At 45.8% G+C, this 72,089-nt stretch overlaps 1 protein-coding gene across 1 annotated transcript; it reads left to right on the top strand.

Annotated features, from left to right (window-relative positions):
• The first annotated feature begins 27,361 nt into the window (after positions 1 to 27,361).
• On the top strand, positions 27,362 to 69,527 carry LOC144823118 (transmembrane protein 218-like). The gene is made up of 4 exons (XM_078681312.1): positions 27,362 to 27,424; positions 37,706 to 37,831; positions 54,410 to 54,512; positions 66,052 to 69,527. The coding sequence occupies exons 2-4, from the start codon at positions 37,722 to 37,724 to the stop codon at positions 66,184 to 66,186; spliced, it is 348 nt and encodes a 115-aa protein (XP_078537438.1). The 5' UTR covers positions 27,362 to 27,424; positions 37,706 to 37,721; the 3' UTR covers positions 66,187 to 69,527.
• Positions 69,528 to 72,089: the final 2,562 nt, after the last annotated feature.

The raw sequence follows: 72,089 nt of genomic DNA, 5'->3' as shown, positions 1-72,089 counted from the left end.
TGCATACAATTCTACCCCAAACATTGTAACAGGCTTTTCCCCATTCTTCTTAATGAGGGGGAGAAGATGCGATAATGAGATTGTGCCTAAAATTGAGGGGTTTGAGTCAGGTTTACCTGATCCTGTGGTCATAAATGATGAGCAGATTCATGTTAAGCAGAAGATCGTTGATAGCCAAGTCAAAGCTAAACTCTATCACGACAAGGTACACAAGACTGTTAACAAAAAGTTTGACAAGGGTGATTGGGCACTTATCAAAAGACATGGACAACACAAAGGAGAGTCCAAGTACTATAACCCCGAAGAGGTGGTCGAAGTCACAGATAGTGCCATTTGTTTAAGATTTAAGGGGGGGCGCAACAAGAGCGACACCATATGTTTGAGTAAAAGCCAGGCAGAGTTATGGTTTAAGGGACTCAAAAACAAAGAACTGATTGACAGGGAATTTTCATGGTTGAATACTTATTCAGGTGAAGATGATCAACAAGTTTACTTATCACACAAAGAAGCCTGTCGTCAACCTGTTAACTATGACATGGGGGAAATTGTAGTGGTGCAGTCTAGTGTTCACACGTCACGTCAGGACGTGACGTGCAGACAGCCACGTTCTGGGTGCGCGCGCATAGGCGCAGAGATTAGCGCGAAGCCGTGAAGACACACTGGTGGCTCGGCGCTCCTTAGAGCAATTAGAAATAAAGAATCCAGTGCTATACTCACTACACTGGCAGTGTCTTTATTTATAGAAGGTGCAACACTACAATGGCGACGAGGGTGGGATAGTGGCAAAACCCACCACGAAGCACAACACGATCAAGAGCCACCGAGGGAAACAACAACTACACCGGTGGCACTGAAGACACGTGGCAAGGGAGCAGGACCACCGAGCCAGAAGAAGAAATAGAGCTGGAGGTCTGGAAAAGCCCAGTCAGGTACAAATATACAGGTACCAGCCCTAAGGAGCGTGGCAGAGCCCAGGGCCACACAGAAAAGCAAGAGGTCACACCGCAGGGACAGGACAATACCCAAGAACCCACGGATTAACGCGCTCAACCAAATAGCGCGATGCAGAGAGCGCCAAATCAAACAGCGACCGGAGAGGCAGAGGGACAGCGCTGGATCCTCCACCAAAGAGCGAGGGGGCGGACGCAAGCAGTCCCCAATCTTTCACAAGTAAGGTAGAGCAGGATAACACGCCAGGCAGTCCCAGGAACAAGGGGAGCACGCAATCCACAATCAAAAGCGAGAAAATGAGCGCGCAAGCGGGATATGCGATAGCGCCCGTACAATTTCTACCCAGGCCAGGAGAGCCACTAATGAAATGGGAGGACTGGAGGGAGTACATAGACAATTTCATAGGTGTCCTGGAAGACGAAAGTGAGGAAGAGTTCAACCCCAAGAGGAAAAAACGAATCCTGCTACTCAATCTAGGCCCCGAAGGTCGGAGAATATACAAGAGCCTGGTGCCGAAGGAAAGAGGGAGCACGGACGACAACGTGTACGCCCATGCCATCGATGACCTTAATGAACACTACAGACCGGCGGTGTGTGTGTCTGTGGACAGATTTAATTTCCAAAAGAGGAAACAACGCCCAGGCGAAACAGTGGAGGAATACGTGGCTGCCCTGAAGAAACTGGCGTCCACGTGCAAATACGACAATTGGGAAGAAGAGTTCATCAAGGACCAAGTGGTGATGCACACCACGTGCACAGCAGTGCAAGACAAACTATGGGCTAGTGGAGACACCACCTTGAAAGAAGTGATGGTGATCGTTAAAAGAGCAGAACTAGCACGCAGGTGTGCGGAAGCAACGAGAAGGGAGACGACGCCCACCGCCATGGTGAACAAAGTAGACGATGAAGAACCGCGCCGAGACTACAAGAACAGAGGAGCAGCGGCGAAAGGACCCAACAAATGGCATGGCAACCCAGGCCCGCTGGGAAAACAAGCGGGAAACAACAAGAGGTCGTGCTACAGATGCGGGAGCTGGTCCCACGAAGCGCACGACAGGAAGTGCCCAGCATTCCGCGCCAAATGTCTGCACTGCGGGATCGTGGGACACTACGAGAAGGTGTGTCGGAAAAAGGCATCGAAGAGCGTAGTGAAGTATGTCGGACAGGACAGCGAAGAACAAGAAGAGGACGCGGGAGAAGACGTCATCACAGTCATCTACATCGAGGACCAAGTACTGGAGGTGGATGGTCGAGTGATGAGTGTCGACGGCAAGAGAACAATTAAACCTGTCTTGGAGATGTCGATAGGAGGAATACCGATATAGGTGGTGGCCGACACGGGCTCGCCCTACACCATCATCCAGAGAGCGGTATGGGAGGAGGGTTTCGCGCCACACCTAGGCCCGGAACTAGAGAAGCTGGACATCCGCCCTGTGACGTACAACGGGGACCGAATACCCATGGCAGGGTTCAGGCCATTGCATTTCAAGTTCAAAGGCCGGTCAGCATTCTGCAAACTCTACATATCGGAGAGAGGACCCTCGGTCCTGGGATGGCTTGACCAAGGTGACCTGGGCATCAAGCTGGATCCAGGGGGCAAGGAACAGATACTACTCACGGAATTGGAACCCTGGCCGGACCTAGAAAAATGGAGAGGAGAGTACCCCAAGGTGTTCGGAGGCACGGTCGGAAGGATGGAGAAATTCGCGCACAAGATAATCCTGAAGGAAGGTGCCATACCGGTCACCCACAAGGTGAGGAATGTACCACTGGCAGTGAAGGACGCGGTACAAGAGGAACTACAAGATCTGGAAGGGAAGGGAATCATCGAACCCATCACATGCGCGGAGTGGCTCGCGCCCCTGGTAGTAGTGATGAAGCCAAGCGGGAAGGTCAGGCTGTGCGTCGACCTGCGCGAGCTGAACAAGAGCATCGTGGTGGAGAAATTCCCCCTACCCAGGATCGAGGAGATGTTGGCTAGAACCAAGGGTGTCAAATGGTATTCCACCATAGACTTGACCTCCGCCTACCACCAGATTGCACTGCACCCGGAAAGCCGAAAACTCACATCGTTCATCACCCCGTTTGGGTGCTACCAGTTCTGCCGCATGCCGTTCGGGCTGGCGTCAGCAGCGGCGGTATTCCAAAAGCTAATGCACCAACTGTTTAAGGACACTGACGGCGTCCAATATTTCCAAGATGACATCCTGGTGATGGGACGGGACAAGCTGGATCATGACAACAAACTCGGGAGGGTACTAAGAATTCTCAAGAGTAAGGGCCTCACAGCCGAATGGTCCAAATGCCGGATAGGAATGGAGTCCGTGACTTACCTAGGACACGAAATTGGGGTGCGAGGAGTCACCCCGAAAGCAGACAATGTAAGAGCCATCTGCGAAGCCCCACCGCCCACCAACAAAGAAGAGGTCCGATCGTTCCTCGGGATGGCGGAATATTACAGTAAATTTGTGCAGCATTTCGCCTCCAAAACCCACCACATGAGGCTGCTGACAAGAGACAACACAGACTTCAGCTGGTCGAAGGATGCACAAGATGAATTCGAGGTCATCAAGAGAGAAGTGGCCGGAGCGGTACCGCTGCAAGGATATGACCCCCAAGGTAACACGGTGCTCACCACCGACGCCAGCGATAAAGGGCTGGGGGCTGTCCTGATGCAAGATCGAGGTCAAGGGAGAATGGAACAGTTTTGCCTCCCGCACGCTGAGTGAAACCGAAAGGAAGTACAGCGTGATCGAGAAAGAAATGCTGGCGGTGGTGTGGGCCATGACCAGATTCAGGCAGTTCTTGTGGGGCACACGGTTCCTGTTGAAAACAGATCACAAGCCCTTACTGAAGGTGCTGACGTCCAGTGGACACGCGAGTGCAACGCCCAGAATTGCAAAGATGACGCTCAAATTGCTAGAATTCAGATATGACGTAGAACACATCCGGCAGCAGGAACAGGGTGGCTGACTATCTGAGTAGAGCAGCGGCCATGGACCAGAGCGGAGAAGACCAAGCATGGACGGAAGAGATGGTGGCCCTCACGGAAGACCAGGAGAAAACCATAGGACATCCGGAGTGGGAGGATGCATATGGAAAGGACCAAGTCATGGAAGAAGTGAAGTTGTACATCACAGGAGGATGGCCAGACAAGAGACAAACCCGGGGGCACCTCAAACCATATTTTGAAGTCAGAGAAGAATTGTCGATGGACGACCTAGGAGTGTTTGTTTACAGAGGGGAGAAAGTCATCCCCCCGGCAGGAATCATCCCCAAACTATTGGACATGCTCCATGAAGGACACTTGGGGATAGGGAAATTGAAATTGAGAGCCAAGCAAAACTACTGGTGGCCAGGGATGGACGTAAGGGGCGAAAGGCATGTCAGGGAATGTCCACAGTGCCAAGGGGCAGATAAGACACTCAAACCACTACGCCCTGCTCTTGGAATGTTCGAACTCCCGAGGTACCCATGGGAGGAGTTATCGGTGGACATCCTAGGCCCTTTACTAGACACACAAGGAATGCAAAAGTATGTATGTGTTCTAATGGATCGATACTCCAAGTGGCCGGAGCTAAAAATAGATGAGGCGATGGACACGGAAACCATCATTAAATTCTTGGCTGACACGTTTGTGAGGGAAGGCATCCCCAAATCAATCTTGAGCGACAATGGTCCACAGTTTAAGTCGGAGAAATGGAAGGAGTTCATGCAGAGAAACGGCATATCAGTAAAGCACACGTCAATATATCACCCAGCAGGGAACGGACTGGTGGAAAGATTTAACAGAGTGGTGATGGGGTCCGTTCAAGCAGCTATCTCCAACAACAAAGACTGGGAAAGGGAGATATGGCACTTGGTATGGGCATACAGGATTACCCCTACAGGAACGGGGTACAGCCCCTTCCAGATACTAAGGGGCCGTGAACCTTTCACTCAAGACAACCGAGTGTGGAAGGAAAAGACCATAGTGAGTGAATGGTCCCCCGCAGTGGTACGAGCCAACTTGGAAAAAGCGCAAGCCATATACTCAAAACACTACAACAACCGGAAGAATGTGAAGGAGACGAGATTGGAAAGAGGAGAATGGGTGCGAGTTAAGTTGGCCACTCTGCAAAGGAAAGGAGACAGCAAGTACAGCAAACCCATGCAGGTCGAGGAAGTGCTGGACAGAGCAGCTCGACTAAGTGACGGGAACGTGTGGTCAATGGACCTGAGAGAGCACAAGTCTGAAAAATGTATAAGTGCACCATATTTACAAGCACGTAGTTAGTTTAAACATGCTTTTGCACACGAGTGTTTTATATTTAAAAGTGAAATACACAGAGTGTCTTATATTCAGTAGTGAAATGTATAGAATGTTTAAGTAGAGTAACAATAATCATAACTGTGTGAGATTAATGTAGAAATGTTGGAATGAATATGAAAACCTCATGTTCTCATGTTAAAGGAATCATGTTAGAGTTGAATAGAACTCTAAAAATCCAGTATATTGTGTAGGCCTTAGGGCAATTCACAGCAAATCTAAACGTGCTGCTAAAATAATGTGAGATGGAGTTAACCTGGTTCTTCCACAAATGTATTATCGAATTAAGTTTAAAATATATGCTTTATAGATGTGTTATTTTAGAAACGTATGCTAGTTACGAATGTTGCTGTTTAAATCAAGTTAATGTTTTAAGAGTGCAGGGACCTGCTTCATGTAAATCAAGTAGGCCTGAACTGATAATGTCATATCGTTTGAACTGCCATGTGCTCGTTAGGGAAGAAGTCGAGAGGTGTCCAGCACCGAGCTTTGAGTGTGTTTTACGACCTAAAGATATGGTGGAGTCTGGAATTTGAGGCCCACTGCAGGACGAACTGTATGCAGGTGCGAGGGTCCTAATCAGCTCGAATGAAAGGGACTTTGTTCAGTGGCACTTGGCGCAGGCCTGTAGGAGTCTCCAGGAATTTCAGGGGGTATCGGCGCACTGGAGAAGAAGCCTGGGAACCAAGGTCAACTTTAACGAGGGTCTTGAAGAGTACCATCATGGAGTTTACCGCGCAAAGATGTACCACGTGAGGGGCGTCCCAAGGGGCGTTCCTATCCGAAATGTGATTTGGTATTAGGGAAAGAGACCCGGGAGGAGAGCAGAGCAGATGATTTTGGGAGCCTAAGGAAGCGGATGGGTAGACAGATAGGCTGATCAGGAGAGACCCATTATCAGAGAAGAGACAAAGAGAAGTGCGTGATCTTCTTAGGAAGTCACCACGGCTGACACCTAGAGGGGTACAAGATCTTGTTAAGTAGGGATGTCACTTAGTATAGTGTAGGGACAGACTAACCTTAATTTTCTTTTCTGTAATGACTTTGAGGTTGCAACTTGTATCCATTTTGGCAACGCTTATGTTATTGGAAGTTGTACTCATTATTCTGTTTTTCAGACTCAGACTATTCAAAAAGTTCATGTTCATAGTGATACCCATTTATCTTCTGAATCTCATTTTGAGAAGTTTGTATCTTCAGTTATCTTTGACTTTATATTAAATCTTTGAAACTTAAATTTTGGTCAGTGGTCATTTAGAGTGGTGTAAGTTCTTAAATTGATTGACTTATTGTTAGATTACCTTTTACTCAATGACAGGTACCAACGATTCAGTCGACTTGGTTTGGGATCTGGTAAGGTAACTAGTAACCAGAAATCCCGCGTTAACAGTTGGTAGCAGAGGATGGTTATCTTCTTGAGGAAGGTAATCTAGAGAGGTTAGTTTACCCCAAGGCCCCTAGACGTCGAGAGACGAGCAGCGGAAGAATCGTGTGCCGAAAGGTGCAGACGGTGCGAGAAAAGCAGCAGTATCGGAGGAGAGTGAGTATAAAAAGGGTCATGCGTGAACAGATTGCGGTGATTTGTGTTGTATTTGTATTGTAATGTCTTGCGGAGTTGAATGCCTGTAGTGTGAATGAGAGAAGGTTGTGAGCGCGCGCAACCTGGTAAGCTGGTTACCTGGTAAACGGGTGAACTGGTGAAATCTTAAGTTCAGGCCAGAGCTTAAGTGGTTTTGGGTGTATCGAACATCCAGGGTAGTTGTCGACCATAGTACGGAGGTCACAAGGTACCATTGACCGCAGGGCCGGACTGGGAACTGAAAGCAGCCCTGGCAAAGTTCTGCAGACCAGCCCCCGCCTGGTGCGTAGCGAGCGAGCGCAGCGTGCGAGCTCGACCGCTACTAGGGGGGTTTGGGGGGGTTATCCCCCCCAAGAAAATTTTGGAAAATGACAGACCAAAAGGGTGAATTTGACAGCACATTTTTCATTACATATTCAATTGTATCAACTTTCAAAGTACAGTAAATAGTAGACCTTAAAGAGCACCAGGTTAGCCACCCAATCATATGTACCCATAGACATTCTTTTAGAGAGCACCAAAAATAGACACAAGTAGTGAATCAGAGAAAACAAAGCTACTACTAGGGGGAGTTTGGGGTGTTGAACTTGTCCCCCCCAAGAAAATTTGAGACACAAAGGCCAAAACAAAGCATTTTTCAACACATTTTTCATTACATATTAGATTGTATTAACTTTTAAAGCATAGTAAATTGTCACTCATGTTGTCACAAATTAAGCACTGATGTGATGTCACACATGAGCACACAGGCCACTGACTGAGGCCAGAAACTTTGGAAATGTCACACATAAGCACCAAGGCACTGACCCAGGCCTGGTCACACCACCAGGCCAGTAAGCATGCAAACGTCACATATAAGCACCCAGGCCGTAAGCATGGAAATGTCACACATGATCCTCCTGCTACAGGTCACTGAGGCCAGCAACTATGGAAATAGCACACATAATTGAGCACCCAGGCCAGAAAGCATGGAAACGTCACACATAAGCACCCAGGCTGACAGAAGGCATGGAAATGTCTCAAATGGCACCCTAGCCAGAAAGTATGAAAAATTAACACAAAGGCCCTAGCCTTTGACATGACACATCTTTAAATAGCTTACTTAACCCCTTCCAAGCTCATGACGAGCTCAGCTTGTGTGCTCATGACGAGCTGAGCTCGTCATGAACAATGGGATTCAAAAAAGGCCAGCACCAAGGGAGAATTGCCTTAGCATTGATGTGGTTAAGTGGGTGGCACAATAAGTGTTGCAGGCCCACTAGCAGCATTTAATGTAAAGTCCCTGGGTACATGTAGATCCACATTTCTAGGGACTTACAAGTAATTTAAAATTGCCGATTCGGTATAAGACAATTTTACCGTGTTTGAAAGGAAAGAGCGCAAGCACTTTAGCACTGGTTAGTGGTAGTAAAGTGCACTGAGCCCTAAGAGCCAACAAAAATGGCCTTTTTTGATGCAATAAAGCAGAAGCAATCGGATTTTAATTTAGAGGAATCTGAGGCTGACAGGGACTTATCTAACCATGTCTCAGCAGTCAGTAACAACAATATGTATCTAAAAAAACATTTTACATGTGCTAATGGCGCTGGGACTTTTTCTGTAGCTTCTCCTTTTCCGCCCAGCTGTTTCAACACCTACAACGTGCGCATCTGTAATTCACATGCAAACAGTGAACGATGGATTATGGGCTACATGCCGGAAGATATCGACTGGCTTCACAAGCTGTACCACACCCTGATCATGGAAAAGATCTCAGCTACAGTAAACCACCAGCTGCAACAGTTTGAGAAGCAGTAGGGCCCCTGCGTGAATTTTCTCACAAATGCATTTTGAGAACTCTCTTGCCAGGATTATCCACGAGTGCTGCACCTCACAGACCTGGGTTACTGTACAATGGGGTACATGGACCTGCTCCTAAAGGGTAAAATAGATCCTTTATCAAGCGTATGAGTGAACAGGACGTCTTTCTTGTTATCTCCCCCTACTTTCTCCTCCCAATTTTCCATTATTCACCCCTTTCCTTTCCCTTCTCCCCAGCATTTCCTGGGTTTAATGGCGTCACTGGGTTTTAGATACGACACCGGCCTTGTAACCATAACATACAATTATCTCCTGCTTTATCAGTACAATTCAGTGATCTCATGTGTGAGGGGGTCGCAGTGGTGGGCATTTAGTGTGGTACTGTAAATCTGGTCCCATTCTCAACAGATCAGTATTACAATTATTCAGAGATAGCAACGAGATTGTTGAGCAGGCAATGCAATGCAAACTATAATGGGAACGTTTTGAAAAGTTAGGTAGAAACTACAACGCGGAAGGCCGGTGTTATTTCTACGAGGCTGCGTGTTTTCTGCTACTGGACGGTACCTGTACCAATCAATGCCTCTTAAGTGATGGATGTGGTCTGGCCTCAGGCTCTCCTTACTACAGCATGATGGTTTCTTTATACCATTTTGTAGTGGCAGGGAAAGGGAGTGAGTCAGTGTAAAATTGCTATAGATTTCGCGTATTTGTTTGATTACATATTTGACTGCCGACCTGAGTGAGGTAGCAGTACTGATGAGATAAACAACAGTGCGGAAATAGAAGCCACTGTTTCGGGGCAGATCACAGACTATCTTGTTGAATCAATCAGTGTGCTGCTTCAACATGTAGAACCGCATAAAAAGATGCATCGTATAGAAGTACGTGATGCGGTCGCTCCCCCCTCCTCTTTAGATACTGCTGTGCAGCACCAGTAGTCTGAAACAATTCAAATATTGCGTTTTATTCCAGTCGCTCTTGCTTCTGTGTTGTTATTCCAAGCGTAGAAACAATACATTTTTTTAACTAGCTACTGAGAGCACAGCAAGTGAAATGAGTTGCTATCTAAAGCGCCTTGAAGATTACTAGGAGAGTTTGAATTATTTATGCTGCATGGAATCTCAAATTATGCGGCATATTATTCGATGAAATAAGCATTGGCTTTATTATGTAAATACATTTACATTTCCTCATTCAGGAGAGAGCAGAGTGCTATACAGAGGTCACGCGATCCTTAAGAAATAGCCCTGTAATAAAAGGTTTTATTTGCTCATTGAGTCCCGGTTATGGGGAAACGGTTATGTTATGTAACTTAAGGCTAATTTGATCTTGATTATAGAGGCAACTACTTAAAACAGCCTCATTTAAGATGTATTTAAATCCAGAAACTAGGGGCCATGCACGAATAAAGAGTTGCTTTCTATCGCGCTCATTAAGAAATAACTCCTTAGGCAGCCTAGCTCAGTGCATTTATTTGTATAGCGTGTGTGGCAACAGTGGCACTCGGAGACACGTTTAGGATTTTAGCTCTTCGACCTTTCAAAAAAAAGTTGGACACGTTTGGGGTTCTTTTCGGGTGCACTTTCGAGATACCGGCCGGCTACTTGGAGAAGTGTCCAATAGCAATTGGTTTCATCATGACAAAGATACCCCTCCTGGAAAGGTATTACTTCTTTCCTCCCCTTTAACATTGAAGCGAACTATTTCGGCTTTAACTTGCTGGTATAGAGGAGACGCAAAATGCTCGGGGGAAGCACCAGTGCACTGTGGGAAGCACTTACTGCCCCACAGGGCTCAGCATCCCAGAGGAGACACAGAATGCTCAGGGGAAGCACCAGTGCACTGTGGGAAGCACTTACTGCCCCACAGGGCTCAGCATCCCAGAGGAGACACAGAATGCCCAGGGGAAGCACCAGCGCACTGTGGGAAGAATTTACTGCCCCACAGAGAAAGGGGGAGCTTTGGTACTTACCTAAAGAGCGGTAGAATCTCGCTGAAACCGTAGAACGGTCCTGACCAATGTTCCCTCTAATTTCTTTCCTCTGTGTGCGGCAGTGTATGGTCTCTGTGCGCCGCAGCCAAGGCTATGTGCGCCAACTCTCCGACCATGCAGGCGAGTGCAGCAACAAATTATCAGTGCAAATACTACTCCAAGCTTTTACTTAACGTGAAAAGAAAGTGCATTTTCACACATACAGCACCATATGAGGGGTCTTAAGACAGATTTGCAATTTAGATATGCATGCCATGGTCTTGATGGGACAGTCCTTCCAAGAAATGGCAAGCCATGAACGCCCCACATAAAGCACTGATTGAAGTGAGCCGACCCAAAGCCCTCTCTCTGCATTAATTCTGGTACATCACAGAAACTGCCTAATAGTGCTGATTCACCTGGATAGAGCTCATGTTATTGGCCTCACAAGTCACTCTCTGTGGTATGTGGAGAGGCCAAAGTTTGGAGGTGCATGTAGTCTTGACAACTCTAGGACCCATTGACAGGAACTGTACGAAACTAGCGCTGCATTCTGCCTCAACTCCAGAGCTCTCAACCAAGTCCTGCCATAAAAATGCACCCACAACTTCTTTTCAAGACACCTGAAAGCATCTCAGTTCACAGTATGCATAGTACAAATCATATGCTGCATAAAAAAAATACCTATTCACATCATCTGGAAAAGCAAATCCTCTTAGGAAACTCATGATGAAATACAATGTGAGGCATCCATATACCGCTGTGTATTTTGTTTTAAATAGTCTTTTAATGGGGTGACAGAAGCCATGAAGCAGCGCACAACTGTTGCCCATGACAAAAACTGAAGTCAAGGGACCATAAGGCCCCTTGTTATTGGAGTACCCTGGCTGGGAGCCTCACACCTAGATGAAATGGAGGGGAAACAAAGTATATATATATATATATATATATATATATATATATATATATATATATATATATATATATATATATATATATATATATATATATATATATATATATATATATATATATATATATATATATATATATATATATATATATATGTATGTATGTATGTATGTATGTATGTATGTATATATATATATATATATATATATATATATATATATATATATCCCTGATGAGGCGTCAAAGCACTTTTCGGCGAGTAGCACGCTACTCCTGAACCTAAAAAGGATTAGTGGTTGGTTAGTATAAGAAAATCGGTAAATATATGTTCATTTGAGTGGTGGACATGTGAGTCTGTTAGTTGGATTGAATAGTATAATGGAGGGATGGAAGAGGGAATAGTCTAGAAAGTGTTATTTAGGAGATCATAGCTGTGAGATGAGGATTGGGAGGTGTAAAAGGAAAGATGGAGGTGGGACGAGTTTCTAGAAAGGGATTAGGGAATCACAGTAGTAAAATGAGGTTTGGGATAAATGAGGGGTGGATTCAGAAAGAGTTGTTTGGGAGATCATAGAAGTAAAGTAAGGTTTCCTTAAAGTGAATATATTGAAAACAACACCAAAACATACTTCAACTAATTACGCTTTCAAAGTCTCTGCCCGTCCTAAAACCCATAAAATGTTTTAAAAATAAACTCAATGAAAGAAATTCAACACTGGAATGTACGTGCTTTTACGCTGTGAACAGAATAAAATGTACCCCCATGTTAAACCGACCCATGTGCTTAAACCAATTGTGACAGCTCAATTTGATAACCATTGAACCAACTCAATGGTGCACAAAATAAACTGGTCATTGATTACCAATTTCTAACACTGCAAGTGACGCTACTTCATTCAAATTATGCAGTTTAAATTAAACATGTGACTCTAAAGGATGTACAAAACATAAAAAAGACCATTCCAAATCATGAAAAAGGAAAGAAACATTCAGACACACCCTGCACATCATACCCAATAATGAATCAAACGTGCTGTGATGATAGGATATTAGCATAACATTCCTTGAATAACAATTGTAGACACTAAAATACTGAATAAATATGATGAGAAATAATGATTATCGGCAATAAGAAATATTAAACAACCAAATTTCGTTCAAATGTTGACCTTGACATTAACAAAAACAGTACTCTGTAAATCACGGTGCAAAGCTTTGATGATGTAAAGATAACTCCCACTGATGGACTAGGTGCAACCCAGTATTTCCAAGAGGCCTCCGTGATAGCATTTTCCTTGTTTATTCCGTCTTCTCTTCCAGAGAATGTAAGAATGTCAGATTTGTTGGTCTCCCTAGTATTTACACAAATTATAATTTAAATACCACTATTTTGTTTTAATTCTTTTATAGCGCTTTAGCACTTCAGAAATGGTAAAGTGCTATAAAAGAAAAGGCAAAATAGTGGTATTTAAAATATGTGTGTACTTGTGATGTAAAGTGCTCTGACATCCTGCATTGGGATGGAAAGTGCCACAACTCATCCCAATGCAGGGTATCAGAACGCCTTACATAACACAACAGCCTTTTCATAAACATTTGCTGTGAACTTTATATTTCCAGGAGCAGTGAGTGGAACAACGGATGCCAACTCGTAAATTACACCACAAGTAGAAAGCTTTTTTTGAAAGAAAAAAAGGCAGACGTGCTCTGCAAGTAAAACGCGGTGCAATGCAGATTGTGTGGCCTTTTAAATATATTTTGGGATTGTGAAAGTGCATCATGCTTTGAGACAGCGCAGGGCCTGATATTGGGTGACTTTTTTAAATATATCAGTGTTCATGAAAGTGGTCTCAAAGCATGATGCGTACTTTCATGATCACTAAGATATTTACAGGGCCGTGCAATCATTTGTTTCACAAGCCCCGCAGCCACTTTCCAATTACTAAATAGAATCGACTCCTGACCCAAATTTGAATGAAACTGGTAAAAAGTCGGTACAACTCTCGAGGAGCGAACAGCATACAATGGTTATTACGAAAGCAGACAATCAGCGTCCTGAGGCTTTGAATACGAAGAATGGACCCGACTTCGGTGAGTACATAGGAGGGATTTTCTGTTTGCAAAAATGTAAACCACACTCACCTGGCGGCGGGCGGCACTGGCAGACATTCAGCAGCAGGGACACTGGGACAGGCAGGGCCAGGGGGGGGGTGGGCTAGAAATAATAAAATTATGGTGCGGTGAGAGAAGGCCTCTCGTCACGGTCCTGCGCGAGCCCCAATGCGCATGTGTCACCTCCAACAGCCGCGCCCGCCCCACCCCCCCAGCCCTAAAGGGGTGAACTGAAAGTAAGAGCAGGCAGCGCGGAGGTGGAGACATCTGCGCACACTCAACCCACCCCCTAAAAGGGCACTGCTGCTCTCAGATTAGATTAACGAAATTGTGTTTTTTTCACACGGACCGAGGAGAGAGGCAGGCACGGAGAAGAGGCAGCAGAGTACAGTAGTAAGTGACTACTACTCTACCGAGTGTCCATAAAATCGGCCCCACACACACCCAGCGACAAAACCGGCCCCCGTCCCAAAAACCGGCCCCCACCCCTGGCAGCCGACCGGGGGATTGCCCGGTGCCCGGCATTGTCAGTCCGGCCCTGATTGACCGCCGTGGATCCAAGATAGGGGGAGAGTAAGAGTGAGTGTATGAGTAACGGACGCTGGTCGAAAGTTACTGCGTGTGAGTAACCTATCGGAGAAGGCGATTGTCTGGAAGTAAACGGAAAGACATTTCGCCAAGTTAAGGTGACAACTACAGAGAAAGACTGTGGGCGTACAGTCAAGAAAGGTGATCGCTTGGACGGAAGTAATCATTTTTTCAGAGTATGAATGGGACGCGTGCATGACCGAGGAGACGAGCTGAGAAAGGAGGGGAACTGCTGCGAAGGGGGACGGGTGACGTCGGCTAGAGCCGCGCTGTGATTGAGCGGTTGGTGTGACGTTAGCTAGAGCCGCGCTCTGGTTGGGCGGCTAGAGTGACGTCGGAGGAAAGTCGCGTACGGATAGGCCAGTTAGTAAAACGGGGCTGAGATTGGTGGAATATCATCAGGAAGTAAACGAACGCGGAGAAAGAGCGAAATCATGAAGTGTTTTAAGTGTTTGAAAGGGATTTTTAAAAGAAAAAGAAGTGAACATTATTACGGGGAAGAGGCTCCGCCGGAGGGTACGCCAGCTCATTATATGGCAACGAATGTTGGGCTGCATACGATATTATGGATTGGGGCTTGGAATAAGCTTACGGAAGGTAATGAGGAAATGCAGTTCCCGAGGTACGGGACGTTTAAGTTAGAGGTGTTACATCGGCTAAAAGCAACCATGTCCTCATTGAAACCCTCGCCCAGACCAACACAGTTTGAGGCCCTTAATGCATGGATTAGGGCGGCACACGACAGAAATTTGAACAGGCGTCAACAAAGACTGACGCGATCGGTAAGGGCAGTGCGAGATTCTAAATGGGATGAGGAAGCAAAGCGGTGGAGGGTACAGGTTATTGAGGTGGAAAAAATGTATCCGATGAGGGAGGTGGCAGGAGGAGGAGGAAACCTCATGGAAGAAGACGAGGAAAGCGAGTCGGAGGACAATCTGATAAACAGATTGTTAATGGATAGACCACCTCCGAGAGTGGAGGTGATAGAAGATAGGGGGCTCGCAAGGGAAGATGGGAATGCCATTGAGGGGTATACACCACTCCCTATATCGGAATGGACACCTACCAAAGGTGGGGAGACACCTCAACCCAGCACAGTACAGAGTGTAGTGGGAAGGTTTGTGGTGCAGAAAACGCCAGCCACCGAAAGGGTTGAGTCCTTTGGATTGCCAGATGCTCTTCAGGTGCCTGTTACCATAGGACCTATAGTATCGATCTATAACCCAGAGAGAGAGATAGAGAGGAAGAACAGAGGCAGTTGGATAGAGAAAGGATTGAGATGGAAAGGAGGAATAACGTGACAAATGCATGGAAGCAATTGCCAGGTTCAGTAACGTGGAACACCCCATTAGATACATCTGTAGGTCCCAACACAGGACAGGGAGGTCAGAGAGGACCGATGGACCTAAGGGGACCGCGGCCAAAGTCCTATACAGAATTAAGAGCTGATTTGAGGGAATGGGATGGGTCCGCAGTAGCCCCGAGTAATAGGTCAAGAACAGAACCAGAATGGGAAAGCAGAGGTAATGGGACCGTATCTCATTGTGGGGCCCGCGAAAGTAGTCAGGGGCGGGAAGGCCAAAGTCAAGAGAATAGAGGGGATACACGTCCTGCAGATCAGAGAGAACAGCAGGAACAAAATAGTAGGAGTGTAGAGTGTGAGGAAATGTCCCGTCTCTGGGAGAAAGGGGGAGATGAGATGGTACGAGCTTTTCAGAATAGATTTAGGTGCCTTCATCATGTACTCGGGGAAGATGTTCAACATTGGAGAAAGGAGAACAGCGATAGGTCCCGCCACGCCTCGAATAATCAGGAATCACAGGGAAGTAGTGAAGAAAGAGGGAGTAATGGAACATCTTACCCTGCATCCCGTGAAACTAGCCAGGATGGGGAGAGAGGGGCTATGAGGCGTGAAGGAGTGTTTCACCACCCACCCCGAGAAGATGGAAAGGCATGGGACCTAGAGAGATGGGAACAGGGGAGGACTCCCTATAACTCACCAGTACCTAAACGTAGATCTCGGAGCTGGGATGGGAGAGATGTGGATGGAGGAGCTAAATTGAGTGTCTTGAAAACTGAAATTAAGGCAAAGAGGCTCGATGTTACTAGTTTAAAATCAGATGTTGATGAGATAATAGATGGAACATTGCCTTTGGAAAGGATAGAATTGTATGAACAGGATGAGTTATTGTTCATGGCAAAGGATATTACTAGGAAAGCTAGAGCGTTTCATGAGAAACTGACTGATTTGGCAGACAGATATGCCGTGGATTTGTCTAGGACAAGGGCATTGCAGAGTAACCACAGATTACAGTACGCAGACCAAGATCTAGATGAGAAGAGAACTACTGGACTAAAAACACACATAAGAGAGCTGGTATCAGGGATAAGAGTGTGGAGAGAATTGGACAAATGGGAAGAAAGGTGGTCGAAAAAGGGCACAGTTAGACGAAGTGCAAATGTGATGACCCCCGAGGGAAGGGTAATGCATATGGAGGCATTCCCTTTGCGAGAAATATCAAACGGAAATTATGTACATGTGCCCTGGAGTAGAGGAGACTTAGCTGCATTTACCAACTCATTTCCGAAGTTAAGGGACAATCCAGTAGAGTGGTATAAGCAGGTAGAAAGGTTTGTCAAGATCTCGAAAGTATTGTGGATTGATTTGAACACGTTGTTTGACATCGTGGTCCCATCTGATTTGTGGACCCCGTGCAAGACTAGTGTTGAATGGCCAAATACTGAACCAGTGAGGGATGCTCGGACTAATGGACCGTCCGAGATTGTCATGCGAAAATATGAAAGGGTAATAGCATGGCTGAAAGATAAGGTACCACCACAGGATATAGATTGGGTGAAAATAGACCGAACAAGGCAGGAACCCAAGGAGACAGTTCACGAGTTTTATGAAAGATTATTGAAAACATTCAAGCAATACAGTGGACTCGATGTAATGGATCCCAAAGATATAGGGCAGTTTGTGTCAAAGTTTGTCTTGGGGTTGAGACCTGATATTTGTTTAATGATACAGCAACACTTAATCTGTTGGCAGAACAAACCACTAGATGAGATTTTACGTTATGCAAGATACTGTAGCGACGAGATAGATTCTAAAGCCAAGAATCTAAAGGAGAAATTGATGGTGGTGCAAATGCAGTCCGCTGGGAAGGGGGGCCAGCAGAAGCAGGGGATGGGACGAAAACCAAACGGTCAGAACAAAGATAATGAAGAAGGGCAGAGACCTAGGATAGACTTTGCCACTTTAAAGAAAACGACGAAGTGCCATCAGTGTCACCAGGTGGGGCATTGGCGACGCGAGTGTCCCTTAAACCCTGAAAATGGAGAGCTAGAAGTAGAAGAGCAGGTTCAAGAAGTCCCAACTCCAAAGGTGACAGTTCCAGGAAGCAAGGTGGCCAAAGGGGGGACTTCGGCTCCACGGGCCCAGTTCCCACAGCCACCGAAGGTAGCGACAGGGGGAAAGGTCTTTAAACAAATGCCTCTATTCATCGAGGAAGAAAAGTGTTATTACATTGATCCATTGACAGGACAACGTGTGAGCAGTGAAGAGGACTGTACCCTCGGGGCAGTCCTAGAGGTGGATCAGAGAGGGCCATTTGTTGAGGCAGAGGTGGCAGGGTGTCCCACTACGTTCTTGGTGGATACTGGGGCTACCCGATCAACTCTGAGATCGGCGGTGGTTCCAGACTTGCCGATGTCAGGGGAAACAATTCAAGTGGTAGGAGTCGCGAACAAAAGGCTGACTAGTCCCTTGACAGAACCAGTGTCTGTGAAGATAGGAAACCATATGAACGAGCATCAGTTTGTGGTTTGTGACTCGAGTCCGGTATGTCTGTTAGGAAGGGATTTGTTGTGCAAATTGAACTGCACCATATACTGCACCCCGCAAGGAGTGGAGGTACAGACTACCGACGATGATGCTACCTTTAAGGTGGCCAATTCAAAATCCTGTGTAGAACTATATCCTACTCTGACAGTAGAAGATCTTCCCCAAGACTTACGAGATGCAGTGGCGTCAGAGGTATGGGATTTCACAGGAGAAGAAATAGGATTGATTAAAGGGGTAGAACCGGTATAAAATACTGGTAAAACCAAATGCCGAGTTTCCAAGAACGCCTCAATACAAATTGTCCCAGGAAACGATTGCGGGGATAAAACCTGTGATCGAGTCAATGATACAACAGGGAATACTGAAAGAAATCGTGGGTAGTCCTTGTAACTCCCCGATTATGGGTTTACAGAAACCTAGCGGAAAATTCAGGATAGTGCAGGATTTACGAAAGATTAACAACATAGTCGTTTCATGTTGTCCCGTGGTACCGAATCCTTCAGTGATACTGTTTCAAATAGCATGTCAAGCAGAATGGTTCACAGTGATAGATCTTTGCCAGGCTTTCTTTTCAATCCCATTGGATGAAGAGAGCAGGTATCTTTTTGCTTTTAAAATGGAAGATCGCGTTTTAACATGGTGTCGAATCCCACAAGGATTCACAGACAGCCCATCCATCTTCAATCAGTTGTTGAAAAAGAATCTCGAAAATCTAGTACTGCCCCAGAACTCGGTTCTGGTCCAGTACATAGATGACCTACTTGTTGCGTCAGAGACAGAGGAAGCCTGTAAAGCAGACTCAATTGCCTTACTGAACCATTTAGCCGAAAATGGACATAAGGTATCTCCGAGCAAGTTGCAGTATTGTCTGACAGAAGTACAGTATTTAGGGCACCGGTTAGAAAAAGGGAAACGTAAGGTGTCCCCAGAGAGGATTGAGGCGATAATGAAGATGAATGCGCCTACAACACAGAGAGAAGTTAGAATGTTCCTAGGAATGGTGGGTTACTGCCGACAGTGGATAGTTAACTTTTCACTGAAAGCGAAACCCTTACAGAAACTGACGCACAAGGAGGTGAGTGATCCGGTACCATGGGACGAAGAATGCTTGGTGGCGTTCTTGCAGCTGAGAGACGATTTGTGTCGTGCTCCGGCTCTGGGAATGCCCGATTACGAGAAGTCATTTTCACTCTATTGCTGTGAGAGAGAGGGATGTGCTTTGTCAGTCTTGGCACAGACCCACGGAAATGCCCGTAGACCAGTTGCATATTTTTCGGCTACATTAGATCCAGTAGCCGCAGCGTTGCCCGGATGTCTCAAATCCGTTGCTGCAACGGGTGTCAGCATTGAAAGGAGCGAGAGTATTGTGATGGGACATCCAGTGGTGGTGTATGTACCACATTCAGTTGAATTGTTAATGACCAGGACGAAGACGCAGCATCTGACCAATAGTAGGCTCACGCGCTACGAGCAAGTTATTCTTGCCGCGGAGAACGTGACTCTCAGGAGATGCTCTGTCTTGAATCCTGCTACTTTAATGCCATTACCTACTGTAATAGAAGGCGAAGGATGTGAAGACCACGATTGCCTTGATGTGACTGAACTATGCACGAAACCCAGACCAGATATTGTGGATGAGCCGTTGTCTGACCCCGATGAAATTTATTTTGTTGATGGCTCATGTTTAAGAGACGATACTGGTCGGTTGAGAGCAGCTTATGCTGTTTGTACCATTACTGGAGTTGTGGAAGCTGCTTGCCTGGAAGGAGTACATTCCGCACAGGTAGCAGAAATCATTGCCCTAACTCGTGCCTGCATAGCAGGAAACGGAAAGAGAGTCACCATATACACTGACAGCCAATATGGTTTCGGTGTGGTTCATGATTTCGGGCAGTTGTGGTCTCAGAGGGGTTACATGACCTCCTCTGGTTCGCCCATTCGAAACGGAGAATTTGTGAGATTGTTGTTAGAAGCATTACAAGGTCCAGTTGACATTGCAATCGTAAAGTGTGTGGCTCATACTAAGAATACAGATTTTGTGTCACAAGGCAACAGATACGCTGATGAAGTCGCACGTTATTGTGCGGAACAAGATTATTCGTTTTCAAAAGTGGAAATAGATGGTGCTGAAGAAAAGACAGAATTAAGTATGATGTTAGAAACTGTAGACACTTGGGAGGATTTAAGAATGATGCAGGAGAACGCACCTGAAACAGAGAAAAAGGCATGGGAAATAGCAGGTTGCGTGCGAAGCGAAATGGATTTTTGGGTTTCAGCAGATGGGAGGGCTGTGTTACCTGAAGAATTAGCTAATCCCATGGCGAGAGAAATACATGGTCCAGTACACCTAGGAAGGGATGCTATGATGAGAGTGTTTAGGCAAACTTGGTATTGCCCTAAATTTAGAATAGCAGCAGAATCAGTATGTAAGCGATGTGTTACCTGCCAACAACTGAACGTAGGCAAACGAACACCAGTCACACTGAGTCACATTGGGAGGTCGGGGGGGCCTTTCAATAGAATGCAACTAGATTTCATCGAAATGCCAAGAGTTAATCGCCTTCGGTATGTGTTGGTGATTGTATGCGTATTTTCCAGATGGGTTGAAGTGTACCCTACACGTAGGTGCGATACACTCACAGTGGCTAAATTATTGCTCAGGGAGTTGATACCGCGCTTCGGGGTGCCTGCCTCTTTGGAATCGGACAGAGGAAAACATTTTAACAGCGAAATAGTGAAGATGTTGTGCTCCACACTGAATATCGATCAAAAGCTGCATTGTAGTTATCGACCAGAAGCTTCAGGAATTGTGGAACAAGTGAACGGCACTTTGAAGAATAGATTGGCTAAAGTAGTGGCATCCACATCTTTGAGTTGGCCAGATGCTCTTCCTTTAGTGCTTATGAGCATGCGCAGCACCCCTGACAGGAGGACAGGTCTCTCTCCACACGAGATTCTGATGGGGAGGGCCATGAGACTTCCCACAGTTCCAACTGCTGCCCTATTGAATATTACAGATGATCTGATCTTGGATTATTGTAAAGGATTGTCTGACGCCATCCATTCTGTGTCCCTTCAGGTGCATGCGGCTGAAGTTCCAGCATCGAGGAACCTGTGTCATGACCTGAACCCAGGGGACTGGGTGTTGGTTAAAAAATACGTCCGGAAGAACTGCCTAGATGTTCGCTGGCGTGGGCCCTTTCAGGTAATCCTGATAACGAACACCGCGGTGAAGTGCGGGGGGCTACCAAATTGGATCCATGCATCCCATACTCGAAGAGTTCCAGCACCTCTAGAAGAAACAGCTCCTATCCCAGACGAAAGCCCGGAAGTGGAAGAAGAGTCGCAAGAAGGGATTGAGGCAGCTGAGGGGGTGTCGGGAGAAGTTGGGAACGCATCGGATTCAGAGGAAGAGCGAAGGCAGGACGGCAGTGAGACTGAAGACGCAACTGAAGGAGAGAGCAGCAGTGAATACGAAACAGACACGGATCAGTACCAAAGTGATCAAGAACCGAGTGTGAGGACGAGATATAGGAGAACAAGGTGTGAGGCTGCCACTTGGCCGGGAAGAGACAGGAGGCTAAGTTTGAGGTCGGCCCAGGAAGAAACACTTGTTCCTATATCCGAAGACTCGGATCACGAGGAAGATACCCAAGAGGGAACCGAGGAGGGCCCTAGAAGATCAAGGAGGGTGCGAGTGCCTAGTAGAAGATACTCTACTCCTGACTGGACCTACCTCGTTGCAGATGTCGGTGGGGCACAGAACCGGGAGGGTCAGGGAAGTGAACCTGATCAGAACTGACCCAATCATCACTGTACAAATTCTGTTCCTGCTACCGGGGGCGGAGACTGAAAGGTTGCTGACACTCAACATCGTCTATCCTCCTCTCTTAAGCGGAATAAGAAAATTGATCTTAGAAACAGTTGAATTTCCAGTTTGCTGTTCACGATATCCAGTGTTGGAGGGAACTCTCCTTCGGTTAGAAATGCTTGAGCGAGTAGTGGAAGCTCTTGGAATGCTCATTGTTTTGGACTAACACTTTGTTGTAAAAAGACTTTTTGAAAGGACTTTGGAAAATTACTGCAAGATAACCTAGCGCCGAGTGGAAGAAGAAAATTGGTAGGGGTTTCCTTTTAGCGGATGGAGAAGGGCTAGGGTTGTCTGTTTTCTACAGGATTTTAAAATGTTTTGCGGAGTAAATTGTCGGCTTCCAAGTGTTCCAAAGAGGGACAAGATGTAAAAGAAAGACTTTGTACAGAGAGAAGAAGAAGCGAATGCTGGAAGAAAGTCAAGAACTACACTGTTTGAGAACATGGAGGCTGGCAACCCGAACCGCAGGGCAAAATGTATAATTGGCACATTGTTGGGAGTGGTGATTTCCCTGATAGTTTTAGTGGTTACTGTCTCATACATAGTGGGACACGAGAGAGATGCAACTGCAGTCAAGGAGGTCAAGGGAGTGTCAACACCGAGAACCACTATTGTTAATGATAAGGGAAACATCAATGATAAAGACAAAGCGTTGTTAGATGCAGAAATAAAAAGGTTACACACAGATGAGTCACAGGGAAATTACAGGTCAAATGCTTATGCTAAGTTGCTTTATGAATACGTCGATGTCATGGAGGTGAAGAATTGCTACGTTTGTATGCAATTACCAGCTTCGGTAGAGGAGGGTATCAGATACCATCATCTTCCATTGACATATGGAATCACATGCAGTTTGTTGTTGAGCATATTTTATGGACGAGAAGGATTTGAGTATTATTTCTCGAATTTCGACTCGACATTGCCAGAGGTCCCGAATTTCAAGCATTTGAACAAGTGGGACTACTACAAAAGCGAAGACAGATTACACAAATGGTTTATTCCATGGAAAACGTTAGATACTTCACATGCTCGAAGAAACAATCTGACTTGTCAAGTGTCAGAAATTGAGAAAAAGTTTATAGGGCAGGTAGATACTAGATACAGGAGGCAGAAGATTCTGAAGGCCTCAGGACAATGGGAAACAGATTGGACCAAGGAGGAAAGGGCACATCAAAGAAAGGGTAGTATTGGTCCAATTGCTTTAGATAAGGAGAAACGGGGGAAACTGTGCATCCACAGGAGTTACTCCTATTATGAGAATTTTTATGTGGGTCAAGTCAATTGTGAACATGCCTTTCAACTGGAGTATTACTCTAAGGATTTTTTGAAAGAGATGCAAGCAATTCCAAATGTATATTTTGTATGTGGAAGAAATGCCTATGTGAAGCTACCAGATAATTGGTATGGATCATGCTATCTGGCTGTTGTCTTCCCTAAAATATATCATGTTGAGAATTTAGAAACGACAAAGAAAGAAATACCAACTAGGTGGAAGAGAGGGCTGGGTGCAGCAGAAGTAGTTGGAGATGTACTCGGTGCTGCATTCCCTATCTTAGGACTGATATTGAATGACATTAAGATCAGGAGGTTAGCTACAGTCGTAGATAGGCTATCTGCCAGTACTGCTAGATCATTGATGCTGATAGAAGGTGAGATGCAATCGATTAGGGCAATGGTTCTTCAGAACCGACTTGCTTTAGACGTTCTGTTAGCTAAAGAGGGAGGAGTCTGTAAGGCTTTGAAGGTCCAGGAGTGCTGCACTTACATTCCAGACAATTCAAAACCTCTAGAGAAGTATATACGAAACATCACTGCCATACACTACGAAATTGAGGATCTGACAAAGATAAACGTGTGGGAAAAAGTAGGTCATGGAATGGGTAAAGTTGGAGGTTGGTTTGCCAACTTAGGAAAGGGTATCGTTTGGTACATACTGAAACCCATCATCATAATTGTGATTTGTGTAATCACTTTGTGGGGATTGGTGCGTTTGTATCAGTGGTATAGAGCAAATAGGTTACAGAGAACTATGAGGAAACAGGAGGAAAACTTGACAGCGATGCAGGACACCCAATACAGGAGTCTAAAGGCATTAGAGACAATGAAAAGAGGTGGCACTGCCACGACTTCACTTTGAAGGGTTCTACATTTTGTGATGGTGTCTTGATGGTGATGACCCCTGAAGGTCATCAAAGGGGGGATTGAGAGAGCACAAGTCTGAAAAATGTATAAGTGCACCATATTTACAAGCACGTAGTTAGTTTAAACATGCTTTTGCACACGAGTGTTTTATATTTAGAAGTGAAATACACAGAGTGTCTTATATTCAGTAGTGAAATGTATAGAATGTTTAAGTAGAGTAACAATAATCATAACTGTGTGAGATTAATGTAGAAATGTTGGAATGAATATGAAAACCTCATGTTCTCATGTTAAAGGAATCATGTTAGAGTTGAATAGAACTCTAAAAATCCAGTATATTGTGTAGGCCTTAGGGCAATTCACAGCAAATCTAAACGTGCTGCTAAAATAATGTGAGATGGAGTTAACCTGGTTCTTCCACAAATGTATTATCGAATTAAGTTTAAAATATATGCTTTATAGATGTGTTATTTTAGAAACGTATGCTAGTTAAGAATGTTGCTGTTTAAATCAAGTTAATGTTTTAAGAGTGCAGGGACCTGCTTCATGTAAATCAAGTAGGCCTGAACTGATAATGTCATATCGTTTGAACTGCCATGTGCTCGTTAGGGAAGAAGTCGAGAGGTGTCCAGCACCGAGCTTTGAGTGTGTTTTACGACCTAAAGATATGGTAGAGTCTGGAATTTGAGGCCCACTGCAGGACGAACTGTATGCAGGTGCGAGGGTCCTAATCAGCTTGAATGAAAGGGACTTTGTTCAGTGGCGCTTGGCGCAGGCCTGTAGGAGTCTCCAGGAATTTCAGGGGGTATCGGCGCACTGGAGAAGAAGCCTGGGAACCAAGGTCAACTTTAACGAGGGTCTTGAAGAGTACCATCATGGAGTTTACCGCGCAAAGATGTACCACGTGAGGGGCGTCCCAAGGGGCGTTCCTATCCGAAATGTGATTTGGTATTAGGGAAAGAGACCCGGGAGGAGAGCAGAGCAGATGATTTTGGGAGCCTAAGGAAGCGGATGGGTAGGCAGATAGGCTGATCAGGAGAGACCCATTATCAGAGAAGAGACAAAGAGAAGTGCGTGATCTTCTTAGGAAGTCACCACGGCTGACACCTAGAGGGGTACAAGATCTTGTTAAGTAGGGATGTCACTTAGTATAGTGTAGGGACAGACTAACCTTAATTTTCTTTTCTGTAATGACTTTGAGGTTGCAACTTGTATCCATTTTGGCAACGCTTATGTTATTGGAAGTTGTACTCATTATTCTGTTTTTCAGACTCAGACTATTCAAAAAGTCCATGTTCATAGTGATACCCATTTATCTTCTGAATCTCATTTTGAGAAGTTTGTATCTTCAGTTATCTTTGACTTTATATTAAATCTTTGAAACTTAAATTTTGGTCAGTGGTCATTTAGAGTGGTGTAAGTTCTTAAATTGATTGACTTATTGTTAGATTACCTTTTACTCAATGACAGGTACCAACGATTCAGTCGACTTGGTTTGGGATCTGGTAAGGTAACTAGTAACCAGAAATCCCGCGTTAACAGACCGCATGGCAAGATGCAACAAAGTGTTGAGTTGGAACCGGGTTGGAGCTGACCTGGAAGACAAGGAGGATGGAACAGTCGAGCAGGGACAGTCAGAGACAGATCCTGATGAGAGGAGCCGAGAACAACAAGAAGAGAGATCTGGTGATGCCATCCAGGCATCGGCGAGCGAGGACTATATGGACAGGAGAGAAAGTGGTGCGGCCGTACCAGGAGGAGAAAGGTGTGATGAAGGGAATCGGGAAGGAAGGACCCCGCCTACCCCGGTGAGACTGACCCAGAGGGGGAGAGTGGTGGTCAAACCAACCTGGTTCTGAGACTATGACATGAGCAGCGGACTGTGAGTTAACAGTTTCTGTATTTGGGAAAAAAGGGGAGATATGTAGTGGTGCAGTCTAGTGTTCGCACGTCACGTCAGGACGTGACGTGCAGACAGCCACGTTCTGGGTGCGCGCGCATAGGCGCAGAGATTAGCGCGGAGCCGTGAAGACACACTGGTGGCTCGGCGCTCCTTAGAGCAATTAGAAATAAAGAATCCAGCGCTATACTCACTACACTGGCAGTGTCTTTATTTATAGAAGGTGCAACACTACAGAAATGCTTAGAGATAATGAAAGGAATGCTGTTACTGATATTGAAGAGAGGCATGGCGAGGGCAGTGTAGCTGAGAGACAAGCCATCGCTGACTGTGAGTCTGATCCCAAACCCAGTACTTCCAGTGTATCTGGCGTAGAAGGTGCTAAATGTCATGGAGGTTGGGAGGGTACTTGTACCCGGTTTGGGAGAATATCTAAGTTACCTGCAGGCCTCAAAGACTATGAGTTGTTATAATTATTTCACCTCGTTTTAGATAAAGGGGAGATGTTACAGGTCTAGTCTTCCTCCTCCCCTCCTGGTCTATCCCCTTCCCTCAACTGTGATTGGTCATCATGGTGACGTACATTGGAATGTTATATTGGTATTTATATGACGTACACCCATGACCCCATGTACTCTGTCACCTTCCGACAGCTGTCCCCTTCCTTACGCAAGCTCGTTATACTTAAATAAATACTTAAGAAAATATACTACTACTTTTCCTCGTTTTATTGAAATCCCTATCTACAACGGTACCCATCTGGTGGCTGGAATTGCACATGAAACAAGAAAGTATGTGCTCAATCCCAGGTTCCTTGTTTAACTGCTGGTGTGCTCCTCAGCAATTACTACCTCGCTGTACCTTTTACTGAATCATTGCGTGAGAGCACCTAGTTGATGATGGGTGCTGTGATATTTAGTTTACAACGCTGCTCCACAGTAAAAGCGAATCTGTTTTAGTACTGGTAAATACAGGGAGGGTTCGTGCATTTGTTTCCTAGGTTCATGTTTTGAAATAAGCACTTCTAAATAAAGGCACTCAATGTAACAAGACAATAACCTAAAATGAATTATTTTTGCGTTATAAAGAAATGCGCTTTACGTCTTCATCTATGCAAAAGTAACGTTAGTTGTACGACCCCTTAGGAACTTAACTACACCTGACCCACCCAGCGATTGGAAGAGAGGACGGCTCGGACAAAGAGCACGTGTCCCCACAGCCAACCAACACTTCGAAATTGTGTGGCGTGCACTACGATTGGCTGTTGTGCCTTCAGTGCTACAATGCTAGGCCGTCTTACATTTTAGCAATACCACCTACTTCCAGACGACTTGCTGAACGTGTTGGGCAGTGACATTGGTTGGTATTCCACCCGGAAGTTCCGAAACTACATACAAATATCCACAACAGAGAACGGTTGCTAGGCTGAATTGGTTGTGTAAGTAGTGGACGGATGAATCCCTCTAATTCAGTATTCCACTGGCACGTCCTTTTGTGTCGAATGTCCGTAACTCTTCACTGTGTTAGGGGAAGAAATCGCCTATGAAGAATGCATTAGGGTGCTGAAAACTAGTGGAAGTTGGCTGGTTTTGTTACTGTGTAAAAATTTGTCGCGTCCTCCGGGTGCATACGGCGGCTTATTTACAAAGGGACAAAATTGTGTTAAGTTCATTTTGCTCTTTCATTTTGAATTTTAAGGGACCCTGAGCTATCGAATCAGTCTTTGTATTGACTGGGCATTTATAGTAAACAAGATTTAAGAGTTGAGTTTTCTCTGCCTCCAGGAAGATTTCAGATATTTTCAAATGCGTAATAACGTTACTGCAGATTCGCAACCTTTATTTAAACTAGTATCGCTGTTACCAGGGTTGGCAGGCTTTTTGACACCTGGGTTGTATAATTATAGCACTTAGCCATCGATGTGTTTTCAAAGCTAACCTCTGATTAACACAATTTCCATCATAGTTGTTGTGTAAATCGTGATGTTTGTGAGATTGTTTTAGATCCAGCTTTTACTTTTCTGCAGAATTGGGAATTTTGATATTATGCAAGTCCTATTATATGAAAACGAGTTGGAAAAACGCAATAGCCGCCGTAGCCGTCTTATCTACAGGTCTTTTTAAATTACCTTCCTCATCAATTACAGACCTATCCCCTGGGCACGTTTTGTGGCAGATTCTTGCATGGAGCCAATCCTAAATCTATAACCTTTCCCCATGTCCTACGCCACCTTCAGTGGTGAGCTTTTTAATCATTTTATAAACTACTAGGAAATATGTCAATCAATCAATCCGGAAATTTGTACAGCGCGCTACTCACCCGGAGGGTCTCAAGGCGCCGTGGGGGTGGGGGGTTGTCCGCTACTGCTCGAACAGCCAGGTCTTGAGTTGCTTCCTGAAGGTGAGGTGGTCTTGGGTAAGACGGAGGTGGATGGGGAGGGGGTTCCAGGTCTTGGCTGCCAGGTAGGAGAAGGATCTTCCTCCCATGGTGGCTCTTCGGATGCGTGGAACGTCGGCGAGGGCGTTGCTGGTCGATCGTAGTTGGCGGGTGGGAGTGTAGAAGGTCAGGCGGTTGTTGAGGTACCTGGGGCCTCGGTCGTGGAGGGCTTTGTGTGCGTGGGTGAGGAGGCGGAACGTGATTCTTTTGCTGACCAGTGCAGACCTTTCAGGTGTCCGGAGATGTGGCTGTGGCGGGGGATGTCCAGGATGAGTCATGCGGAGGCGTTCTGAATGCGTTGGAGTCTTTTCTGCAGTCTTGCTGTGGTTCCGGTGTAGAGGGTGTTTCCGTAGTCCAGTCGGCTGGTGACAAGTGCCTGGGTGACCGTCTTCCTGGTTTCGGTGGGGATCCATCGTAAGATCTTTCGGAGCATGCGTAGGATGTTGAAACATGAAGACGAGACGGCGTTGACTTGTCTGGTGATTGACAGGGAGGAGTCCAGGATGAAGCCCAGGTTGCGTGCGTGGTCCGTTGGTTTGGGTGCGCTGCCTAGGCCCGGGGGCCACCAGGAGTCGTCCCAGGCAGATGGTGATGATCCAAGGATGAGGACTTCCATCTTGTCTGGGTTCAGTTTCAGGCGGCTGTTCTTCATCCACTCGGCTACTAATTTCATCCCTTCGTGCAGGTTGGTTCTGGCGGTGGCGGGGTCGTTGGTGAGGGAGAGGATCAGCTGGGTGTTGTCAGCGTAGGAGATGATGTTGAGGCTGTGTTGGCGTGCGATTGCTGCGAGGGGGCTCATGTACACGTTGAAGAGGGTGGGGCTGAGTGATGATCCTTGTGGTACGCCGCAGATGACTTTGGTGGCCTCAGATCTGAACGGGGGGAGGCGGACTCTCTGGGTTCGTCTGGCGAGGTACGAGATGATCCACTCCAGTGCCTTCTCTTGGATTCTGACGTTGCTGAGGCGTTGTACTAGGGTGCGGTGGCAGACAGTATCAAACGCTGCGGAGAGGTCCAGGAGGATGAGGGCCGCTGTTTCCCCGTTGTCGAGCAGGGTTCGGATGTCGTCGGTGGCTGCGATGAGGGCGGTCTCGGTGCTGTGATTGGCTCGGAAGCCGGACTGTGAGTGGTCGAGGGATCCGTTCGTCTCGAGGAAGGCGGCCAGCTGTCTGTTGACGGTCTTCTCGATGACTTTGGCAGGAAACGGGAGAAGCGAGATGGGGCGGTAGTTCTTGAGGTCGGTGGGGTCTGCTGAGGGTTTCTTCAGGAGGGCGCTGAGTTCGGCATGTTTCCAGCTCTCCGGGAAGGTGGCGGTGTAGAAGGAGCAGTTGATGATGTCCCGGAGTTGGGGTGCAATGACGGAGTCAGCCTTGTTGAAGACGTGGTGAGGGCATGGATCGGTTGGTGATCCAGAGTGGATGGTGTTCATCGTGTGGATGGTGTCTTCGGTGTTGACTGGGGTCCAGTCGCGGAGGGTGGTGGTGGGAGACGTCGGTTCTGTGGTGGGGTGCGTGGTCTGTTCGTCGAAGCTGTTGTGTATGTCTGCGATCTTGCTGTGGAAGAACGTGGTGAGTGAGTCGCAGAGGTCTTGAGAGGGGGTGACGTCGTTGTTTCCGGCGCTGGGGTTGGAGAGCTCTTTGACGATGCTGAAGAGCTCCTTGCTGTTGTGTGCGTTGTTGTCTAGTTGTTCCTTGAATGCTGTCTTCTTGGTGGTGTGGATCAGCTGGTGGTGTTTGCGGGTGGCGTACTTGAGGGCGGTCATGTTGTCTGTGGACGGGTTCTTTCGCCAGGCTTTCTCGAGGGTGCGGCAGTTCTTCTTGGAGTTCTTGATGTCGTCGTTGAACCACAGGGCTTTCTTGCTTCCGGGCCTGTTGGGATGGGTTTTCAGTGGTGCGAGGTCGTCGGCGCAGTTGGTGATCCACTGTGCGAGGTTGATGGCTGCTTGGTTGGGGTCCGTTGATCTGGCGGGAGGGTTCTGGTTCAGTGATGTGGTGAGCTGGTCGGTGGTGATCTTGTTCCAGCTCCTACGGGGAACCTGTTGCGGGTGGTGGTGAGTCGTGGTCTTTCTGAAGCTGAAGTGGACGCAGCTGTGGTCTGTCCGGTGGAGTGGCTGAAGGAGATGTGACTTTTTTAGTACTTAGGAGCATAACTACTGCATTAATTTGAATGAGCCTTTATCCTTTTGTTTTTCTTGTAATCCAAAGCTATTTGCACTTCGTCTTTGCACTTTCTGGGTTTGTCCTATGGTTCTTGGATCTACCTGGCGGGCCAATTGGGTATAACTGGCAGTGGAAGGTTAGTGCCTTACTACAGTTTAGGATTTGTGCATTGTCTTGTTTTTGGCCTGTGCCCAGGGCTAGACTGGCAATACTGGGCATTTCCCCGGGAGGTTGGTAGGGTGCGGGACTGGTTTTGTGACAGGTGGCCGGTTTACGTCCCCAATACAAATTTCAGCAGGCATCCACTTGTTTTCCAGCCTCCTGAGGTATCTGGCGTCAGTGCTAGCTTTATGGCAGCACCATTCACACTCTGCAAGGCCAAGTCGGACCGTACTAAACCACTGTTGTCCGTCTTTTCATTTCCAGGTTCTCAGTCGTGGTGGAAATAAACAACAGACAGTGCTCTGCACATATGAGGTCGCTTTAGTGACCAGTCAACCTGCAACAATCTGAGAATAGAGTGTGCATGCCTTTTACAGACTCCAGACCTCCACAAGCACATATGGCGAGTATGTGTGCAGACCTCAAAAAGTCCTAAAAATGTTACTAGACCTGCAGGTCTAGTTACTTTTAAAAAAATCTACTCAGCCTATTTCTAATGCACTTGACCCATAAACTGGTTTCAAATTTATGTGATCCTGGGCAAGTATGTTAATTCACAGAGACAACATTTTCTTCTTTATCACATATGAGAGCACCTTCAAATACGCAAGTTCAGCATGCCTGCTGTACAGAAAACTCGTTTGGTTTAATAGACAAAATGTATGCCCAGTATAGAATACAAAAGTAGACACATATGCGATACACATGACGTTGACTTGCCTCAGTTCAGTAAACACATTGTCATGAGTGCAGGTGCAGAAATTTTTCTGAACTCCTGTTTAAAAACTGTCAATATTAATAAATACATAAATAAAGAATGAGGTAGCAGCACACTGTCATTTGCAATCGGCAGATTTTACATTGAAATCCCCGCAGAACTTCCCACTGACGTGGTTTTAAAACTATATAGTGTACAATATCTGGACATTGAGTTCTGCAAATACTTGTCACACATCACCTAGTAAAGTGTTGTGATTTGTTTTGCTCCTATGTAAATCTTTCTTTGTATCACACCTCTGAATTACAAAAAAAGTTTTCATAATTCCTTCTATATTTTGAAGTAACTACTATTCATTTAAAGCTGTTTAAATATTATGTTAGAGAAAAAAACCTGACATTTTAAAGCCTTTTGTTTCACAATTATGTTCAGATATCACTTGACAAAAAGCATTAACTATAATAAGAGAAATAAAAGTAGAAAAACATTTTCCAGGAACAACAGATGAGCAACAATTAGTAAAAAGAGAAACAGGTATTTGACCTCTGACCTTGAACAGACAGGAAATGTGTCAAGACAAAAACAAGACTTAAATGCCTGTTTATTTCTCATTCACTTTCTGAATGAACAGAACACCTGTTCCTTCCAATTTAAATTAATTCACCAGCAAGGTAGAGTAAATGCTAAAAATAGCTCGACCTGATAAAATCTCACTCGACATTGTGATTGGATTTTTTGAGGCCTGGTGTGCCTAGTCACAGATACGCTCCTGAGCAATAGGGTGAGTGAAGCAGTGCCCATTCGGGATGGGCCCGCCACTGGGTTCCTCCTGACAGACGGCTTTTCAAGGGGATCCCGTGCAGTTTGTTGTGAGTTTCAGGCAGCTGTTCTTAATCCAGGTGGCGGCGACTTTCATCTCTTCATGGAAGTTGTTTGGTGATTTTGGGTTCATTGGTGAGGGAGAGGATTAGCTCTGTGTCGTCTGCGTAAGAGACTATGTTGAGCCTGTGGTTCCTGACAACAGTTGCGAGGGGGGCCATATAGACTTTTAAGAGTGGAGGAACCCTGGGACACTAAACAGTTGGTCTCTGTCGTTTCCGAGTGGTAGGGAAGGAGTCTGACCCGCTGAGCTCTGCCAGTGAGGAAGGAGCGTTTCCAGTTTAGGGCCTTGCTATGTATGCCGGCGTTGTGGAGTCTGGTGGCTAGGGTGTGGTGTAAGATGGTGTCGAGTGCAGCTAAAAGGTCCAGGGGATGAGAGCTGCCATTTTGCCCTGGTCGAGGAAGGAGCGGATGTCAGTGGCGGCGACTAGGGCAGTCTCGGTGCTGTGGTTGCTGCGGAATCCGGATTGGGAGATGTCCAGTATGATGTCATAGCTGCGAATGGAAGTGGGGAGATGGGCTTGAGGTCTGTCGTCTGCGTAGAGGGTTTCTTCAGGAGGGGGTTGACTCCGGCGTATTTCCAGCCTTCAGGGAAGTTGGTGCTCTTGAAGGAGCAGTAAATCGTCCGACGTAGTTCTGGTACCATGGCAGATGCGGCTATGTGGAAGATGGGTGTGGGCAGGGGTCTGAGTGCTCCGGAGTGTATTCTTTTCATGGTCTGCAAGGTGTTTTCTGTTGTGAGCGGGATCCATTTGAGCAGAGTCTGTTGGGTGGTGTCGCACGAGGGCGGAGCTGGAACGGTGAGGTGGTCTTCGTTATCGAAGATCATTTTAATCTTATGGTGGAAGAAGGTGCTGAGTCTGTTGCAGAGGTCTTGGGAGGGTGGGACATCTATTGTTTCACCCACAATAATCCAATTTTCGTCAGATAATCCACGTTTTATTCCAAACTTTTTCATTTCTTTCTCCATTCACTTCATAGACAACACTATTCCACATTTTTTTATATGCCACCGACCTGCCCATCCAGGCCTAATCTGTGGCATGCAGGATTCCACAGTTCATCCTGGGTAGCCTCATACTTCAACACCCAAAAAGTTGTCTGACGTTGTCTATGAATAGAATGGAGTAAGTATTAAAAACGTTTGGAGTAAAAATTTGGCCTAAATGTGGATTACCTGTCGAAAATTGGATTATTGTAAATGAGACTTGTTCAGAAGGCTGTGCGACCGGTAAGTGATGTGTGAGGACATGCCACACTTTCAGTGAATTACACATTTGTTCCATTGTGGCAGAACACGCGACAAGTTTGCACACCATAACTTTGCCACGAGCAGTTAAAAAGTCTTTGATTACAAGGAGGTGTGCATCCTATCATTTGCTTTGAGGCCACCTATTGGACCACATTTATGTTCATGAGGGACTGATTACCATGTAAGCTGTGGAAGAGGTTCTTTGATCTGACCACAAGATGATTTATTTCCTTTTGCATAAGGTTGGAGTTACTCCTCTCGCAGCAATCCAGGAGTACTTACAATCATGCCTGGGCTAAATTGGACAATTACAAAGATCTGCTTACAATAATTGACACCAAATATTCAGCCTAATATTTTTTATTTCATTGAGCAGTTCACGTCTTGGATTGGGCGAGGGGGTGCTCTTGACGAGATGTTGCTATTTAAAACTAAGATTTCATATCATAAAAGCCCTTCGGCTCTCTGGTATACCGAAGAATTGACAGGCCAAAAGGAATTGTAAAGGGTTTGAGGGAGGTTTTGGGGATATAATTACACAGAAGTCGGGAGAGAGGCTTATAAATTAGAACTTGGGATATACAAAGGGATTTTGAAAGCCTGTTGGGGAAGCTACTAGGAAACATTTTGCGGTTTATACATCTGTGGCAAAAAGTATGCATCATGTGTCTAAAACCCTCCCATGCAAATACTTTGCTCTGATTTATTTATTTTTAAAAACATTTCTTTCAGTCCAATATCCACTCTGTTATTGCCATTTAGTCCTGCTGGGATTTCGGCAGAAACGCTGTAGCAAAGTATCCACCTGTTGAAATAGTGGTTAGATTTTAGTCTTCTCACTGAAGAGGAAGTGATATCTAAACCCTCTATGATCAGATCATGTTCTCCACTCGACCCCTGCCCTATTAGAATTTTTAAAGAGCCTACACCCTTTCTTTTTCCCTAGATAACTATAACTATGATGTGTAATAATTCTCTAAAAAGTGGGGTGGTACCTACTTTCTGCAAAACCTCATTAGCTCTGCCACTTTAAAAAAAAAAAAAAAAGGAAACACTAGATCCTAATGTTTCTTCCAGCGACAGGCCAGTCTCTTTTCTCCCAATATTATGCAAAAATCCTGGAAACCTGGGTCATTGCTTAGTTGGCCTCTTACTGTGAGTAAATTGGTTTGTTTATTAACGTAAGATTTTGGATGCTGGAACCTCAGGAGCACTTATCCTTCTTGATTTGTCTGTGGCCTTTGATACGGTTTGCCATGTTGTCTTATTGGAAAGACCTTTCTCTGTTTGCCTGAGAGACGAGCCACTCAGATGGTTTGAATCTTTCTACGAGAACGGAACGAATGGCAGTTCAGTTGGGAACTTTTCATTCAGTCTTTAAAGACATTATTTGTGGTGTTCCTAAGGGGTCTGCTCTCAGCCCCACGCTTCTCAACTAATATATATTTATTTTTATACATATAATATATCGCATGCTCACGAGTTCTCCCTTTGGATTAGGTAATTAATCCAGCTTGGCCTTACAATCTAAACAACAGTGCTAACAGTGCCAGTATCGATGAAAGAATGGTTCTGGGACTACAGAATCCACAAACCCTTGCACAGCACCCATCTGAGCTGTCCCATTCAGGGTCGTGTCAATATAGATTTAAAGAGTGGAACGGACCAGAACAGGCACACACTTGATTTGTCCAAGCCTCTGAAGGAGTTTCATAACTCAAACGCGTCAGGCATTAAGGACATAAACGCTGCTTTGAATATCGACACACAGTATCTACCAATACAATGCAATAAATTGCTGCTGACTTCTGAGTGCTTCTTGCAGAAGGGCAAACTCGTGAGCATGATATATAGTACCTCTTCCTCTTCACAAACAAATAAATAAGCCTTGTTGATTTCTCACACCTGGGTATGCAATAGTCTAGCAAGAATAGCACAGCCAACTTTTAGCATTATTGCTCAAGTTGAATTTAAGTACCATCAAAACAGATCCTAATAGATCAGCAATGGAAAATCACAAGGAACGCGCGCTTCCAACTGGTCAACTTTTTTATACTCCACAGGGCTTATTTTACACCAGCAAAAATGAATCGGCATTTCAATGTGAATTTGGCATAGCCCCGCGCTGCAGTACAGTGGGAGCAGATTTCTCCCACATGACGTGAGGATGCCCTCAGCTCAGAACGTTTTGGGAGGAGGTAGTAACACTTTTGCAGGCTGTCACAACTAGGAACAGAGAGCCCACTATAGGCCTCTGTTTGCTGCATTGGTTCCCTCACACCTCTAAGAACAAGATAACGAGCAAATTCATAGATTTAGGGCTCTTGCTGGCAAAGAGGGAAATCACAACTCACTGGAAGGCCAAGAAGGGCCCTAGCTTTCGGAGATGACAATCGAGGTTCTTAAGTGGGCGTAATGCGAGGGTACTACGAGATAGCGCGGGTCGCCAGCTGCAAACAACGAAAAGGCACTAGAGATGGCGAGGGCCTGGGAGGCAATGGTGGTGCTATTAAAAATTCCAGATACAGACTCTAATGTGGATTCGGGCGCTCCAGAGTTAGATGCGCTGCCTTGAGGGACTACCCTATTTTAGGGAGATGGACACTTTGATGACTTGCTTGGGTGCTGTCTCTGACGGCAGAGAACTGTGTCATTGCTTGATGTTTTGAGTTTGATTAATACCAACGCAGCTGAGACCTGTAACTACAAATGTCTGTATATAGTTGTTACGCCAATGGGGAGAGGGGTAGGACACGAGGGAGGGGTGGGAAATTGCATTTAGCAATGTCAGGTTCGTGATGGGAGGATATATGTATCTCTTTTCTGATTCATTGGCAGGATTGATTATTGTAACTGAGCCAGCATATTGGACAGCAGAGATCTATGGATAGCAGTTCCCACGGAATGCAAATTATTGTGATACGAGCATCTGCCAGATATTAGTGATTGTCCTCAATTATGATTACATCTCATTGCATGCCAACCTGATTGCACGCCAAGCTGATTGCACATTTATCCGGATATTGATTCTAATTGTGTTGTTTGTAAAAAAACAATAAAAATATATTAAAAAAAAGATCCTAAGGCCATTTAGCAATTGCAAACACTTGCCATTTGTTAAATAACAGGGTTTGCAACTTCAAAATGGCTTTTTGATATTTACTAAAACTGATTTTGCAATTAGGTAAGTTCTTACAGAAATGCAAAATGGTTTAAGAATGCATATTGAATTGCATTTTGATAGGGGTGTACTTAGGGTGCCCCTTTCAAATTGTGTTTTGAATTGATGTATATCGGTGGGTTGGAACTGCGGTTTGTCAAACCATTGATAGGTTACGGACTCCTGAGAGGAGGTGGTAACTTTTTAGCAAAGTGTAAAGAGTCCTTTTAGCACCCCTTCTCCTTTGGGAATGTAAACAATCTTTTTCAAATGGGCAGTGCTCCCACTCAGACGTTTTTTACTTTTCAATGTAAAACTTTTTCCATAAAAAAAACTTTTGTCAATGGGATCCTACGCATGATGATCTGCTGACCCCAGAAGCCCATCATTTCTGTTAGCTATGATGGCATCCAGTCGGAGTAAGTTGCAATTTGTGACCTACTTCATGAATAGTAATGAGGTAAGTTGAATCGCAACCTACTCCAAATGGTACATTTGTGTGATTCGACCTATAAACTAACAGGTCTGTTTGCAGAATCAATATGCAAAAAATCAGAAGTCAATACCAATTTATCGCCACATTTTATGCGCATCGATTGTAAGTCTGCGCCCAAATTACATTTGCAGTTGTGTTTTTGTTTGAGAATAACCTATTCTACATTGAAAGCACTCCGATACGCAAGTGCCCCTACTGCCTCCCTATGCAATGCCAATGCACTGTGATTTGACCACACCAACTTTAAATAGTTATTGTAACTTACTGCCATACACTCCAGTCTTATAAGCCAGTTTAAAATGGTACCTGTGCCGTTTGTAATCCTTTTTCAGATACTCTGCTCCTTAACTGAAGGAATGATTCCTTGTTCCAAGTCTGCCCGCAGAAGCACTGATAATCTTTAGATGGTCCAAGTTATCAGAAAGTACTCTAAACCCTATCTTTTTGTTTCCTTTAGCCATCTTTCTCCCACAATGGCTGGAACTGTTCTTGGTGTTGGTACTGGCGTCTTTGTCCTAGCTATCCTGTGGGTGTTGGCTTTGCTGCTGTGTCTGCTGTTATCTAGAGCTGCAGGGTTTGCAAAGTAAGTGGTTTGTCAACAGCATGTTTTTATTTCAATGTATCATACAATAAAGCTTTTACACCTTGAACCAGAAGTTCGTCAATCAATCAGGAGTTTGTATAGCACGACTACTCGCCTGTTACGGTCCAAGGCGCTGGAGGCTGCTGCTCCATCTGGTGGTGGAGTTTCAGTCGATGAGCCAGGCTTTGAGATCCTCTCTGAATTGAATCTGCAACGGGGATGGGCAGGGTTTTCCAGGTCTAGGAGGCGAGGTAGGAGCAGGATCTTGTTCTGATCTTGTTAATCCGTGGGACAGTGGCCAGGGCAAGTTAAGTGTAGCAAACTTGTCTGGCGGGAACGTGGAATGAGAGGCGGTGGTTCAGATATGCTGGTCCTGTGTTGTGGAGAGCTTTGTAGGTATGTGTGAAGAGCTTGATGGTGATTCTCTTGTTGACTGGGAGCTAATGGGGTTGTCGGAGGTGTTGTGTGATATGACTGTGGCGAGGGATGTCGACGACCAGTCTGGCTGTGGTGTTTTGAACGTTCTGTATGTTCTGAGCTGTTTCTGGTGGACACCGTGCGCGTTGCCGTAACCTGATAGAGACGTCTAGCCGCAGATTCCTTAACTTAGAATATCCCCAGATGTCAGACTGGATACAGAAACCTTTCTGCAACAGCACCTCTGCGAGCCAGATGGCTCCGCCTGTTGCCTCCCACCAGGGACACTAGGTTGTTAGACGCATGTGGTCGCCTGCTTTTCGCCTCTGCCACTGCTGGCATCCGCGCCTTGAATACAGCTTGCGTGTTCACACGCGCATCCTCTTCCCTTTGGGACTTGGTTAAGGCTTTTCTACCTTCAATTTCAGAAGGCCCGCGGGTGGAATTTATCTGCCTTCTGCATGATGGCAGGGGAATGGCGCAATTCTCCCTCCGCTCTTCTCTTGACGCCGCTGACTCAGTGGGACGAACTCTTGCTTTGTCAGTGGCTTTGCGCAGCCATGCTTGGCTGCGGGACAGTCGTTTCCCGGACAATGTTTGGGATGCTCTTAGGAATCTGCCTTTCAATGGTGTGGATCTTTTTGATAGCCATGCAGATTCGGTGGTCTCCCGCCTCATGTCAGGGCTACTGTGACTCTTGCGGCACACACTTTTTGCCTCATCAGTATTCTTTTATTATGCATAGGCGATGTTGCCTTGTTGGTCTGATTTCGTACATGTCCTGGTACTCTGCATAGCCCCCGGATAGTGTAGGCGGTGGTTCCTCCATCTCAGTATTCTTTACGTGCAGCCGGACAGCTGGTTCTGTCTTTCCTTTCAGTCCTCTGAATGTGTGCTTTCCCAAGAGGACTCCCCCTCGCAGGGGTTGACACTTACCCTATGTGGGGTATTTATAGGCTATTCTGTGACTGCCTTAGCCTTGGTACACTCCTTTGGAGTTTTTCGCCACAGTCTTGCTGTGGGCTTCTTTTTTATGCCGTTCTAATATCCGGACGTTAGCATCGCTCCATTGCACCTTCGGTGCAGTGTTGCTCTGGTAATCCTTCACTGCCTCGGTATGGGTTCCTTACCGTACGGCTTCTGCCTCGCCTGTATTCGCGGGCACGTTTTTCTGCGTCCCTGTGATCCTCTTGCCCCTGATGGCTGCTCTTCTTTTGCCAGTCACTATCTTAGGGCCTTGTTCTGTCCAGTCCAGGCGCAGTTCTCACCAATGACGCCCTATCCTCTTTTTGCGCCAAGATACATCCATTGGGTGGTACGCTTCTTAGTGTTGGTGCAACCTTGGAATGCACCCTGGTATGATTTGTATCATAGGGTGTTTGCGTTGATTCTTCGACTTCTGTGGTGCTGGTTCTCCCCTCCCCTTTAAGGGCTGGGGTAAATACAATTTTCGCTCTTCAGCCCTTACTGGGCTTGTCTTTCAAGGTGGCGATTTCACCCTGTACCTCTCTACTGTACCTTGCCTTGTGCCTTTGTTTTCGGGGCACTTTCCCAATAGGAATTTTTACACATTTCCCTCCTGCTTTCAGCACAGGTGTTTTACACAAGTCTGCTTGGATTCCTGCTGTACCACTCACAAGGGGAGTGTTCTCTTTAGGATACTCGCTTCTTGAGTCTGTGGACCATTCGATTGGTTCTGACTGTTTCCGACTGTTGTCTACCTCTGCCTCCTCCTCTATCTTGCGGGCGAACGTTGCTCTTCCCGGGCGAAGGGCTAATGTGGCTTACTAGTCTGGACATTGTTCTCTACAGTTCTGCTTCATCATGACTGTTAGTACTTTTCGCGTCCTCAGTGTAACGCTTCATTTTTCGGCATTTTTCTTTGCCTCTGTATCTTCAGTGCTGTTACACAGCAAAATCGTGCTGTCAACGTTCCTCAATTCGGTGTCCGTGGTCATTGACCCGGTCTGATCGCCTAAGTGCTCTTATGTGGATGTCAAGCTTGCTTGGTGCCCCTTTTTGCCGGTTGCCTTCTTGCTATTGCGTCTCTCGCATCTGGGCTGCTCATGCAACCCTACAGGAAGGTTCTTATTCTACTTCGTGTGGTTCTACCATCCGCACAGTATGCTTCTGTTTCGATCTAGTCTTCCACTTGACAATCATTCTTACTGTAGTCCTGTTTTGGGTGCTTCTGACGGTTGCCGTCAGCCCTTTCACATGCCTCATAACATAGTGACTCTCCAAGGGCGTGTCTTCTATTTCTACAACTACTACTGGCACTTTATGTTCATGGATCGGCATCCTGCCAATACTGTCCTACGTCTTTGGCTGGTACAGGATTCAACTGTGTTTTTTCCACTGTTGTGCATACTGGACAGATGTGTTGATTCTGTCGTACCAGTTGTCTTCCCTCTGGGTTTTATTTACGCTCAGCACATCAGATGCTGCGGATCCATCAGTTCTTGGGTTCAGTTCCACTTCTTGCGAAGTCATGAACTTTCCCTTTCACACAAACCTATTTAGGGTATGTTTTTCTTTCTCTCACCCAGTATACATACATCTAGGGTATTTCATGCCGTTTCTTTGACGGCTTGTGGTACCTTTGCCACCCAATATTTTTTGCTCTTTCTGAGCTTCATAGTCTGGTGTGGCTGCGCTGGTTGCTGTCTCCAACGTGGGTCGTCCCCTTGTTGATGGCTATGTTGCCTCAGCAACTTATTGGGTTTCAGTCGCAGACCCGCCTCCTCTATGGGTATGGCTTTGGTATCTATTGTAAGTTAAGGAATCTGTGGCTAGTCGGCTCTATCAGATGAACGAGTTACTTACTTTCAGTAACGATGTATATGGTAGAGACATAGTCTAGCTGCAGATTCCTTAATGACTGCCCGTCCTCCCCGTTCTGCGAGGACCTTTTCAGGTTGGGCTTTCTACGCTCGCCTCCCTCCGGGTGGCTTGATCCTTCTGCAGGGTGACGCTTTCACTTCACTCCAACACTGGATGCTGATACTTCATTCTGTTTTAATAGCTCTACTCCGCCCAGGCTTGTAATTGGACGGTATGCTCATGTGTCATGTATCCTTTCCAACCCTACGCTCTGGGTTGTAGAGTGTGGGTTTTAGTTGTGTTTTTTTCCCACCGCTCGGTCTCCCCTTTTCTATCGCCTTAAAGTCTCTTACCACCCCTGTGCTCCATTGATTAGAAGTCTATTGGCTCTGCCACATTTTATAGGTCTCTTATTGGTGATATCATGTCTCTTTCTGGTGACGTCTTCTGGTCTATTGTCCTGGCTCCTGTGTTCTGGACTTGTTGTCTTTCAGAGTTATCCGTTGCGGACTTTGTCATCCGCCATGATGTTGTTTGCATCTTCATTACCTCCAAGGGTGTCTCACCTTCATTTTTGCGGGGGTTGCTTCTCAGAGCGGTGTTTGCTCTTTCCCTTTACTAGTTATGTTATGTTATTTTATTTTTATATAGCGCAAATCACCACTGGTCTCTAAGCGCTTCAGAAAAGGAGCAGGGCACTGCATGGCTGCAGGGCGGAGGATTAGACAGATGTCAATGCCTCTCTAAATAGGTGGGTTTTTAACAGCTTTCTAAAGGGGAGTAGGGCTGATTCCTTACGCATGTTCTCTGATAAATCGTTCCAGATCCGTGGCAGGAGGACCGAGAACGCTCTGCCCCCTTTGGTCTTAAGGTTGTATCTGAAGGAGGCTAGCCTACCGGTCTCCGAGGAACACAGAACCCGTCCAGGCACATCCTTTTGCACTCTGTCTTTTATATATTTTGGTGCATCCCCCTACACCGCCTTATGGGCTTGCAATATACAGTGCCTGGCACTCTCCTTTATGGTGCTGTTTTTCACCATTCCATGTCCTTTCATCATTTTCGCACACTGTTCCCATATTCTAACAGTTTTTTGGTGATTGCTCCACGTTGTGGCGTGGAAAAGTTTCTCAGACGAAAACTGACGTCAGCGTGCTGGGGTGGGGGGGCTTTGGAAACATATGGCTCCGCTGACAGCGTCGGGGGGAGCCGTGCGGCACCGCCCCCAGCGCGCAGAGGTGCTGCTGCGGAGAGTTTTCCAGATCCAGTCTGACGCCTGGGGATATTCTAAGTCAAGGAATCTGAGGCTAGACTATGTCTCTACCAGATACATCGTTACAGAAGGTAAGTAACTCGTTCGTCAAGTCTGCCGGTGATGTGTGCGTGGGTGACCGTCTCTTTATTCTGTGGGGGTCCATCTAAATGTCTTTTGAAGCGGGGGGCGGGGAAGCAGGATGAGCATACGGCGTTGGTCTGGTGGTTCATTGTGAGCAAGGAGTCCAGTATGATGCAGAGGTTATGTGCGTGGTCCATTGGGGTGGGAGGTGTTCCCAGTGCGGCGGACCACCAGGAGTCGTCCCAGACGGAGGGAGTTGGTCCCAGGATGAGTACTTTGGTCTTGTCCAAGTTGAGCATGAGGCAGCTATCTTTCATCCAAGTGGCAACGGCCTTCATCCCGCTGTGTAAGCTGGTTTTGGCGGCTGTGGGTTTGTTGGTGAGGGAGAGTATCAACTGGGTGTCCTAGGCGACAATGTTGAGTCCGTGGTTTCTGGCGATGGCCGTGATGAGGGCCATTTAGACATTGAAGAGGGTGGGGCTCGGGGAGGATCACTGGGGCACTCCACCGCTTATCTCTGTAGGCTCTGAGAGGAATGGAGGCAGTCTAACTCCGTGTTCGGCCAGTAAGGAAAGAGTGAATCCAGTCCAGGGCCTTGTCGCGGATGCCTGTTTTGTGGAGTCTCGTTATTGGGGTGCGCTGGCTGACGGTATCGAAGGCGGCCGAGAGTTCCAGTAGATTGAGGGCTGCGGTTTTACCATGGTCGAGGAGGGAGTGGATGTCGTCGGTGCCGGCAAGAAGTGCTGTCTTGGTGCTGTGGTTACTTTGGAAGTCGGATACAGAGATGTCCAGGATATGGTTCTCTTCGATGAACTCAGAGTGAGCGTTGATGGCCATCTCGATAACCATGGCTGGGAAGGGGAGGAGGGAGATGGGTCTGAAGTCCTTGAGGTCTGTTGGGTCGATGGAATGCTTCTTCATCAGGGGGTTGATCTCTGAATGTGTCCAGTCGTCAGGGAAGGTGGTAGTTTAGATGAAGCAGTTGATGGTGTGGCAAAGCTCTGTGTCGATGGAGGTGCCTGTTCTATGGAAGGTGTGGTACTGGCAAGGGTCCGATGGGTCTCCGCAGTGGATGCTCTTCATGGTCTTGAGTGTGTTGTCTGTGGAAAGCGGAGTCCAGTTAAGCAGGATCAGTTGGGATGTGACGTGGCTGCGTGCGGTGGTGACGAGTGTTGTGGCAGGGTCTTGGGTGTCGAAGCTGTTGTTGATTTGGGTGATCTTGTGGTGGAAGAAGGTGCCGAGTTTGTTGCAGAGGTCTTGGGAGGGTGGGATGTCTGTGGTCTCACTGTAGGGCCTAACAAACTCCTTGACGATGGAAAATAGTACTTTGCTGTTGTGTGTGCTGGCATTGATTCTGTCTTGGAGGGCTGTTTTCTTTGTAGTTTCGCGGAAGAGATGGTGAGCATTGATGTTAGTTTTGAAGGTTACATGGGGTTCTGGGGTTTTGTTGTTCCTCCATCTCTTCTCGAGCCGTCTGCAGGTGCGTCTGGACTCGTGTAGGGTGGGAGTGAACCAGTCGGCTTTCTTGGAGTGTTGTTTGCCTGGTTGCTTCTTGTGGGGTGCCAGAGTGTTTGCACAGTTTGAGATCCTTCGGTGGAGGTTGAGTGCCGAGGTGTTTGTGTCAGCCTTGTTCCAGCTAGGACAGGGGGTTCAGTGGAAGTGGCGAAGACAAAGTGCACGCAGTGGTGGTCCGTCCAGAGGAGTTAGGGGGTGTGGCTGTAGGTGATGATCCCACTCGCACTGGGTTGAGCGTGTGTCTGGCTGTGTGGGTCGGGCGGTGATTAGCTGCTTGAGTCCGATATTGGTGAGGTTCTCCAAAAGGGATGGAGTGTTTTTGTCACTGGGGTTGTCCAGAGGGAAGTTGAGGTCACATAGAAGGATGTAATCGGTGGATGCGAGAGCCTGGGGTGCGATGAGGTCTATGATGGCGTCGGTGAAGGGCGGGCGAGGGCCAGGAGGCCTGTAGATGAGGGTGCTGTGGAGGGTGGTGTTGGGGATGATCTGGAAATGGAGGTGTTCCATGGTTGTCGTTGGGTCGTGAGTGGTCAGACGGGTCGTGTTCTTGTAGACGATGGTGATGCCTCCTCCTGGTCAGTCGGCGCGGTCCTTGCGGGTGATTTTGTAGCTGTCTAGGATGGCAGTGGTGATGTCTGGACCACAGCAGGTCCAGATTTCCGTGAAGAAGGCGATGCCGGTTGAGGAGGTCACAGATTTTTGTGGCTTGTTGGTGGAGGGAGTGCGTGTTGAGGAGGATGCAGGTGAGCCGGTCAGGCGCGCTGTTGGTCGGCTAGGTGGCAAGAGGAGCAGGTGTGTTGGGGTAGCCGAGGGTGCGGCTGTAGTTCCGGCAGGAGAAGGGTCCTTGGGTGTCCTTTTGTGAGGCAAGATGGCATGCGGTGTGACATCCTGTGTTAAGGGCAAGGAAGGTGCTAGCGTCTTATCGACAGAAGGTCCAAGAACCAAGGTCCTTTGTGCCGGGCATGGACGGGTGCAGACAGGCTTGCCTTCGGCGCGCCCTCTGTACGCAGCCGAGCTCCGGCTGCTATTAAGTAGTGTGGGGGGCGGGGGGCTGGACAGCTAGGAGGCAGAAAACGTGGGGCGCGTCTCTGGAAGGGGGCAGAGCAATGGGGGTCACAGCGGCATGGCGGAGAAAAGCAGAAAGCGAGACAGAAGAGCAGTCCAGGCAGTCTACATTAGACCACCAGGGATGAGGCACAGTTGGGAGCCTGTGGGTGGAGGAGGGCATCGAGATGTCACTATCCATGTCATGAGTGATGTAATATGTGAGGTCATAAGCAGTGCTTTGTAGGGGCATAAGGTATCGTTAACACAGATATAACTGCTGAATTTCTCTGGTTTTGTACGAGTGAAATGTGAGCCAAACTAAAATGTGCCTGTAACCTTTGTTTTTTTTCAGGAAATATCTGTGTTTTAAAAAAAACTCTATTTCCAAACTATAATTTCCCTGGTAACCTTTGGTTTTTTATTTAAAGTCAATTTCTAAGTTTTTTTTAATGGTCTGTGAGTGGGTGCATGAGTCTGCGTGGAGTGGGTGCATGAGTCTGAGTGGGTGTGTGCGTTAGTCTGAGTGGGTGCGTGAGTGGCTCTGTGAGTGGTTGTGTGAATCAGTGGATATGTGAGTGGGTCTGTGAGTCTGAGTGGGTCTATGAGTGAGTGCATGAGTAGGTTACCAGCTGAGATGTGAAGTCTGTGCTTTTTAAAGGGGTTTAAAATGCTGCTGCGCGAAAGGGGCTGCAGGAGCCTGTATTACGCTCCTAACTATTTTCCACTGCTCCAATCCGGATTCAATTCTGTGTCTCTGGTTATAATAGACCTCTACTTTTTACATTTTTAATAGGGTGGGGTGGGGACACGCAGGCCCCCTCTCTGTGTCGATTTTGGCACTGTGGACCGCATTCCCCCGATCCTGGCCATTCTCCAGTGGCGGAGGGGGACCTTGTGGCCTTCGTCCCTGGGACGATTTCGACCCCCGAAATCCCATCCCCATGGCCCTGGCTATAAACATATGGGGGAGGGTGCAGCGAGAGGCCCCTCTCCGGGGCCCAGCCAGGTCACCTGGAGGTCCCAGGGCACCCTCTGTGCAATGGTACTGCGAAGGGAAACCTCAAAGCCCCCGCGGACCCAACCGGCTCCATGCCTCCTGCAGGAGCTTGCATTGCTCTGACAGACAGGGAGCTTCTGAAATGCTGCTCCCTGTCCGTCTGAGGAAATGTTTTCATCTGTTCCCTGCATGCATATTTGCGTGCAGGGAAACAGATGAAACTTCTTCTTTCTGCAAGCTGGAGCTGTTTGACAGCTCCGGCTTGCAGAAAGCGGAGTTATGTTTGCTGTTGCTTGGTGTAATCTGTCAGCTTCCACCAAGTAAAAGCAAAGAGTTACCCCATCCCCCCCGGGTGTGTAAACACCTCGGTAGGTTACAGGAGCTGGCCCTGGGGGAGGGGTGGAGGTCCTGAGGGACATAAATGGCTCCACGGGGTGGGGGGGCTACGCACCCCCTCTTTTGCGGAAGTTCGCTCCAGGGAGGTGGTGGTCCTCAGGGCCATGGGTTTGCGACAGACTCCGTACATTAATTTATTTCAGCTGCCGGGAGCTGGTGGTCCCCGGAGCTGCAGGAGAGGCTGTACGGGCCCTCCCTGCATTCATTTTATGTTTAGCCCTGGGGAGGGGGCGTTGCCTGGGGCTGTGGGGGGCAGCGCGGCCCCCGCATTTATATGTTCGAGGCATGTGGGCTGCTGAATTCATATCTTGTGCATAGATCGCCGCCTAGTGTTGGGTCCGGATGATTGCACATTGTTGTCCTGGAAGAGTCTTCGAAGTATCACGAGATAGGTGGCTCCTCCCTCGGACAACAGTGCGCATGGGCATCCTCTCCATCCTCAGATTGTTTTTTTCCGCCATTGGGTTCGGATGTTATTTTCCTTTACTCAAGTTCGGAAACTTTTCTAAAGGCCAAAAGGCCTTCGGGGTCGTCGGTATTGTTATTTCGATCGGTGCCGAGTTCTTGTTCCAGTTCTTTTCGAGCAGGAGGTCGAAGAGAGCCGCGTGGCCTTTTCGACACCAGAGGCCCGATCGTCGATGGAACGGAGCCCGTTCAAACGATGCCCCCTTTGTAACTCTTAAGTACCCGCACATCGACGTACACCCGGTGTGCAACAAGTGCTTATCACCAGACCACAATGAGGACAACTGTCTAGCTTGTGCTCGATTCAGGTCAAAGAAGACGCTTAGGCTCCGACGTGCAGCGAGGCAAACGATGACGAAGCCAGCGCCCTACCCGGTGAATATCTTCGATGAAGAAGACGATGAGGTCGTCGAGATTCAGGATCCAGAACAGCAATCTGATCCCGGTTCGGAGCATGACTCCAACTATTATCAAGACGACGAAGAAGACGTCGATAATGAAAACGTCGTCGAGGTAAGGGACGACGTATCCCCCATCGGAGCCGTCGATGACGACTCAAGCGATGAACCAGGCCCAACAGTGGGTACGGAGCTCGGAACAGACACTGAAAGGCTTCCAAGGGCTCAGGTCGAGGCATCGCCGGAAGGCCTTAGCCAAGATCTTGACGAACGTTCTATAGCCCCGTGTCTCGGCCCGGCTAAGAATATATCACACGAGCCATTGGTCGCACTACTGAAAGCGAAACCGAAAGCCATCGAGTCAAAAGCGAAACCAAAACTGCTGAAGACAGTCTTCGGATCGAAGAGTTCGAACACATCGGATTCGACAAAGAAAAAAAGTGTTGACGACCATGCGAGGTCAAAAATGCAGGGCGTCGAGCCAAAGATCGGTGCGCTAAAGTCCATCACAAAAGTCAAGCGCGTCGAACCGACGACGTCGACTGACAGCGACACAAACAAGGGACTCGAGTCTCGGAGGGTTCTCGATCCGAAGCAACGAGTCGACAGGCCACAGCTCGTCAAAGCCCTCGAGCCGAAACCCAAAGGCGCCTCGAAGGAGCACGTCGAGCCGAGGCAAAAGAGCGCGCCGCCGCCGCAACAAGCACCGAGGTCGACGCAGGGCCAAAAGCATATTGACGAAAGGGCAAAGTCGGTCGGACCTCTATCGACGCCGGCCCTGAAAAAGGTCAGTCTGTCTAAAGACTCTATGCCACCGATAAAATTCGGACTGCCCCCGACAGCACGCCCTAATGCGCTCGATCCGAAAACCGGGGTTGAGACACCCAAGACAGTGTCAATGGGAAAAAGGAGTCATCCTGTAGAAGAGGACATTGTATACCAAGAGCCCTCCTATGATGAACAGTCGAAGCTATATATCGACTCCGAATCTGGCAGACTTACCCTTTATCAAAGGAAGATCAGGCCAGAAAATCCTCTGGAATCATATAAAATTCCACTCAAAAAGACAAAGGATTCTTCTACATCACCTGTCCTTTTTGAGACTGTGAGCTACCATGGCCAAGACACTTCTGCATACTCACCCACACACACTACTGAGGATATGGGGTATGACTATAATGAACAATATGATTACCCTGCGGACACGGATCAGGATGACCCGACTCAAGCCTGAGCAGACCCTATTGACCCAGGTGAGTCACAGACTATTCCTGATACTCCTTCTTATCCTGTCAAAACTTCACCAACAGAAGATACAGCTGCGTTTAACGCAATAATAGAAAGGGCATCACTGAATCATGATGTGGAAATGCATGCTGGCCCAATTGAAGAGGACTTCTTGTTTGACACTTTCTCCACTTCAGAGAAATCAGTTAAAACTTTGCCAATGCTGAAAGGTGTTCTTAAACACGCAGGAGTCATTTTCAAAGAAACCACAAGAGCAAGGGTTGTTAACCCCAGAATTGAAAGAAAATACAGACCGGCGCCTGTGGACCCTACATACATTAAGGGACAGCTGCCATTGGACTCTTTGGTGGTATCAAATGCTCGTAAGCGTGCCAACTCACAAACTACTGGTGATGCTCCTCCTCCAGACAAGGAGTCTAAAATATTAGAAGCATCTGGGAAAAGGGTAGCTGCTCAAGCAGCTAATATCTGGAGAATTTCAAACACACAGGCCCTATTAGCCAGATACGATAGGGCGCATTATGACACACTAGAGCTACTGCTACAACATTTGCCTGATGCCTACAAAGAGGGAGCAGAAACACTGATACAAGAAGGGAAACTGATATCCAACGCATCCATTAAATGTGCGCTTGACGCAGCAGACACCGCAGCCAGGACCATCCACACAAGCGTCATGCTCAGAAGACATGTTTGGTTGCGCATCTCTGGGTTCTAACCTGAGATTCAAACCACATTCTTAAATCAGCCTGTGAACCCTGATTTTTTATTTGGTCCTGATGTGGACACAATCTTAGAATAGATTAAAAAAGACACAGAGACAGCCAAATCTATGGGTGCCTTGCAGTCACAACAATTCAGAGGCGGCTCCTGTCGTCGCTCCGGTAACAGAGGAGCTACAAGAGGCCAGGCATCCCAGCAGACTCCATACAATAAAGGGAGCACACAAACCACCTATAATAAGAACAATAGAGGTGGATACCATGGCAACAGCAGCAAGGGCAGAGGACGAGGGAATAACAACACCAGATCCTCCGCCAATACTAGACAGTGACACCTTGCCACTGCCCCAGACCATGTAACGCCGGTCGGGGGCAGATAACAACAGTTCCTGCCAGTCTGGGAGAGCCTTACCACAGACAGGTGGGTGAGACAACTTCAGTACGGCTATTGTCTAGAGCTAATCTCCACTCCACCCAACATGCCCCCAAAACACCGTCCTATGTCCGCAGAGCACATAGACTTATTGCAGCAGGAAGTCATCAGCATGCTGCAAACTGGGGCCATAGAACTCGTCCCTATACAGCAACAGGGTACAGGGGTGTACTCGCTGTACTTCTTAATCCCCAAAAAGGACGGGTCTCTCAGGCCAATACTGGACCTCAGGCCCCTAAACCAATACATCTTGTCAGAACACTTTCACATGCTCACTTTACAGCAGGTTCTACCATTACTCAGTCAGGGAGACTTCCTTGCAACACTAGACCTAAAGGATGCGTATTTCCACATACCAATACATCCAGCACACAGGAAGTATCTCCGGTTTACCATACAAAATCAGCACTACCAGTTCAAGGTACTGCCTTTCGGGGTGACAACGGCCCCAAGGGTGTTTACCAAGTGCCTAGCGACAGTAGCGGCGCACCTACGGAGAAATCATATTCACATCTACCCCTATCTGGACGACTGGCTTATCCAAGCAAAGTCAGCCCAGCAATGTGCCGACCACATGTCCCGCACTATTCACCTGAAAATGAAATGAAATGAAAAAAGGGACTTGCTAAAGCGCACTGTGGCCAAGCGGCTTCCTGGCGCTGAGAACTAGTACCTGACTCTACAGAGCATCCGAGAGGGCTAACAAGGGAAGGCCTGGGCAAAAAGAAAAGTTTTCAGGGCTTTGCGAAAAGAGGGGTAGGTGGGAATAGAGCGAATAGAGAGGGGAAGACTATTCCAGAACTGGGGGGCAAGAACCGAGAAACGGGTGCCCCCTGTTCGGGATTTGCAGAAGCGGGGGACTTGGAGAAGAGAGAGAGATGAAGAACGGAGAGTGCGAGCCGGGGTGTAAGGAGTGATTAAGGAAGCAATAAAAAGGGGAGCAGAGTGGGTATAAGCCCGGAAGGCTAAACAGGCCAATTTAAAAAAAGATCTAAAGTGCACAGGGAGCCAAAGAAGGGACTTGAGTACAGGCGTGATGTGGGAGGATTTGGGAAGGTGGAAAATAAGACGGGCTGCCTGATTTTGAATGGCCTGTAGCCGTCGAGTTTCGAAGGCCGGTATGCCCACGTAGAGGCCATTCCCATAGTCAAGGCGGGAAGTGATAAGGGCCATGACTATGGATTTGAGGGCGTCCGTGGAGAAGTACCGGGATATTTTTCGGATGAGACGGAGGGATAGGAAACAGGAGGAGACGACGGAGCTAACTTGGGCATGCACCTCCTACACAGCCTCAGATTCTCATTAAACTACACAAAGTCTCATCTCCAACCCGCACACGTACAACAGTACCTGGGAGCGACAATAAACACTCTGGCAGCGAAGGCACAGCAAAACTCAGCAAGAATCAACAGCATTCAATCGCTGATTCAGGGATTCAGACCCCAACACTCGCTCCCGGCACGGGTGTTTATGCAGTTGATAGACATGATGGCCTCCTGCATCTTCATAGTCCCTCACGCGAGACTACACATGCGTCCGCTTCAGGAGTGCTTGGCACAGCAGTGGAACCAGGCTCAAGGACAATTGAAAGACCTAGTGTTGGTGACCGGTCGCGCATACCACTCTCTGCAATGATGGAACCCACAAAACCTTTGCAGGGGTCGACCGTTCCTAGAGCTTGTGCCACAAATAGTGCTGACAACGGACGCATCTCTCCTGGGATGGGGAGCGCATGTCCTCCATTACACAGTGCACTGGCTGTGGACGACACAGCAGAAGAAGATGCACATCAACCTGCTGGAACTGATGGCAATCTTCATGGCAATGAAGGCGTTCAAGGTACATTTGTGCAACAAAGTCGTGTTGATCCGGACGGACAACATGACTGCCATGTACTACATACAGAAGCAGGGAGGGACACACTCTCCACAGTTGTCACACCTAGCTCAAAGCATGTGGAAGTGGGCCATTCAGAGAAACATCTTCCTCATAGCGGAACACCTCCCAGGCAAGGACAACCAAATGGCGGATCTGCTCAGCAGACACAGCCACCAGATGCACGAGTGGGAGATACATCCCTCAGTGCCTCAACCGTACTTCCAGCAGTGGGGTCACCCAGAGATAGACCTGTTTGCCACAAGGGAAAACGGAAAATGGCAAAGCTTCGCCGCCAGGTTTCCACATCCGCAGTCTAAGGGCAATGCGATATGGATGAACTGGTCAGGCAAGTTTGCGTACGCTTTTCCCCCAGCCCCGCTCATACCACTAGTGGCACGCACACTGCAACAACACTCAATGACACTCATCCTAGTTGCTCCAACGTGGGCGAGGCAACCATGGTACACCACGTTCCTAGAACTTTCCGTGGTGCCTCATCAAAGGCTGAGATTAACACCCAGTCTTTTAACGCAGAGCCATGGCGACATTCAGCACCCAGATCCGCAACAGTTGAACCTTGCGATCTGGCTCCTAAAGTCATAGAGTTTGGTTACCTGAACTTGCCTCCTGACTGTATGAATATTATCAAAGAGGCAAGAAGACCTACAACCAGAGCATGCTATGCGGCGAAGTGGAAATGATTTGTCATCTATTGTACCAATAATGACATAAATCCGCTAGATGCATCTACTCAAAACATCATATGTTACCTGTTGCATTTGCACAGATGCAATCTGGCTTACAGTTCCATACGTATACATTTAGCTGCGGTGGCAGCTTATCTTCAGAACAGGCAGCACCTTTCACTCTTCAGAATACCTGCTATTAAAGCTTTCATGGAGGGACTCAAACGAGTGATTCCTCCAAGACACCCACCTTCGCCTGTCTGGAACCTGAACGTAGTTCTAACCAGACTGATGGGACCACCTTTTGAACCTCTACACTCATGTGAGGTACAATTCCTAACGTGGAAAGTGGCTTTTCTAGTGGCGATTACATCCCTTAGAAGAGTTAGTGAGCTGCAAGCTCTAACTATTCAGGAGCCATTCATAAAAATTCACGCAAATAGGGTTGTGCTACGAACAAACCCTAAATTTATGCCGAAGGTGGTATCCCAGTTTCACATCAAACAAGCTATAGAACTGCCAGTGTTCTTCCCAAATCCAGATTCAGTGGCAGAAAGAGCTCTACATACCCTGGACGTTTAGAGAGCTCTCCTGTACTATATAGACAGGACAAAACCTTTCAGAAAAACTAAGCAACTGTTTGTTGCCTTTTCACCACAGCACAAAGGAAACCCCATTTCCAAATCAGATATAGCCAGATGGATTGTTAAGTGCATACAAATTTGTTATCAGAAAGCTAAACGCACATTAACAGTTCCCCCAAAAGCGCATTCAACACGCAAGTTAGGGGCATCCATGGCTTTCCTAGGAAACATTCCTCTAGAAGACATATGTAGAGCAGCCACATGGACTACCATACATACATTTACCAAACACTACTGCGTAGATGTACACTCCAAACAGCAAGCAGCTGTAGGACAGGCTGTACTCAAGACTCTTTTTCAGACTGCTGCAGCTGGCACGGGCAACCGCCGCTAAAGGGAGACTGCTATACATTCTATGCACAAGATATGAATTCAGCAGCCCACATGCCTCGAACAGAATATGCTAATTACCAGTATGCATCTGTTCTTGGCATGTAGGGCTGCTGACATTCATATCGCCCTCCCTCCTCCCCGGTGCCTGTCGCAGCTGTAGCACTCAGAAATAATCTCTAGCATGGACATCACTTACTGTATCATACTCCATCCCTGCCACAATGGCGAAAAACAATCTGAGGATGGAGAGGATGCCCATGCGCACTGTAGTCCGAGGGAGGAGCCACCTATCTCGTGATACTTCAAAGACTCTTCCAGGACAACAATGTGCAATCATTCGGATCCAACACTAGGCGGCGATCTATCCACAAGATATGAATGTCAGCAGCCCTACATGCCAAGAACAGATGCATACTGGTAAGTAGCATATTCCTTCTATATATATATTCCAGAAGTAACATGACTCTAGAGGAAGGCCCATCCTCTTGGGTTGGGGCTCGCTGGTGGGAATCACCACCATATATTGCAACTGAACAGAACTCCTCCATCAAGAAGTACAAGCCCGCCTGCTGGTATATAAGCTAAAAACGTTATTAATTTTAATCATGGCACAGTACTGCATAACATGTTTCAACCCTCCTGGGCCTTATTCATATGCAAATGCTGGGTAGTTGATCATTGGTCTTTTAAGGCACATGGTAAACTGATAATGAGGAAAGACTTACTTACAGGTAAGTTACAATTAATACCAATAGTGTTGTTTTCAAATTACTTTTTTCATGTTTTATCAGCAATTATTGTCTGCTTTATCACAAACATATATAGTTCTAATTTCTTTGTTGCAGAGATATTCTCATATTTTAAATGTCTAGTTTCCAGTATGCACTATGGCACTTAAAAATCCTTTTCTTAACCCTTAATAGGATCAAAACAACTCAAGGCACTTTAGTTGGTGATGCACAAATGATAAATATTCACTGAAACCAGATTTCCTCACTTTGTCATTTGTGTGCAATATAGTTTTTCAGTTAAACTGTACGTCTGCAAAATATAGTGGCCATTTAAATGGAAAATGTGCGGTCTGTAAATGACAGTGCACTAGCAAATTATTTAGTCCCCAGTTTTACGAAATTTGCAGTAAGGAAAACAAGCATTTGGAAAAGTAAAATCGATTTATTTTGTGTTCTCATACTTTTGGATTTCAAACTCCAATTTATAATGTTTTCTATTTTCCTTTTAGACTGTCTGTTATTTTAGTATTTTTCCTTGCTCTTATCATCACGCTTACCCTGGTGTTTTTTCCTCGAGCCACTCAAACTCCAGATCCAGTAAAGGAGACTCAGGTAACAAGATGCATTTTTACGTTCTTTCATGGGCATTATGTGCAGATGTGTGTATATATACTAGTGTTTAGGTGAATCTACTTTTTTACACATAACCCAATACAAGAAGATATTCATACTTTTATGACCCTAGTCCTAAGAAGTTATTTTGCTTTTCTTTTGTCGTATTGTGCATTGTTATCTGTGATTCTCACTGAGCACAGCTATCATAAAGACCCAATTCTAAATCTGGTTATTCACGGCTATGACATAGCAACTGTGGGAAACAAAAGTGTTTCTCACTGTTGCTGTGTCCTAAAGGAAATGGGGCATGCTCTGATAGGTCTCCCTGAGAGCCTGTCAATGCAGCGCTAAAGAGCACAGCTTTAGAAGGGAAGGCGCAGGCATGATGGGGCTGGGTGATGGGCCAATTGTGTGTTTTTTTTTTGGTGGTTGGGGTTGATGGAACTGAATCCTTTCTAATAGTACAAAAATATAGAGAACAGTCTACCAACCAAACAGTAATGACTGAAGAAATGTTCATAGCATTCAGTGCAATGCTACAAGGTTACATAACTAATCCTAATCCTCAGTCAGCTACCGACTAATGAATATATATTAGGGCTTAAAACAACACAACGAACACAAAGAAAAGAAAGTGCAAATTGAACTCCTCAAATCTAAGTGGATATGTCGTCATAAAATCTGACCACCCGTTTTTAGGTCGAGCCTATTGCAGCCTACATGTGCTGCTCAGCAAGGCTTCTTGTAATTACACTTAGTGGATCTGACTCCTCCCACGCATTGGGTTGGCTTTTGCTTGTGTATTTTTGGAATTAAAGACTGCAAATGGCTAAAGATGGGTGCATGTACCACTTCTTCTGAGAGGTTCACTCCCACGGCGTTTTGCCCCGGTAGCGAGCAGTGGCGCACAGGGCGGCAGCTGCTGTGCCTCCTTGTCTCCCCTGCACCACTCTCCCTTGTCTCCCTGTGCCCGCCCCACCACTCCGCTTGGGCTGCTTGTTTACAGAATGCCATACCGTGCTTTCACTTTCACAATGGCCACAGCCTTTCCCTAATGAAGCAGCACCGCTTCTTCTATCCTGATTCCACCTTCCTCCTACAGCTTTCGCTGCTCTACCCGATCTCCGACCTCCTCTCCCGGGGGGTCTCCCCACTCCACCATGGCACTAATGTACCCGCCTGCACTTTATAAGTGCAGCACCAGCGTGTGTACACATTTCTTAAACGGGTGCACGCTTTATTTTTGGCGGCCCACCTTTTTTTCTTTTTTTTGCACAGCACGGCTCGCACACCTCCATTTAACCTCCCACTCAATTTGTTGCACCCCCTTCCCAGCCTCTGAACCGCCCTGCTTTCACGCCAAGCTCAGGCAGAACAGGGAGTTTGTCGCTAATGCAATGCTGCGCTGCTCATCCAAGCCCATTCACCTCCTGCTCCATTTGTTCCACCCTCCTCACCGGCCTCAACCGCCTTGCTTTCACACGAAGCTCAGGCAGAAAAGTAAGTGCTTCGTAATTACTTAAATGCCTTATTATTGATCTGCGACATTGCCAGAGCTAGGGGAACTCGTGGGGACTGCATGGGATTGGATGTTAAGTTTGCACAGGCGTCACGGGTGGGAATCTAAGCCCCAGCTTCCTGCAGCACCTTCTCTGTGGCTGCCTCCGGTTTGTTGCTGTTAAAGTTTCCATGTGTCACTTTCAGCTCCACACACTTCCTGCCGCAGCTGATCCACGAAGTGAGGGGACGCAGAGCCTCGCAGCATCCCTCTCTGCTCCAGGCACCCACCTGGAAACGGAACCTCCCGTGTTCTATTCTGCATCAGCCCATAGGGATGATAAAGTCCCATCTCTGCGATCCCCACTTCCATAGTTCTTCTCTCCCCACTACTGACGTTTCGTACAGGGGTTATAACTCACGCTGTGGGCTCCTTCTAGCACTGCTTTGCCCACAACAACTCCAAACGCTGCACATGTTATGTATTTACTCTACCGCTTCCCTGCCCTTGGCACTCCCTTCGCTTGTCTTTCACAAATAAAAAAGGTGTGAATGCTATTCAGTCTCCTTGCTAGCCCTCATTCAAACTTTTGATTTCTTGGGTTACAAAATGTTTTACTCCCATATACTAAACAGCGTAACTTTCTTTTCCTTTCCTATGTATGTCTGTAGTTTTTTAAACAAACGTTATTACAAGTGTATTTAATGGGTAAAAGACATTGCCAATTACAACGCCAATAGCTCTAACACAAACAAATACGAGACCTATTGCATTTCTAATGCTTGTCTCAACCTAGGTGCTCATAAGAAGGAACAGAAAGGGAGGAGTGAGAAAAATCACATGTCCTATCTAGCCTGAGTTTTGCTATTCTTGCCCTGAGCGCTACCTCCTAGCACTGTCCCTGCCTTACCACTGGTGAGTGGTGTTCCTGCCTTATATTGAGAGTTCTATATAATATTAGTCTTATCCCTATACTTAGTGAGGTGTACACTGGATCCCACAGTCCTGCACAAACACTCAATAGGTGCTATTAAAAAAATTCAGACGTTACCAGTTAAACTTATTACTGGGGTGCATTACGTAAAATATAACATTTATTCAAAAATTATATAAAAATGCTGACGTTTCTCTGTTTATTCTTTACAAATTATTTGAAATGCTATGTTTACCTAGTGGGTCCTTGGAATGTTTGCTTACCATACTCACACTAAAGTCCCCACACACAAAAGAAAAATTCAAATTGTGTCCTGTAAATATGAAATGCCGTGTGTGCAAATTAAATGGCTCTTAAATGCCTTCCTTCACTTAATCTTCATGAAGTTACCCAGTTGAAATGTTTTCTAGAATTGTAATATATTTTTCTGTTGTGTTTTATACACCATATAAATTGTGTTCCTGTTCTTCGAATTTCTTCAAGGCAATGGGCAAGGTCAAATTATTACATCGATATTTAAATGTTCTTAAGTCTTTGACACTTGTCAATGTGATTTTTAGGTCTCGTGACCTACAATGCGTGCAAGCGCATTGAGGGACCGAGAATTCAAGTGCTCAAAATCCTCGTGAAACCACCACGGGCTTTTTGCTGCAGTTTTCATTAAGTTCACGTGGCCACAGGCACGCGCTTTTGGGCCATAAACTTGCATTTCTCCTCCCCCTCCCCAGCCAGCTTCCCCCAGGCCGTAGCAGCACTCCTCCCACACCTTTCAAGTGAAGCTTAGCTTCACTTCAAAGGCCCCTGCTGCTTCACACCGTGTCACATTTCTCCTCCCCCCTCCCCTTCTCTGCCTTCCCTCTGTCTTGTTTACCTACCCACCAACCCACTCTCTGAACAGACAGTTCAGTCTAACTTGTCTCTGCCTCTCTCTAACTCGGCCCCCTCCCCTGCCCGCCGTGTCGCATTTCTCCTCCCCCCTCCCCTTCTCTGCCTTCCCTCCGTCTTGTTTAATCATGAAAACATGTACTCTCAAAATTCTAGGCTTCGGAATGTTTAGTATTCCTAAATAAGTAAGGGCTTTCCAGCATGTACGGAGCACTTTTCTTGTGTTACTAATTCACAACCTGTGCACTATCCATAGTCTGTTGTTCCCATGTAGATTTTACTTGGGCCAACATTTAGGTCACATTACTTTTTGACAAACGCCACAGTCTGTTTAAAAGGCGTCCGTATTTCTCACTTAGTGAACGGAGTATGGTGATGGTGGCATTCCCGAGAAAGGATTGAGGCACGTTTTTGTACCTAAGCACCACACACTGTATATCACACGTTGCACTGGTTAGGAGGTTGTAACTAGCCTTAACTTAAGGACTGTTCACTTTGTTTTCAGATTTAATTGCTGTAAATAGCAGTGTTATAACTGTCCGAACGCCAAACGTATGGGCTGTATTTAGCACACTGGAGCATTGGGCGAGTTCCTGGCTTCGGCTAGTTAGCTTATGCAAGTTTCTAGAGGTATCTGGAGTTTTCGTGTTCGTTTCCGAATATGTGTATTGACTCATCTGTAATGATAGAAGACCGATATGTTGGCAGTTTGTCTTTAGTGTTAGTGTAACGCCCCAAGCGTCAGAGACCAGTTTACCATCATACAACTGCCTCTTTGATTGCACGAGCACCAAGTAATTGTCATTTTCGAGTTTGGGCAGGATTTTTCCCGGGCATGTTTGTGAGTAAAACAGTAGAGGGGCCAATATTTAGCATTAGTGGTTTACTTCACGCATGGTATGCATGCTATAAATGCACATCCAGATTGAACTCAATTCCTTTGGACACGTTTTAGGTATGAAGCGCATTTTGCTGTACGTTACCTTTTTCATGATAATTGATTCCTGCAATTTTTTCAGTTTTTGATACAACAATGCTAGCTCAAGTTGAGACTTCAGGACATCATGTGGTGACCCTGCATCCACGTAAACCTATTTGTCCCTGGACAGAATTAAAGGATTACTATGTGCAGCGTCACTGCGCCTGTGCGCTACTGTCCATGCGCCACACGTGCTGACTCAGCCATGGCCGCACGTGCAAGGAGGTTTAAAAATAGCTCACGCTGTGATGCGCTTTCCTAAATCTAGCACGCTCTTCTTGGCACTGTGAGCGAGCATGAGAGAAAGATCTTTCAGTTTCACTCAGTTTCCCGGCCGCTCACAGCACATCAAAGGGCTTCGCCCAGCGTGCGCTCTGCGGCTTCTCCTCCCCTATGCCCCCAGGCCGTGTTCCCTCCCCTGCTACCCCATCCTCACTCATCCCTCGCACCCCCTCCTCCTTCAGGCCCCCACCATTTGCTTTTGCTTGTTTAGGTCGAGTTTATTCGAACCTTTTGCTGTCCTTTAACTCTTCCCTGCAGGAGGGGCAGCCCAGCCTCGAGGCTGCTCATCTACGGAGTAATCTCTCTCTGCTTGTGACTTTTCTCTTTTATTTCTGGCAACATGGTGAATCGTTAATCAGTATTACAACTCGGGCGAGACATGCCTGCTCTCACATAGGATCATTATTGTTAAACAGCTGAGAAATGCTGCTGTCCGTATGTCATGACTACAGTAGCCCGGCAGAGACACGTGTGTATTTACAACCTATTCTTGAATTGCCAATGCTTGTTAGAATGTATTGTGACTAAGAAGGGTGTGCTACAATGTGCTTTCAGAAACTACTGTTTTATAGCGCTGTAGGGCTTTGTCATTTTCGTTTTGGCACTAATTTGGCTTTTTTTTTTCTAAATGCCACGTTGCCCACTTCATTGGTCGCTATGCGCATATATTTAATATGCATGGGTGCCACGGCGCCCACTTTCATCATTAAGAACAACCCTCCCACCTCCAACACAGCATGGACGCGCACAGCAGCGTTGTCACTTTGAATCCCTTGTTAAAGTTGTTTGCTTTTCCTCTCTTGCTTTGCATTAAGAGCCTTCCCCCCTCCCCACTCGTCGCAAACACAACCTTTCCCTTAATGAGGCGGCAATGCCTTTTCAATACTCACTCCTCCTCCGCAGCATTTGCTGCTCTGCCGGACCTCCTCCCTCCACCCCCAGAGTTCTCCCCGCTCCGCCATGGCACAAATCCGCCTTCACTTTGTAAGTTCACATATTGTTAATTAATCACACTTTTTTTTAATCAGTTCAGTTGCATTTCTGTATAGTGTCTTTGGTTGTGCGTGTTTGTGTCTGATGCTTATTGGTTTGCGTGTGTGAGAGACTGTGTGCACGCGTGTGTGTCTGTGTTTGGGGTGAGCCTCACTCTTGTTACTTGTTTGATATGTTCCTGAACGGTCACCATCCTTACCTCTGCCCGCATTCACCCTTGAAAGACTCCTGTTGCTAAGTGACAACTGGCACTGCCCGCATTTTCACCTTCTGCCTTGTAATAGGGAAGAAACCATTTGCAGCTGTAGGCAGCCGAGCTCTGTATTTCTGATGCAGAAATGATTGTTTCTCAGCCGGCTATTAAACAAGCACTGGCGTTGCCAATAGGTCTCGCAGTAGGCAAGTTGGAGCTATTACAATTGCAAATAACAATGCCTTTTTTTTGTTTCCATTTTCAAAACACCTTCTGCCTTGTAATAGGGAAGAAACCATTTCCAGCTGTAGGCAGCCGAGCTCTGTATTTCTGATGCAGAAATGATTGTTTCTCAGCCGGCTATTAAACAAGCACTGGCGTTGCCAATAGGTCTCGCAGTAGGAAAGTTGGAGCTATTACAATTGCAAATAACAATGCCTTTTTTTTGTTTCCATTTTCAAAACATAAAGGGCTTTGTCATTTACAAAACCAATAGCTCCAACTTTCCTACTGCGAGACCTATTGGCAACGCCAGTGCTTGTTCATGTTGCGTCAACGTACGAGTTACTTACCTTCGGTAACGATGTATCTGGTAGAGACGTTGTCTAGCCGCAGATTCCTTAACTTAGACGTGATGTCAGCGAGGTCATATAAGTCCCTCCCGGCACACAGACGTCAGTTTTCTTCGGAGAAACTTTTCCACAGCAGAACGCGGAGCCACCAACAACACTGTGAAAGTATGGGAACAGTGTTCGAAGGATGAGAAATCTGTGCAAAACACCATCATAAAAGACAGTAGCAGACACTGTGTACACATAAGTGAAGAAGTAACGGCACAGTAAGCTCTGAGTAAGAACCCCGCAAAGGGAAGTGTGTACCCTTCCCAAAGGCTGAGGAAAAGGGAAGAATATCTCAACAGGCAAAGGTAGACTGTACCTGCCTACCACATAGAACTGTGCCGGCAAACAAGGACGAAGCACAGTAAAAACAACAATCTTCTGCCAGAAGGTATGACAAGAATGGCATTTCCCCCACAGTAATGGAATGCCGAAAAACAACCCAGCAGCTTCCCCAAAGAAGACGACTATAGAGGAGACAAGAGTTTTGAGTTAATGGAGAAAGCGGGAGGGAGGGAAGGCAACAGGAGAAGAAGAATTTCCTGATGAAGGTGAACTAAAAAGCACTGTTTTACAGGAAAGAAGCCACTTGGATGGAGACAGCCGCATATGGCAATTCTTAGAGGGGGCGCAACAAGGTGAGCACCCTGGAAGAAAACCAAAGGCAACTGAAAGGAGGCATAGTGGAGAAGGCCACCTGGCTAGGTCCTCGCAGAACGGGGAGGATGGTTATGCGTTAAGGAATCTGCGGCTAGACAACGACTCTACCACATACATTGTTACCGAAGGTAAGTAACTCGTACACCTGATAGAGACATCTAGCTGCAGATTCCTTAACTTAGAATAGATACCACATCCTTACCCCAGGTAACAAAACGACATAAAGTGCCCGACAGCACTGAGGCGGCAAAGAGTGACAGATTATGGGGACGGGTGTGGCGGTGCAGCCAGACAACAACCCAAGTAGCTCAGAAGAGCAAAAGACAGCAGGAGACAAGGCATTACAAAACTACCAGAATGGCACGACACCATACCCGTGTGAGTAAGAGATGAAGAAACTGCACTAGCCATATCCCATGAAAGAAGAGAGAGCCACAACGAAGGGATGAAGAAGGAGTACTCCCCGAGCTCAATGGCGCACTAAGTTGACCCCAACCACAGCTAGAAGACAACATGGAGAGAAGTAACTAGAGCCTACCAGGCTAGCCTATGCAAGAGAGGCCGGAGAGGCAGCATCCAGGAAGCGAAGGGAAAGAGGCAGGAACTGAGCAACGGCTAGGAAGTACAGGCGGAAACAAAAAGACACTCCAAGTACACGCCTAGTCACAATCACGGACCACCACTGAAACATGCAGAGAGCCAACAACCACGGAGACAAGGTGGTGTTGCCAAAACGAGCATGGGGCTGCCCAACAAGGCAGCTTGAAGGCCAAGGTGAGAACTCGCCCATGAGAGACAGTGACGCAGGGCGCAGGACCAGGGATGACCTGCTTCAGAGGAGCTGTCCCGCAGGCATAGAGTAGGGTGACACCCAAAGAAAAAGACACATCCGAAGGGAGTGGCAGCAGAGGCACCAAAGGTGCCAACAGGAGCTGTGAAGAGGAACCTGCATAACTGTTGAGCAGATCATCAGATCTCCAGTCCACCTCCTCTGACTGGGAGGGGGAAGTGCACCCCACACATTAGAGTGGGACTGTATAGTACATGAGCTTCAAGAAAAGACTATCCTGAAGCGGGGGACCACCCCAGGGAGTGAAACGCAAAGAACCCTTATTTCTGAAGATGCAGGAAAAGGGCACCGAAGTGCACTATGAACTCCGTCGTGCAGAACGAGGGCAAGCTCAAGTGCCAACACTGAATTGCACCTTGAAACACGGAGATATAGGACCAGACCTCGTATAGCGAAGACGGGTGGTGGTGTACAAAAAGAGATACCCCACTGGCAATCCGTGGATGGATATATATATTTTATATATATTTTATATATATATATATCTTTATATATATATATATATATATATATATATATATATATATACACACACACAAAAAAGAAGGAGAGAGCTCAGGGTAGGTCTCAGTTTAGGTGGAAAGCAGCTCCTGTTAGAGCACTCTCAACACCAGCGACACTCTAGATCTGCTCACCTCAAATGTCTGTTTTTCTATCAAAGTCTTTAAGAATAGGACTAGTACAGTGCAGTCCTTGCCGAGCTGTAAAATAACAAAAGCCATTTATCACTCCAGGCACAATATTACAGCTTTGAATTGGTAAAATACCAACTCAAGCCAACCTGAAATGAGTAAAAGCAACCCCTGACACAGTGTTTCGCTCTAATTAGAGCTCTTCATAGAGGTATAGCTTTGTCCAGACACAAGGGAGCACCCAGTATTAAGTCAAAACAAAACCCTTTCAGGCATAGAGTGACGCATAAATTATGCAAAAAAGAAGGAGAGAACTCTGGGTAGGTCTCAGTTTAGGTGGAAAGCAGCTCCTGTTAGAGCACTCTCAACACCAGCGACTCTCTAGATCTGCTCACCTCAAGTGTCTGTTTTTCTATCAAAGTTTTTAAGCATAGGATTAGCACAGTGCTTTCCGCGCCGAGATAGAAAATGACAAAGTCTTTTGCCATTTAAACAGCAAAGTCTTTAAGCATAGGACTAGTACTTCTTTAAGCATAGGACTAGTACAGTCCAGTCCTTGCAGTGCTGTAAAATAACAAAAGCCATTTATCACTCCAGGCACAATATTACAGCTTTGAATTGGTAAAATACCAACTCAAGCCAACCTAAAATGTGTAAAAGCAACCCCTGACACAGTGTTTCGCTCTAATTAGAGCTCTTCAGAGAGGTATAGCTTTGTCCAGACACAAGGGAGCACCCAGTATTAAGTCAAAACAAAACCCTTTCAGGCATAGAGTGACGCATAAATTATGCAAAAAAGGAGGAGAAAACTCTGGGTAGGTCTCAGTTTAGGTGGAAAGCAGCTCCTGTTAGAGCACTCAAAACACCAGCGACTCTCTAGATCTGCTCACCTCAAATGTCTGTTTTTCTATCAAAGTTTTTAAGCATAGCATTAGCACAGTGCTATCCACGCCGAGATAGAAAATGACAAAGTCTTTTGCCATTTAAACAGCAAAGTCTTTAAGCATAGGACTAGTACAGTGCAGTCCTTGCAGAGCTGTAAAATAACAAAAGCCATTTATCACTCCAGGCACAATATTACAGCTTTGAATTGGTAAAATACCAACTCAAGGCAACCTAAAATGTGTAAAAGCAACCCCTGACACAGTGTTTCGCTCTAATTAGAGCTCTTCAGATAGGTATGGCTTTGTCCAGACACAAGGGGGGGGGGTGCCTGGAGTGATATATATATATATATATATATATATATATATATATATATATATATATATATGTATATATATATATATATATATTTATATAGACACATTGATGGATTTAAACACTGAAAAGTTATGCTCCTATATTTGGATTTTATGCACTGATGAAGGCCGATGCTGAAATGCATTTGCAGGAACAAAATCTATTAATTACCCCGTGCGTGCTCTGCGTTTGGGAGTTGTTGTGTAACAAAGGCGGGAGCACCACTGCCATTGAAGCACCCACCGAGCGTTCGACTGCCAGGGTGGATCGTATTACGCAGTTTGTGTTGGCAACTCTGAACCACTGCTTTCAGGGCCCGGCAACACAAAGGATGTGGACTATACAAGTCCAAGGTGCCCTTCATAAGAGGGACACCTACGGGATGACCACAAATAAAATCAAGCAGCAGGCGAGGGAGATGGGCACAGCCAGGAACTAAGGAGGTGACTGGAACAGCGGCAAAGCAATAACAAAAAAGAACAGTGAAAGGTAAGTGTAATAACTTACCTGAATTTGGGGAACGCAAATAAATGAACATTTGTAATGCATTATGGGACATCGATGCCTTCATGTTCCTCACATATTTCCCTGACGTTGGAGTTGCCGTTCAGTGATTGGTTCACAGTCCCACCAATAAAAGACACATGGAAAGATCTAAACATCGAAAAGCAGTGCTCATTTATTTGTATTTTATGCACTGATGAAGGCAGATGCTGAAATGCATTTGCAGGAACAAAATCTATGAATTACCCTGTAAGTGCTCTTCATTTGGGAGTTGTTGTGTAACAAAGGCGGGAGCACCCCTGCCACTGAAGCACCCACCGAACGTTCGACTGCCAGGGTGGATCGTATTAAGATATGTGTATATATAAATATATATATGTGTATTGCCTCACCTAAGACGCTATTTATGTTATTGCTTGCCTGCTTTCACAATCAGACACATTTTAGGAGAGGATCATCCCCTCAATGGCCGCAGTCAAATCATTTCCAAAACAAGAGGCTTTGGACCTTAGACAGAGTTTGTTTCAGAGCTGACAGCGCTTCAGATAGACGTTTGCAGTGTGCAGCATGTCTTTAGAGAGATGTTCTACCACGGTTTGCTCTTCAGTTTCCACTACACACTCTGGGCCAGGAGTGGGGGTGGATTTCTCCCTTTTCAACCTTCCCGCACTCCAAAGTCTGTGGGGATAAAAACCCCCACCATCCCTATCCCTATGTCGAACTGACATTTTGTTGGCACAAACCAAACCATTTTCCCAGAATACCATTGTATTGTCAACAGGCGCCCATTCACTGCACTAGCAGCTAAGCATTAAATCCAACTATGGGCTCATATATGCATACGGTTTTGTAACATAGTGGTATCCAACAGATTGTATCATAAGGAATTTCTTCAAGTTACAAATGTGTTACTAGAAATATGCTCAACAGAAGCTGCCATTCTTTCTCACAAGCCCCATCTTCCAACTGCAGGTTACAAAGAACTTTTACTCCTATCTATTTCTGCAGGATCACTGCATCAACACCTCCTGTACTAATAATAATTCCTTGGAAGTGTTTCAGAACTTGTCGAGACAAAGTTAAAGTAATGTAAATCCGCCTTTAATTGACATTACGTTCTTTAAATGTTGCAAATAGTGGAATCGTATAGAAAAAGTAAAGGCATTGTTTAGAGCTAACGTAATTTTTACTTTTATCAATACCATGTAATTGCATGAATTTATATTTTTTACGATTGTTAACAGAGCTTCTTTCTCATTCTTTCCAGATTGTGGACACTTTCTTCATAGGCCGTTATTTCCTGGTCTCAATTCTAAGTTTAATTTTCCTCGGAAGCCTCTTCTTGGTTCTTATTTATCATGTACTTGAACCGATACACGCTAAACCACTTCCAATTCGCTGACAACAACTGGTTGATAAGAGCAACAATCGCAGCAAGCTGCTAACTGTGGCTTTTGGACAAGTCTTGGGACTACAGCTTTGTCTGTTGTAACTGGTAAAAAAAAAAGACAGTTGGTACCCCTGCAGTTACAAAATAAGTTTCTAATTCCTCCTGCTGTACTGAATTTCAAAAGATATAATGCATTTTGCAGCGCTTTTTTGTAAAACCCTTCGTCATTTCTTGAGCATAAGCATTAATATTGTATGAAACAATTCTGTCTCCTATGTGATAGGATCTAGATTTAGCACAGTTCTACCTTTCCACTCTGTCAGCAAGTAAACCTGTTTGTTGGTACCAGTGAAGCATGCCAGGAAATGCTTGTGGAATAAGCATTTCATGGTGTGATGTTCTTTTGGAACGTTAGGGGTATATCTTTTTAGGCATATTATCCGCTAAAATGTTGTGTGGCACAATTAATAGTGTTGATCACACATAATAGTAGAATGCTGGATGTTTTAATCCCACTTCTTCTGAATTTAATCTTTCATAGGTTCACATGTTGAACATTTCCCAGTCGTTGAAGTTGGAATCCCACCGAAATTTTACAATAAAGTAATCCTCAGCATGGACATTGGGAAAAACGAGATGTCAGTCTAATAGGTGGGAGATTAGGTGACAGTGCTCTCAGCCTCCCCTTCCCAAAGGCCATATCATTTAAGATTGTTGCTGCTTCAGAAATATTACTTTTTTGTTTTGAAATATTCCGCTACTACCTCTGGTATAGGCAAATTTATTGAATTTTACAATGGAAAAATGCTCTAGAAATAGCCTATTTACGGTTTGTGCTTTTGTGGAAAACCGAGGGTGTTCACTGACGCAATACTTTTCTTGGTTTTACCCTGACCGCATGCCTGTTACTGCAAAATATGCAGAACATTCTTTGCCAAAACCCTCAATGAGCTAAAAGGAAGTCTTTTGAGACTGCTTCAAATTTATACAGAAGGTAAAACCAATCCTTTGAGAATGAATCTGATTGAAATTGTAAGTCCTGGAAGGAGAAAAAAAGAGCTAAACCATCATATAGCAACATCTAATACAGAGGCATCTTCAAAACTGCCCGAGGAGAAAATTCATAAATTTGAGACCATCCTCTACAACCCTGAGCTTGTATGGGCAAACGAAAACCATGTCACTAGATTTGCCACTGTCACCATCCACTAAAATGAAGAAGTCACCGCCTGTTACATTGTTGATAGCGCCATAAACCTCTTGACAGTGGCTCCCATGAGCAGCATGGGGAAGTTTTAAAAGGCAATAGAATTCCTGATTTATAGATGGCATCTTAAGGCGCCTTGCTATATGCTACCTGCCTCCGCTGTCGAGCGACTGGAAATACCTATGTAAAATATTAATTCCACTGCTACTGGTAATTTCCCGTCTTATGCTTTAATGGTGATTTTTCAAAAATACAGGAAATCACAGTGGGTCTACTAACAAAAACCTAATGCAAGTCAAAGTCTCCTCGTCATGACTTGCATAGGGGTTGCTTTTGCCACACTCAAGCGCAAGAAAAGAGGGCAAGCAGACTTCAGAGGTGTCATGAACAAGACACTCCACAGGGGATATCAGCCCCACCGCAATCCATCAGACTTTTACACTGTAATCTGACAGATGCTTAGGGGTGTAACTGCAAGGCATCACTGGGTGCATTTGCTACACGTCAAAAAACAAAGCTCATGTAAAAGTGTACATGAAAAGCAGCTGCAGAATATGATTTGCATATATTTTCAGAATCGCTTAAAAAATGTAAACAAATAAAAAAAGTCATGTTAAACATTAATGTTAATTGAAAGTGAATCTACAGTTCATAAATTTGAAATTCCGGTAACATGGAATCATAACCAGGTACATACTCTTTAGCTGTGACGTGAAATGAGGATTTCTGAACGTAATACGTATGATGGTGTAACAATTAATATTTGAGTGTTTGCTCATACTACAATCACAGGTAGTTGCATGAAGCAATCACCACATTCTTTTGATCTTATTTATGCATTCAGACATGTCCATAAAATGTGAAATTGCTTCCCTCTTTTAATCTACAACACGTTGGTGAGATGTGGATCCAGTTTTGGATAGCAGAATGGAGGAGCGCTCCTCAAGCATTTTCTTTTGTTTTGTTATCGAGATATTCTTATTTTGTTATATGGCCTTTTTTCCTCATGAGTGAAGCAGAAGTTTGATTCAAGCATTCACAGGATTAATTGGATCAAGTTCAGGACGAGTGCTTGAGACTGACAATTTCCTCCTGGCTTTAGTATGTAGCCTGTTCTCCAAAGCAGTGTTTTGTGTTCTGATGTGCCAACAATCAATGCAGGGATTTCACCAAAATTAAAAATGAATCTTGTTGCGCTGTATCCATTTTGCCTTAGGGCTACTACTAAAACTAACCTAAAACACTATTTAGTATTAATTGGCGTTCATTGTCTTGAGTCATCGAGATGGAAAGCAGTGGACTCGCTGGCTGCCCCAGATTTGTTTTAGCCACACAAGATCTACTAAGAGAATTATGCGGGGGTTACTGTAGGCAGCTCTCTAAATAAAAAAATGTAAGCTCTGATGCACAACCTCACTGACATCGGGGCAGACTGCGGACAAGCATAAGTTGCCTCTAGTTAACCCAGAAGGCCTATCTGGGAAAAATGAGATGGTAAGCCAGAGGTTTAAAGAACTGACGCTGGCCAAGAAATATTTGTTCTTTGTTTGTGTTTACACTCCTTAGTTCCTATCTAGTGGAAATGTTATGGCATTTGTTTCTATGGTTTTGACTGATCTTTTGTTTTAGGAAGGTGAGTTATTAGTTCGTGTACAGATAACTTATTTTTTGTAATGTATTTTGCTATGATCTTTGCAAAATTTTTAAAACATGTCCGTGATCAAGAAAACAATCTGCATGTTTGTCACGATACTTTTAAATATGATTGACTCGTTAATGTTTAGGTTTTGGTGATAAGCGGCAATCTGATTTTTAGGCGCACATTTGTTTTGATAGTCACTAGCAATTTGGAGATATAGGAATCCAACTGGAAAATTAATTTACATGAGACGCTTTATGGTTACAACTGATGGTTGTAGGACTGTTATGTAAAACTGATTTTATATTTGTTAGCTGAATACATTTTCCTAAAAAAAGCTTTTGTTTGTCTCTCTCTAAATATTTACATATATTCACTAAAAATTAAAACGAAAAGCGAATTGAGGTTAATAAAGTGTAATAGGTGTTTCACTACAAAACCTACAAATATGTTAAGTTCTAAAGTTAAGGTCTTAAATTGAGCTTCGCTCCCTCCTCTGTGCAACCCCTTTTGGAAGGAGCAATGGCATTGATAAGTAAAGGCAATACATATGTGGATGAGTGTGTAAGGGTTTCTAAGATGACTTGACTAAATAGCTGGAGTGACCGATTTGAAAAGGTGCAGCATATTTTTTGTGTAAATGTGTTTTGTATTGTGTTACGCTTCTGGGAATGAGAACATGAGTATGTTATGACCATCAGGTGTAATTATAAGTCTTAAAATGCTCATTGTGTGTTTATATTATAGAATGTTTTTGTATGATGGTTGTTGTTTTTTACTGAAATCTACATGTCTAGGTTTTTGCATATTACCAAATGTATTATTGTATGTATTTGTGTGAAAATATGTTTGATGTTGACGGGATGGGAGTTAAGATTCATTGAATATTTCCGAGATGGTATTGTATTGCAATTGCATCAATAATGCGCTTACTATCCCTGACTGAGTGTTAAAGCACTGTTCTCGGCAAGTAGCATGCTACTCAGGAACCCAAGGGCATTGGTTAATGCAGTGTTATAGGTTACTTTTAGTTATTGTTGGGTTTAAGGGTTAGTTTTGTAATCCCAAGGACCTATTCTTTATTCACCATACACCAGTCTGCTGGTCCAGGCACAATGTTTGTAAATGGTCAGATCCCGATGCCAGATATTCTATTTCATTCCCTACTGCCTTTCTGACTTTGAGAAAATTCAGGAGCACTGTACTGCCATAAGCTAGCAGCTGCTGTTCAACTTGCTTGCACACTCGGGTCCTCTGACTATTCTCCACCTTTTTGAATACTCACTTGGTGTTATACGCCGTATAACAACCCTAAGTCTCTCTAACCATAGCACAACCTTCCTTCATAATTTTTATCTCACATATGGCAGGGCCTTTCTAAGGCTGGTCAGCTGGGTAATACCCCACTTTTTGTGAACAAGTGACATTGCCTGCACTGTGCTTTGTTCCGTTGTTAGAAAGCCACAGCAGGCCACTTTAGTTTTCTGCCCACCCTCCTGCATGCCAGAACATTCTCATGAGTACCAGTTTATAATTATCATGGTCAGCTTTTTAGTTGGAGCTAGAATAAATAATGGGAATGAAGTGGTTCACTGAGTGGTTCATCAGTGCATAACACACAAAAAATAGCCCTAAGAAACAGAAGAGGTACTTTAAAATGGTTATTTTAAAATCCTAGTCTAGTGCCTAAAATATGAATGGTAACCACACAGAATTCAAAAACGAACGCAGCAATGCAAATCATGGTCAGTGTTGGACTTTGCCCTCTCTGCAGAGTCACCTCCAAGCGTTTTGCCCTCTCCCCTCCTTTTTTGTTAAATTAGTTTTCGTTGGCATTAGGACTCTGGGCCAGATGCACCAAGCATTTTTTGCCTTCGCAATCGGCCGATTCGCAGTATCGGCCGTTAGTGAACGCAAACAAATGCTCTTCTGATGCAGCTAACTGTAGTTTGCGATTTTGCAGCCTGTTACCGAATTGCAAAATGGGTTTGTGATTCGCTATTAGGAATGGGCGTGTTTAGGGCGTCCCTTCCCAATACTGAATCGCATCGGTATGCATGAATGTTTTGCAACCGAAATGCGGTTGCAAAATATTCGCATTTTACTACCTACTTCTAGTAGGTGGAAACCAATTCACAAATGGGAATGGGTCCCCAAGGGAGACCTTCCCCTTTGTGAATGTATGTAAATTCATTTTCTAAGAGCAGGCAGTGGTCCCACGTACCTAAGGTTCCAGCAGCGTCGGCTTGCTCAGCTGTCAGTGATACAAGTGAATAAAGTCGCTGGCTGAGTTCTAAAAAATGAAAGAACCAGACCGTTAAACTAATCAAACCTTGATGCGCGAAGATTACTTCAAAAAAGGTACGCGAGTGGCATTCATTTTTTCGCGGGATCCTTCGGTACGTTAGTTACAACTATTACACCGTTTTTTTACAGGCCATCAGTCGGAATTACATTACCAACATTAACTGTTTCCTAATAGTGAAGGTATGAATTTGCTTCTATTTCCCGACATTGTTTCTTGTGATTTTTAGGAGGGACTATTGTTTTCTTTACATTTAATCATGCTTGTATGTCATTGTTTTGTTTGACGAAATTACTTTTTAACATCATTTTTACTTGGGCAACTTTGATCTTCTGATGCTCTCAGCAGATATTTTCAGAAAATGGGGATATATGGTTGTTAATGATTTAATATAAACGTTTCTTTGATGATGGAAATACTGTTTTACATCCATTACAGTTGTGTATATTTTCCTTCCACAGAATAACTATGCCCCTGAAGAAGGGCAAACCGCCCGAAATGCATTGGGCAATGTATTATACTTTCTAATGATGAACAACAAACATTGATTGTGAAAGAAATGAATAACTCAAAGAATTGAAATTTTAGAATAAAACTTTATTTTGAAAGAGCACACACTTTAAAGGAAATTGTTTCTTCTGAGTGCTTTTGAGGTCGTCATTCCCAGCTGGAATAACGCTACAATCCATTGTTTCATTTCTTCCAAGACCCAGAAGGAAGATCTCAAATAGCACCAACATACACTAACTACCTTTTACACTTTG

Source organism: Lissotriton helveticus, chromosome 3_1 (assembly GCF_964261635.1).
Source record: "Lissotriton helveticus chromosome 3_1, aLisHel1.1, whole genome shotgun sequence".
NCBI lineage: Eukaryota > Metazoa > Chordata > Amphibia > Caudata > Salamandridae > Lissotriton > Lissotriton helveticus.
This window is presented reverse-complemented; position numbering and strand designations above follow the sequence as displayed.

Excerpts from the sequence above, each read along its gene's own strand:
- LOC144823118 (XM_078681312.1), top strand. The coding sequence starts at position 37,722 with ATGGCTGGAACTGTTCTTGGTGTTGGTACTGGCGTCTTTGTCCTAGCT. Across the intron at positions 37,832-54,409 it reads AGAGCTGCAGGGTTTGCAAA|ACTGTCTGTTATTTTAGTAT; the intron begins GTAAGTGGTTTG and ends TTTTCCTTTTAG. Across the intron at positions 54,513-66,051 it reads ATCCAGTAAAGGAGACTCAG|ATTGTGGACACTTTCTTCAT; the intron begins GTAACAAGATGC and ends CATTCTTTCCAG.